The sequence below is a fragment of the Saccopteryx bilineata genome, unplaced genomic scaffold (genome assembly GCF_036850765.1).
Source record: "Saccopteryx bilineata isolate mSacBil1 unplaced genomic scaffold, mSacBil1_pri_phased_curated manual_scaffold_18, whole genome shotgun sequence".
Lineage (NCBI taxonomy): Eukaryota > Metazoa > Chordata > Mammalia > Chiroptera > Emballonuridae > Saccopteryx > Saccopteryx bilineata.
The window spans coordinates 25,912-98,000 of NW_027095444.1; the positions used below are offsets into that span (position 1 = coordinate 25,912).

A 72,089-nucleotide genomic window follows, 5' to 3' on the forward strand; every position below is an offset into this window, starting at 1 on the left:
ATAAAGAAGATGTGGCACATATACTCTATGGAATACTACTCAGCCATAAGAAATGATGACATCGGAACATTTACAGCAAAATCGTGGGATCTTGATAACATGATACGAAGTGAAATAAGTAAATCAGAAAAAACCAGGAACTATATTATTCCATACGTAGGTGGGACATAATAGTGAAACTAAGAGACATTGATCAGAGTGTGGTGGTTACGGGGGGGAGGGGGGAATGGGAGAAAAAAAGGGGGTGGGGAGGGGCACAAAGAATACAAGATAGAAGGTGACAGAGGACAATCTGACTTTGGGTGGTGGGTATGTAACATAATTGAACGACAAGATAACCTGGACTTGTTATCTTTGAATATATGTATTTTGATTTATTGATGTCACCCCATTAAAAAAATAAAATTAAAAAAAAAGAAAAGATATTCATATTCTCTGAGAACTTAGCCCTAGTTCCTGAGCTTTCATAAAAGCAGAAATGTACATGACAAGAAAGCACAGAATAGTGGTTAAATATGGGCTGTGGGGTCCTCCTGCCTGAGCTCCATCCAGCAATTAGAACTAGGTGACCTTGGGGAAACTGTGTAAATGGTTTGTGCCTTAGTTTCCCCATCAGTGAAACCAGGATAATAACAGTGCCAACCTAAGGTTGTTGTTTTCTGTGTTGATATTTTTACTGCTCCAGGAAACAGTGTCAGGTGCACAGAAAGTGCCCAGAAGTGTTGGAGGAATAAATGAAAAATGAAAATAAATGATAACTTTTAGGTCCCAGATGGTGGGTCCTAAAAGAGGAAGGTGTTGACACTATCTTGCAGGTCACAAAATAGCCAGTTAATTCCAGCCAATGATGACTCTGCTCAAGCATGAATCTGTGGGATCCCAGCCCTTACCAGACAGAAGTGAGGATCACAGCCATGGTAGCCAGTGCTGCCTTTGCAGGGGCAGAGACATCGGTGAGCCAAGTCCTCAGCACAGTGAGCTCATGTTCCGGTGGAGAAGATGGCAAGTAGACACATTAATAATACAATGTCAGGAAGTGGACGGAATCAGTAAGGCCAGTGAGACAGACAGTAGGACAGCAATCTTGTGAATTTGAGTAAGAAAACATTATAGTCATCATTATGCAAGAAGTATTTATTGTGCATATTTCAAATGGAGTTACGTCTATAAAATATGTCTGGATAAGTGCAAACCTTTCTGTTAGCTCATTACATTTTTTTTAATTATTTTATTTTATTTTTTATGGGGTGACATCAATAAATCAGAATACATATATTCAAAGATAACAAGTCCAGGTTATCTTGTCATTCAATTATGTTGCATACCCACCACCCAAAGTCAGATTGTCCTCTGTCACCTTCTATCTTGTTTTCTTTGTGCCCCTCCCCACTCCCTATCCCTCTCCCATTCCCCCCTCCCCCCCGTAACCACCACACTCTTATCAATGTCTCTTAGTTTCACTATTATGTCCCACCTACGTATGGAATAATACAGTTCCTGGTTTTTTTCTGATTTACTTATTTCGCTTCGTATCATGTTATCAAGATCCCATGATTTTGCTGTAAATGTTCCGATGTCATCATTTCTTATGGCTGAGTAGTATTCCATAGAGTATATGTGCCACATCTTCTTTATCCAGTCATCTATTGACGGGCTTTTTGGTTGTTTCCATGTCCTGGCCACTGTGAACAATGCTGCAATAAACATGGGGCTGCATGTGTCTTTACGTATCAATGTTTCTGAGTTTTTGGGATATATACCCAGTAGAGGGATTGCTGGGTCATAAGGTAGTTCTATTTTCAGTTTTTTGAGGAACCACCATACTTTCTTCCATAATGGTTGTACTACTTTACATTCCCACCAACAGTGTATGAAGGTTCCTTTTTCTCCACAGCCTCTCCAACATTTGCTATTACCTGTCTTGCTAATAACAGCTAATCGAACAGGTGTGAGGTGGTATCTCATTGTCGTTTTGATTTGCATTTCTCTAATAGCTAAAGAAGATGAGCATCTTTTCATATATCTGTTGGCCATTTGTATTTCTTCCTGGGAGAAGTGTCTATTCATATCCTTTTCCCATTTTTTTTATTGGATTGTTTGTTTGTTTGTTGTTGAGTTTTATGAGTTCTTTGTATATTTTGGATATTAGGCCCTTATCTGAGCTGTTGTTTGAAAATATTATTTCCCATTTAGTTGGCTTTCTGTTTATTTTGTTATCAGTTTCTCTTGCTGAGCAAAAACTTCTTAGACTGATGTAGTCTCATTCATTAATTTTTGCCTTCACTTCTCTTGCCATTGGAGTCAAATTCATAAAATGCTCTTTAAAACCCAGGTCCCTGAGTTGAGTACCTATGTCTTCTTCTATGTACTTAATTGTTTCAGGTCTTATGTTTAGATCTTTGATCCATTTTGAGTTAATTTTTGTACAGGGGGAGAGACTGTAGTCCAGTTTCATTCTTTTGCATGTGGCTTTCCTGTTTTCCCAGCACCAATTATTGAAGAGGCTTTCTTTTCTCCATTCTGTGTTGTTGGCCCCTTTATCAAAAATTATTTGAATATATATATGTGGTTTTATGTCTGGACTTTCTATTCTGTTCCATTGGTCTGAGTGTCTATTTTTCTGCCAATACCATGCTGTTTTGATTGTCGTGGCCCTATAATAGAGTTTGAAGTCAAGTATTGAAATGACCCGAGCTTCATTCTTTTTCTTTAGTATTGCTTTGGCTATTCGAGGTTTTTTATAGTTCCATATAAATCTGATGATTTTTTGCTCTATTTCTTTAAAAAATGTCATTGGAAATTTGATGGGAATTGCATTAAATTTGTATATTGCTTTGGGTAATATAGCCATCTTGATTATATTTATTCTTCCTAGCCAAGAACAAGGTATATTCTTCCATCTCATTATATCTTTTTCGATTTCCCTTAACAATGGTTTATATTTTTCATTATATAAGTACTTTACATTCTTTGTTATGTTTATTCCTATGTATTTTATTTTTTTTGTTGCAATCGTGAAGGGGATTATTCTTTTGAGTTCCTTCTCAGTTGTTTCATTGCTGGCATATAGAAAGGCTATTGACTTCTGTATGATAATTTTGTATCCTGCGACCTTACTTTATTGGCTTATTGTTTCTAGTAGTCTTTTTGTGGATTCTTTGGGGTTTTCGATGTATAGGATCATAACATCTGCAAAAAGTAATACCTTTACTTCTTCTTTTCCGATATGGATGCCTTTTATTTCTTTGTCTTGTCTGATTGCCCTGGCTAGAACCTCTAGTACCACATTAAATAAGAGTGTAGAGAGTGGACAACCCTGTCTTGTTCCTGATTTAAGGGGGAAAGCCTTCAGTTTTATACCATTTAATATGATGTTAGCTGATGGTTTATCATATATGCCCTTTATCATGTTGAGATATTTTCCTTCTATACCCATTTTGTTGAGAGTCTTAAACATAAAATTGTGTTGTACTTTATCGAAAGCCTTTTCTGCATCTATTGATAAGATCATGTGGTTTTTGTTCTTTGTTTTGTTGATATGGTGTATTACATTAACCGTTTTACGTATGTTGAACCATCCTTGAGATTCTGGGATGAATCCTACTTGATCATGATGTATTATTTTTTTAATATGTTGTTGTATTCGATTTGCTAGTATTTTGTTTAGTATTTTAGCATCTGTATCCATTAGAGATATTGGTCTGTAGTTTTCTTTTTTTGTGCCATCCTTGCCTGGTTTTGGTATGAGGGTTATGTTGGCCTCATAAAATGTGTTTGGAAGTATTGCTTCTTCTTCAGTTTTTTGAAAGACTTTGAGTAGAATAGGAACCAAGTCTTCTTTGAATGTTTGATAAAATTCGCTGGTATAGCCGTCAGGGCCTAGACTTTTATTTTTGGGGAGGTTTTTAATGGTTTTTTCTATTTCTTCTCTACTGATAGGTCTGTTTAGGCTTTTTGCTTCTTCTTGACTCAGTCTAGGAAGGTTGTATTGTTCTAGGAATTTATCCATTTCTTCTAGGTTGTTGAATTTAGTGGCATAAAGTTTTTCATAGTATTCTACAATAATTCTTTGTATATCTACGGTGTCCGTGGTGATTTCTCCTCTTTCATTTTGGATTTTGTTTATATGAGTTCTTTCTCTTTTTTCCTTGGTAAGTCTTGCCAAGGGTTTGTCAATTTTGTTGATCTTTTCAAAGAACCAGCTCCTTGTTCTATTAGTTTTTTCTATAGTTTTTCTGTTCTCTAATTTATTTATTTCTGCTCTGATTTTTATTATCTCCTTTCTTCGGCTGGTTTTGAGTTGTCTTTGTTCTTCTTTTTCTAGTTCCTTAAGGTGGGAAGTTAAGTGGTTCACTTGGGCTCTCTCTTGTTTGTTCATATATGCCTGAAGTGATATGAACTTCCCTCTTATCACTGCTTTTGCTGCATCCCATAGATTGTGATATGTCGTATTGTCATTTTCATTAGTCTGTATATATCTTTTGATCTCTGCACTTATTTCTTCTTTGACCCATTCATTTTTTAAAAGTATGTTGTTTAGTTTCCACATTTTTGTGGGATTTTTTTCCTGTTTTTTTGCCGTTGAATTCTAGTTTCAAGGCTTTATGATCAGAAAATATGCTTGGTAGAACTTCAAGTTTTCTGAATTTGCTGATGTTGTTTTTGTGGCCCAACGTATGGTCAATTCTTGATAATGATCCATGTACACTGGAGAAAAATGTATACTCAGTTACTTTGGGATGAAATGTCCTGTAGATGTCTATCATATCCAGGTGCTCTAGTGTTTTGTTTAAGGCCACTATGTCTTTATTGATTCTCTGTTTGGATGACCGATCTAGAGCCGTCAGCGGTGTATTGAGGTCTCCAAGTATGATTGTATTTTTGTCAGTTTTTGTTTTAAGATCAATAAGTAGCTGTCTTATATATTTTGGTGCTCCTTGGTTTGGTGCATATATATTAAGAATTGTTATGTCTTCTTGATTCAGTGTCCCCTTAGCCATTATGAAATGGCCATTTTTGTCTCTGAGTACTTTTCCTGTCTTGTAGTCAGCATTATCCGATATGAGTATTGCTACACCTGCTTTTTTTTGGATGTTATTTGCTTGGAGTATTGTTTTCCAGCCTTTCACTTTGAATTTGTTTTTATCCTTGTTACTTAGATGAGTTTCCTGTAGGCAGCATACAGTTGGATTTTCTTTTTTAATCCATTCTGCTACTCTGTGCCTTTTTATTGGTGAGTTTAATCCGTTTACATTTAGTGTAATTATTGATGCTTGTGAGTTCCCTATTGCCATTTTATATCTTGCTTTCTGTTATTTTTGTGTCTTTTTTGATCCTTCTCTTTCGTTTTTCTATCTTTTGTTTTTATTTGGTTGTATTCCATACATCTTTCCTCTGTTGCTATCTTTTTTATCTCATGTGCTTCTGTGGTGGTTTTTTCAATGGTGGTTACCTTTGAGTAATGAAAAGGGTCCCTACCCTGTTCATTGTAGCGAACTATTTTGTGAGTACTTTTGCACTCCATCGTCCTTTGCTACTGTTAATCTCCATCTTCTCCCCCTCTTTCTTTTTGTTGTTGTCACAGTTTAAATTTGGTTTTATTGTGTTCTTCTTGGAGCTTTTACTTGTGGCTCTGTTTTTTTTTTTGTTCTTTGTATCTGATTGGAGAACCCCCTTTAGTAATTCCTGGAGTGGGGGTTTTCTGATGATAAATTCCCTCATCTTTTCTGTATCTGTGAATGTTTTTATTTCTCCTTCGTATTTGAAGGATAGCTTTGATGGGTATAGTATTCGTGGCTGAAAGTTCCTCTCTTTCAGGACTTTAAATATTGGGGTCCACTCTCTTCTAGCTTGTAGAGTTTCTGCTGAGAAATCTGATGATAATCTAATGGGCCTTCCTTTATATGTTGTATTCTTCTTTTCCCTGACTGCCTTGAGAATTTTTTCTTTGCTGTTGGTTTGTGCCAATTTCATTATGATATGCCTTGGAGTAGGTTTGTTGGGGGTAAGAAAACTTGGAGTTCTGTTTGCTTCTTGAACTTGAGGCTTTAGTTCTTTCCACAGGCTTGGGAAGTTCTCATCTATTATTTGTTTGAGTATGTTCTCCATTTCATTTTCTCTCTCTTCTCCCTCTGATATACCTATTATTCTTATGTTATTCTTTTTGATGGAGTCAGATAATTCTTGTAGGGCTATCTCATTTTTTTTAATTTTTGAGTCTCTTTCTTCTTCTCTCTGTTGTGCCTCAAGTTGCTTGTCTTCTATTTCACTAATCCTCTCTTCTATCTGACCTGTTCTATTAGCTAAGCTTGTTACTTCGTTTTTCAGCTCGTGAATTGAGTTTTTCATCTCTGTTTGATTTGTTTTTATAGTTTCAATTTCCTTGGACATATATTCTTTGTGTTCATTGAGTTGTTTTCTGAGCTCCCTAAATTGCCTTTCTGTGTTTTCTTGTATATCTCGGAGGATTTTTAGGATTTCTATCTTGAATTCTCTGTCATTTAGCTCCAAGGTTTCCAATATATTAAATTTTTTCTCCATAGATTTTTCCTCATCTAGCTGTGTTACCTCTCTTTCTTTTGTATCCATGATATTCGATTTTCTCTTCCTTAATGGCATCTGAGGGTGGTTTTGTTGATAGTATTAATGAGATTTAATAAAGAATAAAAGGTTAAAAAATAATAAAAAATTAAAAAATCGAAAAGAGTTGTTTTTTTAAAAAAAATTAATAATGAAATAAAGAAAAATAAAATAAAATAAAAATTAAAAAAAAGGAAATTATTCCCCCCCTCCTTTTTTCCTCTCCTCTTTTCTCCCCTCTTTCTTGAGAAAATCTTGTGGTGGACTGTGAATTATAACAAACAATGCCTGTGATGGAGGGCCTGAATTGGGGAAAAGTAATAAAGGGGCAAAAAAAAAAAAGAAAAAAAAAGAGCGTATTGACCCACAAAAAGCAAATAAGGAAAAAATTTGGGTCAAGAATAAAATAATTTGCTTTTAGGTGTTGGTTGTCTAAGAGTTATGATGAGAGGAATAAGAGGAAAACGGAAAAATGGAGGGACAAATTAAAAAATTACTATTGTATTTAGTGGAACAAGAACTAGATAATATGGAGAGCCAGGGATGGGAGCACTCCTAGTGAGTTAAAAAGGTGAAGTAAAAAAAACCCAAAATGCCACAAACATAAGTTTGAGTCCCAGATAAGATAATTTGTTTGTTATTGAGGTTTGAATGAGAGGAGATGTAAAGGAGAAAGGAAGAAACTAATATAGAGGGAGAAAAGAAAGAGAGAGATAGAAAAAAAGAGGGAACCACTAAAAGAAGAAAAAAGAAAGGAGAGAGAGAGAGAGAGAGAGAGTTAAGGGTTTTGGAGTGCAACCCTCATAGAGAGAAAGGAAGAGAAGAGAAAAGAAAATGGGAGATGTAACACTTATGGGTAGTATAGTTCAAGGAGAGGAGAGAGTAAGACCGGTAGAGAGTTAATCAGCCAAATTGGAGGAGGAAAAAAAAGTATCAAGAATGAAGATAAGAGAAACAAACGAACAAATATAATAAAATGGAATAGTTTATAAAGTCTGCAGATTATTCTTGATTTTGAGAGGTTATCTTCTTGCTTTTTCTTTTCTCTCCCTCTTCCTGGTCGGTGACTCTGTACCCCGGGTTCTGCCCCTTTGGCACGCTCAGGTGGATGTTTGCAGTTGATAAGTCTCTATGGCAATGTCATGTATTGTGCTTTAGTCTCGTTGGCAGTCGAAGCTCATTAGCATTTATAGGCTCCGACAGTGAGAGAGTCCGTGTTCCTGGAGCCTTTCTCCTAGACTTTCCTTCCTCAATTAGTAGCCTGATAATCCAGCTATGGGGTTGCTGCTGCCTCTGCCTGGATAGTAAGAGGCTCAAAAGCCGGCAACTCCCCACTCTATTTCCATTCAGCACAGGGCTCTGGGTAAGTCTCAGTCAGTCAGAGCTGCTAGCATAATCAGGCGGGCTTTCCGCCCACTCAAAGACCTCTGTCTCTGCCACTCTGTCCGGTAACACAAGTGGGCGCCCACTTCCGGGTCGCTTGGAGGAAACTCTCACTCACTGTCTGCAACCAGGATATCCGGCCAGCAGTCTCACGCTCTGAGTGAAACCCCCAACCGCAGGGAAAAGTTGCAGCGTTGGAATTGAGTCTCGCTCCGTCCCCGTGCGTGGCTTTTGCAAGGCGCTGGGGGGGGCCCACGATTCCGCTTTGGCCCACACAAAGGCCCCTGACTCTGCCCCTCTGTGCGATAACACGGGCGTGCACTGCCGAGGTACTCGGAGGAATCGCTCACTCCTTATCTGCGCACGCAAACCAGGATATGAGGCCGGCCACGTTTCCCTCTGAGTGAAACACCCTCCAGCACGGAAAATCTCCACCATTGGAATTAGTTCTCACTCCCTCCCATGCGTGTCTTTTCTAGGGCACTGGGGCTGCCCAGAGACTCTGCCTTCAGCCCACAGAAAGGCCTCTGACCCTGCCTCTTCGTGGGGCAACACGGGCACCCACTCTCGGGGCCTAGGAAGAAATTCTTGCCCACTAACTGCGCACCGACCAGGAGAACGGGTAAAATGGCCGCTCTGCTTGTCTTTCTTTGTTTGGGTTTGGCACGAGTGTTAGCTTGTATTGCCCGGGTTGCCACAGGATCAGATTTTCCTCGGCTTGGATCTCCGTGCCACAGCCTGGTTCGGCCGTTTGTGCCCAGCCTGGATCTATTCACCCCCTTTGCCCGCCTCAGTTTCTATATTCACAATTACCAGAGAAAGCCGCCCTCTTTAGGTTAGTGAGGAAGGCGGAGCATTTCTTACTCCCTATTTCCTTCGGGGTTTGGTTATATATTTAGCCAATTTTTCACTCAATCATACCTTTGGGTGTATTGCAAAGCATCTGGAAGCTCCAAGTATAGGTTTTTCTGTTTCTGGTTGAAGATCTTGTTGAGTTTGGGGGGAGATTTATCGGTATCGCTTCCTACCCCGCCATTACTCTGACATCATCACATTACTTCTTTTTATAATAGGAACATGCTTCTGTTGTTGCATCTACTGCTATTTCTCACTTGCTTTCTGGTGCCAGCATCGCTTCCCTTTTTATAGTATCATTCTTAGACTCCAGGATTCACACAGAGCAGGGTTTTCTGGTCACATTTTACAATTAGTTACTTTGCCACTGCGATATATTTTTTCCTTTTTCTTTCAGTTTTCAAGGGTTGGTACTGTAATGTTTTCAGGGACCTAGAGGACACACACTTAACAAACCCTAATGTAAATTATGAGTCTTACAGTCATGAACCTTTTGGTTATTTGATGTATTAGAATGCTGGAAACAGGGAGAGACAGTCAGACAGACTCCCGCATGCGCCCGACCGGGATCCACCTGGCACGCCCACCAGGGGCAACGCTCTGCCCACCAAGGGGCGATGCTCTGCCCATCCTGGGCATCACCATGTTGTGACCAGAGCCACTCTAGCGCCTGAGGGAGAGGCCACAGAGCCATCCCCAGTGCCCGGGCCATCTTTGCTCCAATGGAGCCTTGGCTGCGGGAGGGGAAGAGAGAGACAGAGAGGAAAGCACGGTGGAGGGGTGGAGAAGCAAATGGGCGCCTCTCCTGTGTGCCCTGGCCGGGAATCAAACCCGAGTCCTCTGCACGCTAGGCCGACGCTCTACCGCTGAGCCAACTGGCCAGGGCCCTAGAATGAATTCTTAAACTGATAAAAACACATTGCATGATTTCCAAACTTTCTTAACATACTTGTACTAGAAAGTGTTCTCCAGGGACACAGGACTGAGAGGCTGCATACATAGAAATGTTTATATAAGGAGTTGGCTGACATGAACGTGAAGCTTGAGAAGTCTCAGGATCTGCAGATGTTGAGCTGGAAACTCAGGAGGGCTGACAGTGTGACTGCAGGACACTCTTGAGGCCACAAAAAAGAAACATGTCTTCAAGTATCTCAATCCCTAATGCATGTAGTTTGACTGTGGTGGCTTATGAAAGTATCCTTCAGATACAATATTTCTGTTTTATTCATGGGCTGATTCCAGAATTCACAAAGTCCACCTTCTGTTTAGTGACGGACCCCAGTGTCCATCGTATCCTCCTATTCATGCCCTTGAACTCTCTCTAAAAGGAGTGGACAACCTTCCTGGGAAAACACTGCAGATAACACAAGCTATGCCCGTGGTTACTTTAAAAAGAATTAATAACTTTAACAGAGCCAGAGTGAGTATCAATTTTTACTTTTCTTGCATTTGATGATTAACCATGTTCAAGAACTATCCTGTCCTAGATTGGCATATATTAAAGCATCCAGGCTGCTCAGCACTGCACAGCTGGAATTTATAATAAAGAAGTATCATAATTACTACAGGTTGAAGTCCCCCTCCCAAAAAAAAGATATGTTGAAATCGTAAATCAGAATGCCAGCCCTGGCTGGATAGCTTGGTTGGTTGGAGCAACGTCCTAAAGCACAGAGGCACAAAGGCTGCCGGTTTGGTCCCCAGTCAGGGCACACACAGAAACAGGTTGAAGTTTTTCTTTCTCTCTCCTTTCATCTTTCATTAAAATCAATAAATAATTTTTTTTGTATTTTTCTGAAGCTGGAAACGAGGAGAGACAGACAGACTCCCGCATGTGCCTGACCAGGATCCACCCGGCACACCCACCAGGGGAGATGCTATGCCCACCAGAGGGTGATGTTCTGCCCCTCCAGGGCATCGCTCTGCCATGAACAGAGCCACTCTAGCACCTGGGGCAGAGGCCAAGGAGCCATCCCCAGCGCCCGGGCCATCTTTGCTCCAATGGAGCCTTGGCTGCGGGAGGGGAAGAGAGAGACAGAGAGGAAAGGGGGGTGGAGAAGCAAATGGGCACTTCTCCTATGTGCCCTGGCCAGGAATCAAACCCGGTTCCCCTGCACACCAGGCCGACGCTCTACCACTGAGCCAGCCAGCCAGGGCCTAAAATATTTTTTTAAAAAGGAATCATAACGACATATTCATGCAGAATCTCATTCCCTTTTCATCGGTGAGGGACTTTGTCCTGGGAGTTTCTGGAACATCAAGAGTCGTGTATGCGGTGGACCTGAATTGTGCTGCTCAAAGGAAGTCCTTGCTTGGAAACTTGACCAGACAGGTAAGGCCTGCCAGGTCGTGAAGCAAATGCTCATCTGCGGGTCTGTTTCTTTCATGTTCCTGTTTATGGAATGGAAGGAGTGTTCAGGGGTCTTCAGGAGGGGGTGACAGTTGAGAATGCTGAGCTCTTCTGGGAAGTACATCTACTGAGGAATGCATGGCCTCCCTGAGGTGTGGGCATGGGCCACTCCCTTTTCCTTCCCTTTGGTTTGTTTTTGTCCTGAAATGGCTGTGGCATTGTTATTACTATTATTATTATCGCGACAGAGACAGGGACAGACAGGGACAGACAGACAGGAAAGGAGAGAGATGAGAAGCATCAGTTTTTCACTGCAGCATGTTAGTTGTTTATTGATTGCTTTCTCATATGTGCCTTGATGGGGGGGAGTGTACAGCAGAGTGAGTGACCCCTTACTCAAGCCAGCGATCTTATGACCTTGCTCAAACCAGAGGAACTCGTGCTCAAGCCAGGGATCTCAGGGTTTACCAACCTGGGTCCTCCGTGTCCCAGTCCCTCACTTTCTCCACTGCTCCAGGCTGTGACATTATTTCGAAGTGCAGTATGTGTGTGCTCAGTGTAGAGACTTCTGACATGAATATGTTCCCGATGGCCACAGTCTGTGCAATGGGAAGAAAGATGCTGAGGACTGTTACCCTGAGGTGCACGGTGGCCCTTTCATTTCCCCTCGGGGTGAGGTCCATGGAGAAGGCGGCGGCCACGTGGCTCACGTGGACACGCTGCGAATCGCAGGGAGGGTGTGTCCTCGGGGCCACGTGGTCCGTGGTTTCTTTAGTCCGTGGAGGTGACTGTACTGTCGTAGGAAAGTAGGGATTTTTTTAGGTGAAGACGGCTGTCTACTGGGGTTTTCTGTTTAGTTTCTGTGTTGGATGGCATTACAGTCTGAGATACCCTCGTTACATCTCTGTGGTTTGAAGTCCGTCCACGGCGGCCGTATTCCATGACATGGCGATTTTGAGAGTAATTTGTAGGGTTCAGCTGGGGACGACGTGGGCCCATCGTCAGTGGTCCACAGAATGTGAGGGTTACTTCGTTGTAGTCGCATTACAGGATACTTTCTCCCGATTGGATTTCAGGGCCATCAGTGAGGGCAGTGAGTTTTAGGACCCTCAGCAATTCCTTGTGGTGACTGATGTCCCAGGTTGTCCTGTCTTTCTGCCGGTGGCTGAGTGTCCTATTTGCATATTTGCAGCCAGGCCGGGACAATCTGCCCCCACCTCTGGAAGGCTGCTGTCAGTGTGGAGTCATTCTCTTTCATGTTGCTTCTTCTAAGACAGGGTTTTCACAGTCATTCATTTCCATGTTAAGAGAATTGTGTTGTTATTTTATAACACGTGTCTGCATTGAAAATGATGCTTTTCTTGGCCTTTTCAGTTGGAGCATTGTCTGAAAGTGAGCTGGTTGCCAGTTCTCTCCGCGGTAAGGGAAGATACAGCAATAGAGTCATGTTCCTGTCTTTTTCTTTCTCTGTCTCTCTCTCACTCTTTTTCTATCTCTGTAGTTGATACACTGAATATATTTCTGTTAGTTATTTTTTTCCCGAGATATAGAGACACAAAGGAACAGGGAGGAAGGTAGGCGAAGAAGAGGGAGGGAGATAGATGAGAAGCCTTAATGTACTTTTGGCACCTTTTTGTTTTGACAGAGACAAAAAAAGAGAGAGACAGAATGAGGGACAGATAGGGATTGATAGAAAGGGAGAGAGATCAGAAACATTATTTGTTGTGTCATCTTAGTTGTTCACTGATTACTTTCTCATATGTGCCTTGACGGGGGGTGGGATGGGTGTGGGAGTTCTTTAGCAGAGCAAGTGACCCTTGCTGAAGCTAGTGACCTTGATTTCAAAATAGCGACTATGGGTCATGTCTATGATCCCACGTTCAAGCTGGTGACTTTGGGGTGTTGAAACTGGGTCATCTACATACTGGGTCTGATCCTCTATCCACTGTGGCACCACCTTGTCAAGCCATTATGGTACCTTTCTTGTTCATTGATCACTTTCTGATAAGTACCTAGGTAAATGGCTTTGCAGTCAGGAACAAAGCTCTAATATCCTGCTCTGTCACCTCTCCTCTGTTCTTCTGGGTTCCTGATCTGGATGGTGTCTGGGTATCATCTTTGAATGTGAGGTTCTTTGACTTCAAGTGTGTTTTGCAGCATTATTAAGGGATGAGGATATGTGTCTGGAGTCTTTACACTGGTTAAGCTGTCTTGGTTCTGCTGAGCTTTCTTCATCGAGTTAGTTACCTCAGAAGTGGTACAACAGCATCCTCTCTTATCTCTGTGTTATTCTTTCTGTCACTATAATCCACACTGCTATGGAGTTTGCTTTTCCAGAATGACACCATAGACAAGGTCCCTTGTGGGAGAAACACAACTTTTTGGGCTGCCATCATGTGGGCATTCTGGGATTTGTGCCGACACCGTCTCTTCCTGTGGGACCCCTGGATTCCCCGCGGGGCTGGACCCCGGCAGTGGGTTTTGGTGAACAGGGTGAATATGGACAAAGTTGTGAAGGTCCCGCAGGGCCTGCATGTTCCCAGCCCCCCCATGTGTGCATGCCCTTGTTTTCATTCGGTCAAAGGCTCGGGCACAGGGTAGCACCCGCTTGTCCACCCACAAAGACCCCGTTCCTGTGCAATGGGACCCCACTCTGTACACTGAGATGCACAGGCCGCTTAGTGCATCGTCAGAGTAAGGAGTGTGCATGCGCCTTACGGGAGCGCTCCTGTGCTGCCCTGTAGCCGAGTTTTCCTGTACTTCACAGAGTCCCATGCCGTCATTTCCACGTGCTTTGGGTGTCTCCTGTTCTCCTAATTCAGGGGACTGAGATTGTCTATCACAAGAGTGGCATCATGCCGAGATGGGCTGTTTGCTTGGTTCCTAGGACTCTGGACTCTTGGGAAAGGACGTCTGTTTTCTGGGAAGAGCGACAGCTTACGTGACATGGCTGTGTCATTTCCGAGGTCATTCTTTTCCTAGTCCTGTTAGGAAAGAGATGTCCTGTGTCAGGGTCCTCCATTCTCTCCTATTGAGAAGTTGTCATGGTCTCAGTTATGCTGTAATTCAGTGTGTCTTTGGGATCCCTGGTTGAGTGAAGGCTGCCTAAGACATTTAATAAAACCTTTTTTTTTTTTGGTGTTCTCTAGCGGAGATCTTGAGAATAACACATTTTAAAGGGGTCGTGTCTTACAGTCTCTTGGCATCAGTATGTGATTATGACCATAAGCAGTTAAGGTTTCTTACAGGATCAATGTCTGAAAATGATTTTATTACATGACAATTCAGTATGTTGATGATCCCATGTTCTTTGCTCAGAAGAAGATGGTGCTGAGAAGAAACACTGCCTTTGTTTCCTTATCAGAGGCAGGAAGGAGAGGCCAATGAAGATTCAAAGGTATAATATTTTTACTTTACTTAACTGCTGTATTACAGACATGGAGGTAATGTTTAATGGAAAGGAAGTAATGTTTTGCTTCATTCTGTTCTCCTTTTCCATTGGGTGATGCACTCAGTGATGGAGTTGAGAGATTTTGTTAGTTTTGTCACTTTCTTCTGTGTCACTTTTAGTTTGGATATATGTTCTCAGATTTGGCTGGTACATACATACCTTGGTGCATGTCTTCATTTCTCCACTGTGTTCTTCAAATACTGAGTTGTCAATTCTTTGAGTAGGTTTAATTAATTATTTACCTTGCTTATTTATTTTCCTATTTTTCTCATTCATGTATGCAATGAATCATCTCATTTTTTTACTATTTTAATTTTTTCCTAATTTATTTATAGCTCTTCTTTTCCCAGGGGGAATCCAAGGGTCCCACAGGAAGAGATGGTGTCGGCACAAATTGAGTGAGAGAGCCAAATTCTTTTCTTTCTCTTTATTCTCTAGTTAGCATTTACTGCCAGGCATCTCTGCCAAATGCTAGTACAGCTCCTTTTTTATACACACACACCAAGTTACAATTACATGGTATTAATCATTGCTTCTGTTTCACTATGTTTACATGTTTCCAGATAACAGTTAATTTATATCTATAAACTACAAATCAGGTGGCAATTCACTCAAAGTACAACTATAAAATAACTTGAATAGCGATAACAACATTGGTAAAAGCTTTTAAAGGATTAGTGCTAACTAATAACTCAACTTTACTGTTGTTGTGAGTCAAGGGGCAGAGAGAGATTAACAGATGAAATCATTAAGGATTAGCAAAGGACCACCGCTTGCTCAGGCAAATGGCCTTGAGTTTATGCAGTGTCCTAACTTTTCTCACAAGTTTACAAAAGGCTTGCCCATTAAGAAATTGGCATAACATTAAGAGTAACTTTTACTTAAAGATATATAGAGTTCACTCGCAAAATAGCTTAGTAGCAACATAATTTCAGAAGACAATAATTGCTATTGCTTCTGTGGATCCCCCCACATTCCTCTCATTATGTGAAGAAAAAAATCTTGGAAAGTACACAAACCTCATGAGAGTGTCTCATTGAGAAAGCCCAGCAACTGCCTTCAGTCATAAAACAAGTCTCTTAGCAAAACATTCTTTTCTTGCTGACTGCATTCCCATCCCAAGCCATGCAATGGGCCATTCCATTACTCCTTTCCTAAGATTCTATTTTCTAGTCAAATTTTATTTATTTACTATATTCACACACTAGTTAAGTTCTAACTATATTCTTCTCAGAGTGTTCCACCATCTGCAGGTCAGGTAAGCAAGAAGAAAGAAAAGTTTTTCTACTCTATCACATGAAAAGTCTAGGGAGGAAAAAATGAAGAATTAAGTGAAGGCCAAAAGGTGCTCTGTGCACAGCCACTGCCTCCTACCCATTCACAAGTCACAATCTATTCTTTTTAACATGATTAATAAGAAGAAATTATCCTACAAACTTAACCCTTTATGAGGGATATCATAGCCAGCCTCTTATGTTTAAGAGCCCAGTTCAAGGGGCTTACAGGATTTTCTGTGGAACTCACACCCTCTGTCTCATTTCCAAAAAATTACTACAAATCTAAAGGGAAAGCACGGTACTATTATTTCTGTGCCATAAATAATAGCACACATCCAGACAAGGGGGGATATAAGGCCAGATTAATTCAAAAAGTCAAAGGGGGAGGTATCGTTGTGTCTCTCTTTTGGGTGACTTTGTCAACCTGCAGCCATTGGTCTTCTCTGCTGTGACTTTGTCAATCAGCAGATTTTGATCCTCTTCTGCTGTGAACTTGTGAGCCAGCAGTTGTGGGTCTTCTCCTGCTGTGACCTTGTCAGCCAACAGTCGTTGATCAGCTCCCGACATTCTTTGTTTTTGATTTCTGGTTTACAGTTATCTTTTTTTATTTCTGTGTTTGCTTTTATGTGCATATGCATACATATAAGTTAATAGTTTTGCCATTTGCTTTCATTGGTCTGCCCATTCACTTACTATTATATTGGTCAGTGTTACTTTTGAATCCAGTGTGAGTGTGCCCTTGAAGTACTGCAGGTGTCCTCGGCAGTCTTTTGTTTGGCTCAGAAGCCTTCCTGCGCCTATGGCTTCCTGGGTGTGAAGCTCACCCCTGTTCCCAGGGCGTGTGCTCATTGGACAAATGTATTGTGGCACTGTTCTGGTTATTAGCCTCTCTGTTTCTGGTGGGTTTGTTTGTGTGTTCTCTGTGTTCCTGTTCTTGTGAGCTTTTTATTTCACTATTCGATATTTGGAAGTTGCCATGAAGGGTTCTATGTCATTGTGTGTCATGTTGTTTCTTATATTTCCACCTGCAGGGTAGTTTGGAGTTCGGTCAACTCAGGTCGCTGCAACCTACAGTGTACCTCGACTGGGGAACTTAACAACAGAAGTTTATTTCTCAGTTCTGGAGCCTAGAAGTCCCAGATTACGGTGCAGGTCAACTCAGCTTCTCCTGAGGCCCCGTTCCTGGTTTGTAGGTGCATACCTTCTTCTGAGTCTGCAGGCAGAGAAGAACTCCCAGGATTGCTCCTCCTCTGATAGAATACCAATCCCATCAGATCATGGCCCCCTTATGACCTCATTTGACACTAACAATCCCCCTGAAGACCCCAGTCTCCAAATATCCCAGTGGAGGTTGTGGTTTCAACCTTGTGATTTAAAAGCAGAGTTGTTCGTTAAAAGCAGTGGACAGAGCTGAGGTTTTGTTGCTGTGCTCTCCTGTAGGAATGGTCCTCCCAGATCCAGCACAGGGTCTTTTTTTGTATTTTTTCTGAATTTGGAAATGGGGAGGCAGTCAGACAGGCTCCCGCATGCGCCCGACCGAAATCCACCCAGCACGCCCACCAAGGGGTGATGCTCTGCCACAATCAGAGCCACTCTAGCGCCTGAGGCAGAGGCCACAGAGCCATCCTCAGCACCTGGGCTAACTTTGCTCCAATGGAGCCTTGACTGTGGAAGGAGAAGTGAGAGACAGAGAGGAAGGAGAGGGGGAGGGGTGGAGAAGCAAATGGGTGCTTCTCCTGTGTGCCCTGGCCAGGAATCAAACCTGGGACTCCTGCATGCCAGGCCGATGCTCTACCACTGAGCCAACCAGCCAGGGCCTATGTTTATTCTTATAGATTGGCACAAACTCGGAGTTATCCCTGTGATAATGTCACTTGTTCCCCTGCTTTCTTGTGTGGGAAAGAGAGGGTTGAAGTTCAGCTCAGTCCTGGGAGCTCTGGGAGGTAGCTGGAGAGTATCCTGCCTTGGGGTGTAAATTTCCTCTGTCCCCTGTGGGCCTGGGGCCACCAGGCCAGCTTCTTTATCTTTGGGGAACTATTTTTAACTGGTTCAGTTGTTTTCTTTTGGTGAGGTTGCTTTTTATCCTTGTTACAAAAGTAGTACCTGTATATGTTCTCTGTGGAGAGTGAAGAGAAGACTGTCAACTCCCATTTTTATCTGCAGTGGGTTCAGGTGAATTCAGTTACTCGGTGCTCTGGCTGTGAAGGGCTGAAGCAGCCATGAGCACAGTGCCCACTGTGGTTACTGTCACTCTTCTCAGAGGGGGCAGAGGGTGAGACCCCAGGAACATGCTGGAATAACAAGCATTGGTCCTGAAACTTCCTCTGGGAGCCTGGACTTGATGAACACTAAGCATCTGTTTTGCTGGTGAATTAGGTGGAGCTGCATTGCTATTCTCTGAGGGGGCACTGGTTCCCAGGGGCACCAGGTCATCAGGTGTCCGGTGGGCATGCGTGTTGTATCTTGGCCCCGACCCCCCACTCATAGCATCATTTCACAGGCCTTGTGGTTTTATTAAATAAGAACATGCTTTTATTTAAACGAATTAAAATAAGACCACATAAACTGATACACTACACAGAAATAAACTAACCACTATTAATGTTTTAAACTTTTGTGGAAGGTTCAGTCCCTCCCCCAGCTATGGCCGCCTCCAGCATGGCTGAGTCAGCTTTTTTAGTTCGTTTCCTGCATTCCTTAGCCCCTCACAGTCTGTCCCTCTCCCTGTCCTTTCCACTTGGGAGATAAGCTGGTCTTTTCAACACACCTCGCTCCCTGGTCGCCAGGCAAGTGGCTGTGATCAGTATTTTCTGCTCTTTTCCCTGGGGTGAGATACCATCTGGGCTCTCAGCCTCCCCCTCCCCTCCGTTCCTGTAAGCAGGGGAGATTCAAGTGCTCCCTACCAGGTTTGTTGTGGCTTCTTCTTTGCTTTTTGGTTTTTGAGAGCTGTTCTTGTAGTCCAGAGTTGGTTTTTCACGTGGATTTTTCCTAAATTGATTTGTATTCCAGTTTGGTGGTGAGAGCTGGGCGTCCGGGCATCTGCCTACTCCGCTGCCATCTTCCCATCTCTAAACTTTTTATTTAGAGATATTTTCTGCTTAGAGATAAATGACAAGTATAAAAATTTCCCTTATCCAGAGTGTCTTATTCTTGACATTTTTTACTGTTCTCATTTATCTCTCTCTCTTACTGTCTGTCTGTGTACACACACGCGTGCACATATAAATACAAATGGATGTAAATTTTTCTTAAGCATCTCTTTCCTAAGAATCCTTCAGTGTCTCTTTCCTAAGAATAGAGATATTTTTGCATAAGCACAGTATAGTTGTCAAAATCAGTAAATTCAACATTGACAACACACAGGTTTCAATTTGGTCAGTAGACCATATAATTTGTTCCTTAACTTCAAGATCCAGTCTATGGTTAGGCATTGCATTTTGTTTTCTTGTCCCTTCAGCACCCTTAATCTGGAACAGTTCTTCAGTTTCTTCTTGGTTGTCTATTATGACCTTCATACTATTGGAAAATACAGTTTTCTCCCCGTCTAGCATGAAATTTCATTTTGGATTTGTCCACACGATTAGATCCAGGTTCTACATTCTTAGACAGAATTCAGCTCAGGTAATGCTGGGTCCTTCCATAGGGGACCACAGTAGGGGCACCCATTGTCACTGGTTTGAGCACCCAGTGAAGTGTAATTGCTGGGTTCTATTCTACCTTACTGAAACCTCATGGTAAGCGATCTATGAGGAAACATTTTAAGACTTGGTGAAGACCTTGTTTTCCGTCAGCATTTCTATCCAGGACTGCTGGGCGTTTCCTGATGGTGGTGGTGGCATGCAGTGCTCTGCCGGTGGCTACAGCCCCACAGCAGTGCTCCGTAGGGCCAGAGCCCTCTGCCCCTGTCCCCTTACCCTCTTTGTTCATCTGCCTTGTGTATACACTCATTAATTCCTGTTTTTCAATAGCTTTTAATTAAATGTTGTATTTAATTATGTTCATGCTCAAAGTGTCCCAAACATGACAGTCAGAATCCCTTCGGGCTGGTTGCTGTGTGCTCTGACATGCCCCAGCACTTTTTTAAGGAGTTTGTATATTTTGAAGTCAGATGCTTAGCCTCATCCAGTTCTTTCTCTGACCAGGCCTGGCATCAGGCATTTCTCCACAGAGACCGGTGTGTTTTAGTGTGGGGTGATATTAAAGGGTGCTTGGTGTGCTCGTTGCTACTCCGGCCCTTTCAGTGGAGCGGCCTGGAAATCCATGCGTGGATACACAAACATGCATGCACACGTGGACATGAGCATGCATGCAGAGATCACGAGTTCACACTTGAACCTCCAGTCCCAGTGCAGCACTGTGAGTGCTTTGTCCGGCTTCCTCCACTCCTTATCTGTGTGTCCTTGCTGCAGGGTGGCACCTTAGCTCCTGACCAGCTTGCACATTTACTCGTTCCTATGACATACCTAAAAATAGTTGATTCTAAAGTGGACCGTACTTATCAAACGTACTTAGAAGAATTCAGGACCATCCCTCCCTGCCCACATTGTCTACTTTTGATGAACACCCTCTGAGTCGACCTGTAGATAAATAGGGTCAGTTTTATCAAATTGTCCTCACACTGTGCACACTCTAACCTGATTTCCCCACTAACACCATTCCACAATGTCCTATCAGCATGCTTTTGGCTACAAAGCAAGATCCACGTAGACTATTCTGTAATGGTTGTAGAATAAGACTGTAACTGAATTCCCTGTTATTGGATTTGATTTTAAAAAGTGTCCAGTTTTTTGTTATGCTATATAAAACTTGCACCAACATCTTTGTAATTAAATCTTAATTTTAATTATTTCCTTAGGGTAGAAGTGGAATTACTGGTCAGAGTGTAGGTATACTTTTATGTTTTTCTGAGTGGCTGTGTTTATGCTCTGGCTCATAGTGTCTGGGATTGCTGGTTCTTCTAGACTGATGCTTTCTCAATGTGGCTGCACATCAGAACCACCAAGGGCACTTTCAGAAGCAGTGGTGTCCCGGTCCAGACTCAGAACCTCTGAGATTCCTGTTTTGAGGATCTGGGGTGTGATTTGGATTGGTAGTTTTCATAGGCTCAACCAAGAGATTTTGATATGCAGCCAACTGGAAAGGAAAAAAAGTGATAATTCATTGCCTTTTGTTTGTTTGTTTGTTTGTTTATTTTTCCAAAGCTGGAAATGGGGAGGCAGTCAGACAGACTCCCGCATGCCCCTGACCGGGATCCACCCAGCATGCCCACCAGGGGGCAATGCTCTTCCCCTATGGGGCATCGCTCTGTTGCATCCAGAGCCATTCTAGCACCTGAGGCAGAGGCCATGGAGCCATGCCCAGCGCCCGGGCCATCTTTTACTCCAATGGAGCCTCGGCTGCAGGAGGAAAAGAAAGAGACAGAGAGGAAGGAGAGGGGAAGGGGTGGAGAAGCAGATGGGCGTTTCTCCTGTGTGCCCTGGCTTGGAATCGAACCCGGTACTCCTGCACGCCAGGCTGATGCTCTACTGCTGAGCCATATTTTATTGTTTTAATTGTAACGTTCTTCTGAAATTATTACAGACAATCAGATTTGGGAGAAGTGGCCCCTGAAATAAAAGCATCTGAGAGAAAAGTAGCTGTGGCCATTGCAGGTAAAGTTGGACTTGGGCTTGCAGCAAAGCAGATACCTTTCTTCTATCCCCTTGGGGTTCTGGATTCCAGCCTCAGCCTGGCCTGGGGAACATGGACCTTGAAATAAATCCACATAAGGCTTTGATTTTCCTTTTAGAAGAATATCCTGTCTAGGTGTCTTTTTTTTATTATTCATTTTGGGGGGGGGTCAGGAAGTAAGCATTAACTCCCATATGTGCCTTAACCAGGCAAGCCAGGGGTTTCAAACCAGTGATCTCAGCATTCCAGATTGACGCTTTATCCACTGCGCCACCACAGGTCAGCCTAGGTCTGTGGTCGGCAAACTCATTAGTCAACAGAGCCAAATATCAACAGTACCATGATTGAAATTTCTTTTGAGAGCCAAATTTTATAAACTTAAACTATATAGGTAGGTACATTCCTTATTGAGGTACTGTCCGCATGTGGTATTTTGTAGAAGAGCCACACTCAAGGGGCCAAGGAGCCGCATGTGGCTCGTGAGCCACAGTTTGCCAACCAAGGGGCTAGGTGTCTTTTAAACTTCCCTTAATATTCAAAGTGTGATTTAGTTTTAAAACAGGTGATGATCGCACTGCTCACCTGGACACACTCCATTTGAACGTGTTATGTCTGCTTACCCAAGATGTGTCCAGGGTGACTGAGTAGTTCCTAAGCTCTAAGCACTTCTGAGAGGGAAAGGCATGTCTTGTTGGGACAACAGGTATAAAGTGGAACTGTCCTGATTAGACTGGGCCTTTTTGTCTTTCTGGTATGGTCCCCAGAAGCAGTTTTTGCTCCTATGGAGATTGTGGGGTGGGGCTGTAGCAGCTCCTCTAGACTTCAGCTTTAAGGTTTGGCCCCACTCCAGATATCCTTTTCTTATTGATTCATTTTCAAGGTGAATTTCATTAACCTGGTGCTTCACCAAATGAATGTGTTCTATTGGATATTAATAGTGTTATACAAAAATAACCCCACAAAATACACAGATAAATTTGTGTTAATCACTTTTTGCTATGGGTTGTTGTTGTTTTTTTACAGGGACAGAGAGAGAGAGAGAGTTAGAGAGAGGGATAGATAGGGACAGACAGACAGGAATGTAGAGAGATGAGAAGCATCAATCATCAGTTTTTGGTTGTGACACCTTAGTTGTTCATTGATTGCTTTCTCATATGTGCCTTGACCATAGGACAAGCAGACCTAGTAACCCCTCGCTCAAGCCAGCGACCTTGGGTCCAAGCTGGTGAGCTTTTTGCTCAAGTCAGATGAGCCCACGCTCAAGCTGGTGACCTTGGGGTCTCAAACCTGGGTCCTTCTGCATCCCAGTTCGATGCTCTATCCACTGTGCCACTGCCTGGTCAGGCCCTTTTTGCTACATTTTATTAACTATTTATTCAATGAGATACTATTTTACACCCTATATAATGCTTACTACCAAAAAACAAGAGAAATGTTGGCCAGGATGTGGACAAATTTGTGCATGGTTGGTGGGCGTGTAAAATGTTGCAGCTGCTGGGAACTGGGGATGGAGGTTGCTGCAGGGGCGGGGAGGAGAGGTGAAGCAAGTTGCTTAATGGGAACACAGTTTACTTTCCAGTGATGGAAATGTTGTGGAGCTAGATGGATAAGAAGTAGGGACCGCACAACTTTGTGACTTTACTAAATGGCACAGAATTACTCACTATAAAATGTTCTTCTTCCCCAAAGTTTTTTTCTTTTTTGTTAAAATACCATAAAATAATGTTGACTATCTTAACCATTTCTAAGTATTCAGTTTAGTGAAGAAATACATTCACTTTGTTGTGCAGCCATCAACACTGTCCATCCCACAACTTGACTCATCTTGTCAATAGAAATTTTATCCTATTCAATTAAAACGTCCATTCTCCTCTCCCCCAGCCCATGGCACTCACCATTATACTTTCTGTGTTTATGATTTGACTTCTCTGAATACATCCTGTACATGGACTCATACTATGTTTGTCTTCTGGTGACTGGCTTATTTCTCTCAGCATAGGGTTTGTCTGTGCTGCAGAATTTGTAGAACCTTGTTCCTTTTAGAGGCTGAATAACATGCCATTAAATGTACAGACCACATTTTATCTGTCCATTTGTTCACTGGTGGACATTCAGGTTGTTTCTGTGTTTTAACTGTCGTGAATAATGATGTGAACGTGGGTGTGCAGATATCTCTTTGAGACCTTGTAGTCAATCTTTTGGAGGAATCTACCAAATGTGGAATTGCTGGGACAGATGATAGTTCTAACTTGCTGATGAGGCCATGTGTATGTTTTTCTTTTAGATCTGGAATGGAGAGAAATGGAAGGAGATGACTGCAAGCTTCAGTATGGAGGTGGAGACCACAGGGCTTGGTGTTGGATTGGGGTGGGGAAAGAGAGAGGGAACAGGCACAGTGAAAACGAATTGGTGTGTCATGGCTGATAGCTCTGTTGGTTGGAACATTGTCCTGATGCACAAGGGTTGCAGGTTCCATCCTTGGTTGGGGCACATACAGGAACTGATCAATGTTTCTGTCTCTCTTTCTCTTCCTCTCTCTCAGTAAATCATTAAACAAAATTTTAAAAATAACTATAGTTGTATATTTTGAAAAATTGGGAGTACTCTGTCTCAATAAGTAGCAGAGAGGATTCTGAGTTCCGCTTAAACTGGTGTGAGTCCCAGGCATCTGGCTTGATTGACACTTGTTTTCCTTTGCTTTTGTAGATGGTCTGAATGAGGCTCAGGACAGTGACTTTCCAACAGGTATGTGTTTTCTGTCTTGTTTCTTGTCACTGCTACAACTTCCTGTCCTGTTGAAGAAAGACAACATCCATGCTGGTGGTCCCCACACCTGGCTGCATCAAAATTATGTCTAGTCTACTAACTTGTTTTTTTTTTAATTTTAGTGAGAGGAGAGGAAGTAGAGACAGACTCCCACATGCGCCCTGACAGGGATCCATTCAGCAGACCCGCCAGGGGTCAGTGCTCTGCCTACCTGGGGCAACTGGAGCCATTTTCTAGTGCCTGAGGCAGAGGGGCCAACTTGCTCTAATCTAGCCATGTCTCTAAGAGGGGTGGAGAAGAGAGAGAGAGGTGAGAGGGAAGGAATAGAGAAGCAGATGGATGCCTCTTTTGTGTACTCTGATTGGGAATTGAACCTGGGATTTCCACATGCCGGGCTGATACTTGACCACTGAAACAACTGACCAGAGCCACTAACTCTTTATATCAACTTACATATTAATAATATTGCCAGAAAAAGCAAGCCCCTGGAAGCTATTACAGTATAGAATAACAGAGTTGGCATCTCTGGGTGTTATTTTTAACATGTCCTTTTCAAAGTGATTCTAAAGTATAGCCTGGTTTGGGAACCACTTATGGTGTGCTGGTTTCATATACAGGCCTGTGGAGAGTCATGAACTGGGCATGAGTGTGTATGTAACAGGCTTTCTGCTCTGGCTTTTCCCAGTGGCACTTAACTACCGTGCTGCTTCAGAAATACTGTAGAGACAGTTGTTCCCTGTCTGATAAGAAAATATCCTTGGTTTCATTTCGTCAAGACTGAGAAACCTGAGTAACAAGTATGGAGAGTTTCTTCTTCAGTGTCTCTCCCTACAAGTGCTGTTCCTGCAGCAAGTTCAACAGCTCCTGGTCATGCTGCAGCCACATGCCCAAGAACCTGCTGAATCCATGCAGACAGTAGGCAGCTGGTGGACCCTGCAGGAAAGTGAGAGAGATGTGCCTCAGTGCTCTGACTGCTACTGGTTACCTGGGCCTGGACCTCAACCGTCCTGTGCTTCTGAGGAAACTGCCCCCATAGTTCACAGGAGCACCTAGGGTAGCATCACAGGGGTCGCTTCCTCTTTGGAGAAAGGAGCGGAAAGAATCCAGGAGAGCAGCAGGAATCATGTTTATTTTGTTGACTTATTATCATGAAAAGTGTACTAGTTACATGAAATATGAAAATTGGTAAGAGGCCATGTCCAAGACAGGGAAGTGGCAGAAACCCTTGGCATGGCTGTTGTGAGCATGCAGTGTTTGTAAGAGGCTGGATCAGAATGGGTGATGTAAGGTGAGAACAAATAAGAGCAGAATTATGATAATCTCTAACAGAGACTTGAGTACAATAAAAATTTAGATCTGTATTATTGGCTCCAGACTTGCAAAATAGTTTAGCTATGGTTTGCAGCACTCTAATAATAATTCCCTGTTTTGTTTAAATATTCTCTAATTATTTTGTAAAGAGGAAAGAACAGAAACAAGAAAATCATAGTGAATTAGTGATGGTGTCACCTGTGGCATACCGGTTACAGTATGAGGGGACCCACTGCCAGACCGAGTGCAGGGAGAAGCACAGATGCACGTCGGGGTGGGGGTGGGGGGGAGAACAGGCTGCCCGCACATCGTGGTGCACTGACTCCAGCCAGTTAATTTGGGCTCAGTGCTGCTGGAGCCCATAGGCTGCAGGAGAAACAGATGCGCAGACTTCTGTCTGAGGCTTCTGGTGTCCTGTCCTTCTCTGATGTCCACGTGCCTGCCTGTGTTCAGAACAACCTGGGTGGTGTAATTTATGTGTGTCTTGGTCTCAGGTGGCCCAGGGATCCTGCATTCTGCTCTCTGAAGGAGGCCACCCCACCCTCATGCTGGTGTTCCCTCTCTGCTTCTGCCCTGGTCCCTGCCCTGCGTGGTGAGCACTTATGTCTTCATTTCCCTCTACAGTGGAGAGGAGCCGACTGCAGGAAATGTTGTTGCTTCTGGGGCTAGAGACACACCAGGTCCAGAAACTCAGCCTACAGGACGCCCTGCAGATCAGCAGTGACAGTATGAGGAACTGGGCTCCGCAGGCTCCCAAAGACTTGCCTTGGAACTTTCTCCGGAAGCTTCAGGTTCTCAATGCTGAGGCCAGGAACACCACCATGGTGCTGGATGTGCTCCAAGACATCCGGCCTGTGGAGAAGGAGAGCCAGATGAAGGAGGAGGTCATCTACTGGGACACCGCTGATGACATCTCTGTGGATATCTACTCCTTTTTGGAGCTGCCCACCCCTGACACGCCCGTGAATCCCTTGGACCTCCTCTGTGCCCTGCTGCTTTCCTCTGACAGTTTCCTGCAGCAAGAAATCATGCTGAGGATGTCTCTCTGCCAGTTCACGCTCCCACTCATGCTGCCCGACTTGGAGAACCATCCCCACACCTTCCTGCTGTGGGCCATGCGGGGTATCGTGTGGACATGGTGGTCCCAGCCCCCAAGGGGCGTGGGCAGCCTCAGGGAGGACAGCGTGGTCTTGCCCCGGGTGCCCGCCTTTGCCTTCGTGTGCATGGAGGTCAGCAGCAACTCCAAGTCCCAGCAGCTCAATGCCGTGCTCAGCCCGGGCCACAGGCAGCGAGACTGCTTCTGGCATCAGGATATGAGCCTGGGCACCAGCCCTCAGGAGATTGAAGATGGGCTGGTGGAGATTTCCTGGTTCCTACCCAGTGGCAGGGAGGGCCTGGACCTCTTCTCTGAACCCATGGCCTTTCTGAACCTCAGAGGCGACATTGGGTCTCACTGGCTGCAGTTTAAGCTCTTGACAGAAGTCTCCTCGGTCGTGTTCATCCTGACCGACAACATCAGTAAGAAGGAGTACAAACTGCTGTCCTCTATGAAGGGGTCAGCCACCAAGTACTACTTCATCCTGAGTCCCTACCATGGGAAACGCAACTCCAACCTGCGGTTCCTGAACAGGCTGGTCCCCGTGCTGAAAATGGACCACTCACATGTGCTTGTGAAGGTCAGTAGCACAGATGGGGTGCGTTTCACGTGCAGGGTCCACTCCATTGTGGCGCACGTGGCCCGGTCCCCCTGCAGGAGGGTGTCGGTGGAGGACATGGCCCACGCAGCCCGCAAGCTGGGGATGAAGGTCGACGAGGACTGAGGAGTGTCAGCGGGCGAAGGACCGGATGGAGCGGATCACCAGGAACATCAAAGACTCGGACGCCTACGGGCGGACGAGCTGAGACTGCAGGGGGAGCCGTGGAGAAAGGCAGCCCGGGTGGAGAAGGAGCTGTGCCAGGTGCAGTGGGTGGTGGACCCTCCGGACAAGCACCAGGCAGAGCTGAGCCACCGGCTGCTGGAACCTCGCACACAGCAGAGCAGCCACGACCCTGCAGGGGGCATGCAGGAGTTCATCGCAGACATCAGCTGTCCCTCCTTAGGCGAGAGGCAGTATTTCCTGAGGTGGATGGAATGGGGGCTGGCCTGGGTGGCCCAACCAAGGCCGAGACAGTCTCCAGGGGCAGTTATGACCCTGAGACTGAAGCAGGTTGGGGCTGGGACCTCAGTGAGCCGCTCTGGCTGGAACCCCTGGGGGTGGAGCACTTCCTGCGGGAGATGGGTCAGTTTTATGAGGCAGAGAGCTGCCTTGTGGAGGTAGGGAAGCTGCCAGCAGGCCAGAGGCGCTTTGCCCACTTCCCAGGCTTGGCCTTTGAACTGCTGGTCCAGGGGCTGCCCCTGGAGCTGATCGATGGGAATACGCTGAGCGCCCCTCTGCGCTGGGTCACGGGGCTCTTGAAGAAGCTACATGCGCACCTGGAGAGAAGGTCATGGCTGGTGGTGGTGTCGGCGTTGGGCGTGCCTGCTACAAGGAAGTCCACTCTCTTCAATACCATGTTTGGGCTTCGGTTTGCCACAAGGAGGGGTCGTGGCCCTCGGGGGGCCTTTATGCAACTTGTTACAGTGGCTGAATCCTTCAGCCAGGATGTGGGCTGTGACCACATCCTGGTGATAGACTCAGGGAGTTTAATAGGAGGCGCCCTGGCCACGGCTGGGGAGCGCTTTGAGCTGGAGGTCTCCCTGGCCACTCTGATTATGGGGCTGAGCAATGTCATTGTGGTCAGTTTAGCTGAAACAAGGGATATTCCACCTGCTGTGGTGCATGCTTTTCTGAGGCTGGAGAAAATGGGGCACGTGCCTAACTACCAGTTTGTGTACCAGAACCTTCACGACATGTCTGTCCCTGGCCCAAAGCCTCAGGAGAGTAGGCCGCTGCTGGAGCACCCTGCTGATGTGAGCAGAGCTGCTGCCCAGGTGGACAGACAGGGAGAGGGCCTCCGGACGCTAGCATACCTTGCCTTTTGTAACCCAGATAAGCAGCACGTATGGCACATCCCTGGCCTTTGGAGTGGAGTGCCTTACATGGCTGCCATGAGCTCAAGCCATTTTTGAGTTGGAGAGGTGCCTGCTGGAGAACATCAGGAATGGCCTGTCCAACCCCAACAAGAATGTTCAGCAGCTCATTGAGCTGGTGAGCCAGCTGTGAGTTGCAGCTGGTCTGAGGGGTGTCCACCTGGGGTTGGCATCTGAGAGGGCTGGTGCCCTGCCTATGTGAGAAGGTAGAAAGGCAAAAGACAGGGCCTGGCATTTCCTGAGCAGTGGTGAGGGAGGCTGTTGGGGGTGTAGCAGCCCTGCAGTCAGGTACAGACAAGAGCTCTGTCTCAGCTCCGTGGGTGACCCCTGCAGTGGGGTCTCTTTCATCTGTTTCTGGAGCAGAGGGGTACCCTCTATCACTGCAGTTGGGCACATGGGTTTCCAGGAGTGGGGTAGGGAAGGGGCCCTAGGAAGCAGACAGGCCTTCCTGGCAAGCACAGCATCAGTGGGTTGATGCAGCTCGTTCAGTGAATGCCCATGTGGGCAAGTCTATTTATTGACTGACCGTGAAGCTTGCCCCAACCCCACCCTGCTTGCTCTTCTGTGTCCTACACCCCACAGCATTTTGTGTACACCTCCCACAGCACAACCATGTGCATTGTGACTTACCTGGTCACACATATGCCCCTCCCCAGATGGTGAGCTCCTTGAGACCAGGGGTTGTGTGTTCCCTGTCACCCCAGGGCCTGGTACACTGTGGGCGCTTTAATAAATGTTTGTGAAACAAATGAATGCACAAATGAGAGTAACAGGCGGTTTCTCTCTGGCCCTAATGTTCATGTTTCCTCCAAGAGGACCAGTGTCTTCTGAGGGAGGGTGCATGCTGGGCCCTGAAAGAAGAACCATTCTTCAGGCTGTTACTGGGAAACTGAGCTAACTGTCCTTGCAGTAGCTCTAAAGTGCCTCCATCACTGTCCCATTCAGTAGGTGAGGACTGGCCCAGAGCAGCAGACCTGTGTGGGCAGTGAGCCGAGAGGGAGCCACTGCCCTCAGTGCTGCCTCTCTACTTCCCACACTCTCAGTGCAGCAGGCTCACCTCCTAGGCCCTCGGTGTCAGCCCTTCACTTCACTGCACTGCTCCTGACATGGGCCCCCCTGCTGCCATTCGAGCCAGAATTTGAGGCCCTTTCCTGTCTTTTCTCCAGCTGAAGTCCTGACCTGCACTAGCCCTCACCAAGGTGACCTCACTGAGCCTCAGAACCCAGTTCCAGCTGTGTCATTAACTCTGTGAATCTCAGCTGAGGCCTTGGGGCCTTTCTGCTTTGTGGTTACAGGAAAACGTGGCCTCAAGGTGTTGATCAGGAGCTCTCTGTGTCCCTTTCATGGCTGTTGCCAGACTTGGAAAGTGAGCCCTGTGTCCTGGAACCTGTTCTTGAATGCAGCCCCCTTGACCCCTTTTCTGAAGTGTGAGGACACAAGTGGCTTCCTTGGTGTCTGGGGCATTGCCCCTTGGGTTCTGAAAGCCTCTGGACATGCAGAACATGCCGTGCACCATACTGGCACTCTGGAAACCTGGTCTTCTGCTAATAAATTTGGGAAAATATTTTCCCTTCTGAAACTTAAAAAAAATTTGTAATCCTCAAGCACTGCAAGCTCATCTCCAACTCCTGGACTTGTGGCTTCTTTCCACAGGTCCCAGTGTGGCACAGGATGTTTGTAATTGGGTCTATCCAGAGTCAGGAGATGATTACCTCAGCACCCAAAAGCTAAAGTCAGTAACACTAGCTTGGGACCTAGCCCACTGAACCTACTCCGTTCTGTGCCTCAACAATAGATAGTGGGTGTGGAGAATGAAACATGGGGATGTCTCTCTAAAATAAAATTATAAAACTGGATAATGAAATACTATCAGTTTAAAAGGCTCCTTCAGGAAGAGGTGGAAGTTCTCACAGTTGGAAACTACTTTGATTGGAGAACATCTCATCCCTGTTCCGCCCCCTTACCCAGTATGCAGAACAGCTGGAGGCCACAGTTAATAAATTAGAAATACAACATTTCTAGTAAAGTGAAAGACACTGTCCTTCTATTAAAGGTTTTTTTGAGGACCCATCTTCAAGTGGTCAAAGAAATCTTGATCATGCAGAATGTACAGACTGAAGCCAAGATGAGTTTCTTGGTCCCTTTTCCTCTCCCAATACGATGTTGGGCAACTCGCCCTCCACCGGTGCATGCATTTGCCCTCCACATAGATGCTAGTGTTGTCCTTCCTCCCTTGGAAACCACAGCCACTGCAACATCAGGGTGGATGATGTAGATTAAAAAAGGCCAAGTGTTGGCGATTTCACATGATCAGCCTAACAGAACCAATGACAACTACTTCTACTGACAGTTCTATGACATGGTATCAGCAACAAAACCATTTTATAGAAAATGGAACTGAGGCTCAAGTGTACAGATTGTTCCACCAGGGTGCCAGGGTCCAGCCCCGGGGGGGATCCAGGGGTCCCACAGGAGGAGATGGCATTGGCGAAATTCGAGTGAGAGAGCCGAATTCTTTTCTTTCTCTTTATTCTCTAGTTAGCATTTACTGCCAGGCATCTCTGCCAAATGCTGGTCTAGCTTTCTTTTTATGCACACACACTAAGTTACAATCACATGGTATTTTGTTTCACTATGGTTACATGTTTCCAGATAACAGTTAATTCATATCTATAAACTATAAATCAGGTGGTAAGTTATTCAAAGTACAGTTATACAATAGCAATAACAATATTGGTACAAACTTCTAAAAGATTAGTACTAATTAATAACTCTACTTTACTGTTGTTGTGAGTCAAGGGCGCAGAGAGAGATTAGCAGACGAAATCATTAAGGACTAGCAAAGGACCACTGCTTGCTCAGGCAAATGGCCTTGAGTTCATGCAGTGTCCTAATTTTTCTCACAAGACTTCAAAAGGCTTGCTTATTAATAAATTGTCATAACATCAAGAGTAACTTTTGCTTAAAGATATATAGAGTGCACCTGCAAGATAGCTTAGTAGCAACATAATATCAGAAGGCATTAATTGCTATTGTTTCTATGGATGACCCCCATTCCTCTCATTATCTGAAGAAAAAATCTTGGAAAGTACACAAACCTCATGAGAGTGTCTCACTGAGAAAGCCCAGCAACTGCCTTTAGTCATAAAACAAGTCTCTTAGCAAAACATTCTTTTCTTGCCGACTGCGCTCCCATCCCAGGCCACACAACGGGCCATTCCATAACACCTTATCTAAGATTCTATTGTCTAGTCAAATTTTATTTATTTACTATATTCACACACTAGTTAAGTTCTAACTATATTCTTCTCAGAGTGTTCCACCATCTGCAGGTCAGGTAAGCAAGAAGAAAGGAAAGTTTCTTTACTCTATCACATGAAAAGGCTAGGGAGAAAAAATGATGAATTAAGTGAAGGCTGAAAGGTGCTCTGTGCACAGCCACTGCCTCCTACCCATTCACAAGTCACAATCTATTCTTTCTAACATGATTAATAAGAAGAAATTCTCCTACAAACTTAACCCTTTACGAGGGATATCATAGCCAGCCTCTTATGTTTACGAGCCCAGTTCAAGGGGCTTACAGGCTTTTCTGTGGAACTCACACCCTCTGTCTCATTTCCAAAGAAATTACTATGAATCTACAGGGAAAGCACGGTACTATTATTCCTGTGCCATAAATAATAGTACACACCCAGAAAAGGGGGGGGGAATATAAGGCCAGATTAATTCAAAAAGTCAAAGGGGGAAGTATCATTGTGCCTTTCCTTTGCAGTGACTTTGTCAACCCGCAGCCATTGGTCTTCACTGTGGTGACTCTGTCAACCAGCAGCCGTTGGTCTTCTCTGCTGTGACTTTGTCAATCAGCAGTTTTTGATCTTCTTCTGCTGTGACCTTGTCAGCCAGCAGTTGTGGGTCTTCTCCTGCTGTGACCTTGTCAGCCAGCAGTTGTTGATCGGCTCCCAACACCAGGGCATAACTCCAGAACCTGGAGCCTAAATTTTGTGTTTTGGGTTTTTTTTCCCCATTACAGTGTTGAATTCTGAAATAAGACATACAGTGTTGGTACTTCCCCTCTCGCTGTAGTCGGCAGTGGAGACCAATGACGGTGTTAGTGCCCTGGTCTGAGCATCAAGGCCCCATGGTGTCCCTGAGGTTCTGACCCACCCAGGGCAGAATGAAGCCCCTCTCTTTTGCATAGCACCTGGTTGAAAAACTGGGTGAAGTTTTAACCAAAATGTGTTTGTTCTTCACTGTGGATAAATCCAGGAGTTTGCTTTAAAGACAATTATTTGAAAAAACTACTGAAATTAAACTGTAATAAAAAGTTTTAAAAGTAAATTAAATATGGCCTAAAAAGCAAAGTAAGTTATGAGAAATATGTAATACTAGATATGTTCATTAAAGAGAATACAGAGACTACAAGGAGAAAAAAATTACAAACCAAAAGAAATTACACATCATCATACTACTACTGCTAACACTTGAAATAATTTTTTGTATATTTTTACTGTGTGAATATAAGTAGATGATCTATTTTTCTTAAATGGCATCTTGACAGTTTTTGTGAGCTTGTTTCCATGTATTGTTAGGGCTTTAATATTGACATTGTAGAAAAAATATTTGGAGACAACTCAAGTAGCTGAATGTGTAAAAACTGAGAAAACGCTCCAAGGGGAGGCCCGGGAGTGCGGCGAGGGGCACGTTGCTGTCCTCAGGACACCGGGACAAGCTCTTCGGGTGAAACCTCATGCTCATTCCGCCCCAAACCGTGGCTCCAGCGGTGGCCGGCCGGCGAAGAGGTGCAGAAATGAGCACCAGAGCATGGGTCCGCCCGGCCCCGCCCCCATTTTGCCCTCATGCCCCGCTCCCCAACGCAGAGTCGCAGCTGCACCGACTCCGATTTGAACTCGTCCACGGTGCGCTGACCTCTGCCCCCATGGCGCAGAGGAGCTTCACGTACTGCGCTCAGCCAAAATGGCGGCGCCCATGGGTAGCTGGAGGCTCAGACAGCGGGTGAGCGGGCTCGGCGGGTCATGGCTGCCCTGGGTTTCATGTTATGATTCTCCCTGCACACACGCAGGTGCTGTCCTGGAGCCGAGAGCTGCCGTGTGCCTGGCGCGCCCTTCACGTCTCCGCGGTGTGCGCCAAGGTGAGCCGCCCGGGGACGAGGGGCCGGAGCCAGGTCGCCGCCTGGGTCGGGCGTGCGGACTTACGGCCTCTCTGTCCTAGAATCGGGCGGCCCGGGTCCGAGTGAGCCAAGGGGACAAGCCAGTGATGTACGAGGAGGCGCACGCGCCTCACCACATCATGCACCGCAAGGGCTGGCTGTCAAAGCACACAGGTGAGGGGACGATGGTGCCAGAGGCTGGTGATGCGACCCCGGCGCCACCAATGAGTTCTCGGCTGTGACTGGTACAGGAGGAGTGAGCCGCATTCGAGGTTTTACTCCACTCAGTAATCTGCGTGGAGTCAGAAATCCGTTCTCCTGTAGAGGAGAAGTGGGAAAGCAGGCGTCAGGGCACGAGGGTGGAAATGCGACACAGCTGCGGCTTTTTCCGCGGGGAGCGAGGAGCGGATTGAACCTCCACGGAGGGATTTCTGTGCCTGGAGGCAGGAAGCATTGTTGCTTTGCTGTCAATCACTTGTGATTGAATGAGCTGCCAGGTGGCTCAGAGGCAGTGAAGAGTGAAACCCTGTAGAGTCGACTTGGACACGCGGGACAGTGTGTTGTAAATACAGCAGCTTTCCTCTGAAGCACTGGTTTTTCTTTATTTTCTGTGAATTTTTCTACTCTTGGCAGTGCCCTTTTTTAAATTTTTGTTTTTGTTTCAGTGTATTTGTCCAAAGTTTTTTAAATTTGTATTGAATTTATTGAGGTGATATTGGTTTGTAAAATTATGTTGGTTTCAGGTTTACAATTGTGTTATGATCGTGTGTATGTTGTATTGTGTGTTAACCACCCCAAGTCAAGTCTCCTTCCAGTCTGTGCTGCTAGTTTCAGCTTTTCTACAGTACCCATGTGTCCTTTTGAGTTGCTGGTTCCATGTATTCACAGTTTTGTGCATTTTGTTGTTGACTCTGCTGCCTTAAACAGCGGTGATGCTGAGTGGTTGTCTGGTGTTCCTGAGCCCAGGGAGGCTGTGACATACTTGACAGAGGAAATGTGCGTGTTAGATTAGCTTACTTCAGGCATGAGTCATGGTGCTTTTGGGAGAGTTTAGTATTAATTAGCCCACATAATAAAAAAGGTGTCTTTAAGTAGAAATATATATGGTCTACCAGAAAGTTCTGTCTGTTTTTGGAATAAAACAAAATACAAATTTTTCTTACCATCAATAAACTTTATTAAATAATATAATTGCCATTATTATTAATGATTACTTGCCAGCATGAGGGCAGTTTGTATATCCCATTTTTGAAAAAGGTTTTATCTTTTGATGCGAAAAATTGAACCAGTACTTGTTTGATATCTTCTTCAGTTTTGAATTTTTTGCCCTTCAAAAAATTTTGTAAGGACAAAAACAAGTGATAGTTGGAGGGTGCTAAGTCCGGGGAATATGGTGGATGCGACAATTTCCCAGCCTAGTTCTGCAATTTTTTGATGAGTCCCCAAAGCAGCATGTGGCCTGGCATTATCATGATGCAGTATGATGTTCTTCCTATTGAACATCACCGGCCTCTTTTCTTGGACTGCTGTCTTTAAATTATCCAGTTGCTGCCAATACTTCTCCGAATTGAGCTTTTTGTTTGGTTTTAAAAGCTCATAATGTATTTGTCCTCGAATGTCCCACCATATACACAACATTCTCTTATTCAGAGTCAAATTTGGTTTAGAAGTGGAAGGGCTAGGTTTTCCGGGTTCACAATATGCCCATTTCCTTACGATGTTTTCGTAGGTAATCCACTTTTCATCCCATTATCATCCGGTTCAAGAAGGGCTCAATTTTGTTCCAAGCAAGCAGAGATATGCATATGACGACTTGATCATCCAAATTCTTCTGACTTAATTTATGTGGCACCCATCTTGAATATTTCCACACCAATCCTATCTTCTGAATATGGTCTGAAATGGTTTGCTGAGCTGAATTAAGCCTTTCTGCGATCTCCAATGTTGTCAGAAAAGGATCTTGCTCCAACATGGTCTTAACAACATCGTCATCGATCAAAGATGGTTGCCCAGAATGTGGCTTATCAGAAAGGTCGAAATCACCTGTTTTGAATTTTTTGAACCATTTTCTGCATGTCCTATCAGAAACTGTACCTTCACCAAACACTTTCAATAAATTTCTACATGCTTCTGTAGCATTTGTTCCTTGTTGAAATTCATAAAAATTACAGTGGCGTAAATGAATTTTATCAGTAGCCATGGGTACACTATCGCTTCACACATAAGACTAACGTGAATCAACTTTGTTTTAGTTAATTTGCTACATCAGTATGTATACATTAAGTGATAAAAATAGAGAGGCACACATGTGCCAAATAAACGTGCTTATGTGTCAAAACTTGTGATAGAAATGGACAGAACTTTCCGGTAGACCTGATATGAAGCAAGGCTGTGTGATATATTGATCTATTGACAAAAATATTGTATATTGTAGCAAAAGGCTTGCAGAGCCTACTCTTGCATTTCTCCAGGAGCTATGGTTGAGTGTTTGATAGTTCATTGTCTACAGCAGGGGTCTCAAACTCAACTCAGCATGTGGGCCGCAGAGCAAGATCACAGCCATTCGGTGGACCACACTAGGTCTACAAAAGGCAACTGTTATGCAACACTTTTCTCACTGCAGTTGAAAATAAAAAAAAAGTACAACAAGCACAATCGTACATGCAGTTTACTCAGTGTCACAAAACTACCAGAAACTATAGTTCGCATCACAACTGCTGTTAACTAAGCTAATATCTAGCTAGGATGCTAAAGAAATGAAAAATACAAGTAGGCCCCTAGGCTTACTTAATTTTATCCAAAATATTTTGAACTTTGTGGATTAGTTTGTGGGCCGCAAAAAATTGCTCGGCGGGCCACGAGTTTGAGACCCCTGGTCTACAGTGAGTTTACAGAATAGAACTACAGTAAATTAATGATAATCAACTGTATTTTGTTCAGTGTGAAGGTTTTCAGTTTGGATGTTTGAGATGTATCTATCTAGAGAATTATTTAAAGGTTCTTGTTCCTTGACCCTTTCTGGGGTCTTGTTCTGAGACTTGGAGGTGGACGTGGAGACTCTGTGGATATTGTGAGAAGGGAGGGCTTGCAGGGTCCACACTGAGAATTCACTGGGTGAAGGTGATGGCCCTGGCTGGTGAGAGCTCTTGTCCCAAACTTCAGAAGGAGATGATGGCCTCATCTGTGGCCTGTGGGATGAAAAGTGCTTTAAGGCAGTTAGCAAAAAGTGACAGCCTGACCTGTGGTGGCACAGCGGATAAAGCGTCAAACTGGAATTCTGAGGTTATTTGTTCAAAATGCTTCTTGCCTGGTCAAGGAACACATGAGTTGATGCTTCTTGCTTCTCCCCCACATTTCTTTTCCTCTCTCCCCCTTTCTCTTTCTATTTCTCCCTCTCTCTCTTCTCTCTGTCTCCCTCCCCTGTCTCTAAAATATTAATAAATAAAATCATTTTAAAAAGAAAGAAAGACTGTGGAAAAGGGAGTGGACAGAGGGATCATCTGAGTTTTGTGTCCTGGCTAAGGAAGACCTCACTGTTTCCTTTTGTAAAGTGAGGATAGTGATAGTACCTAGTTTGTGAGTTTATTGAAATAATGTATTTTGAACTTTAAAGTGTTCTTATTCCACTTGCAGAAGAAAAGTGGCAGAGGTGGGGGTGGAATGGGTGCCCTGTGCTATTGTGTGTTAACTCAAGAGATTTGGTTGAGTCTGTGGTGCCCTTCTCTTTACAGGTAACCTTGATGGTGAGGACCATGCTGCAGAGTGAACGGTGGAAGATGTTTTTCTTCGCAAGTTTATGCTGGGTACCTTCCCTGGCTGCCTAACTGACCAGCTTGTCCTGAAGCGCTGGGCTAACCAAGTGGAGATCTGTGCTCTGGTCCTGAGGCAGCTGCCTGCGCACAAGTTCTATTTCCTTGTGGGCTACAGTGAGACCCTGCTGTCCCACTTCTACAAGTGTCCTGTGTGCCTGCACCTCCACACTGTGCCCTCAAAAGTTGTGAATAAGTATATCTAGGACATTCTGTTATAAAGTACTGCACCCCAGATTCTGAAAGGCACTGTACCTCATTTCATCGAGTTCATGTAAAAACCCCCAGTCTAGATGAATTTTCAAGAGTTTTATTAGAGGAGGAGATTTATTAAATATGCCGGCTGCATATGGCTGACATGGGGCATCAGACCCAAATCGTGCAGTCCCCAAAATAGTTCAGGGGCTGCTTATATACCCTTGATCACACATGAGCTGGGGAGAGCGTGACATCATGGTACAAGCTGGCAACATTTGTTTAGGGGATACACAGAAACATTAAGACTTTCAAGGTAACACAATCAAAGATGTTTACAAATCTTTCAGGGTTCATCTTCCCTCACCAACCTAGAGGTATTTTACCCTCAAGATTCCAGGAAGGGGAAAGAACTACAATCAATGCCAGGTGGTAGGTAAATTCTGCCTCCTATTGAAAGAGAAGTTTCTTGGTTAACCTTTATTTTAGATTTGAAACTGAATGACCCATTATTCTTGCAAGCCAGAAACTTCTACATTAGGGGTAGTCAACCTTTTTATATCTACCGCCCACTTATGTATCTCTGTTAGTAGTAAAATTTTCTAACCGCCCACTGGTTCCACAGTAATGGTGATTGATAAAGTAGGAAAGTAACTTTACTTTATAAAATTTATAAAGCAGAGTTACAGCAAAATAAAGCATATAATAACTACTTACCAAGTACTTTATGTTGGATTTTCACTGTTTGGCAGAATAAATCTTTATAAGACAACTTACTATAGTTAAATCTATCTTTTTATTTATACTTTGGTTGCTCTGCTACCACCCACCATAAAAGCTGGAACGCCCCCTAGTGGGCGGTAGGGACCAGGTTGACTACCACTGTTCTACATTCTTCTTCCTCCCCTCCCTAAAGGAGGGTGGAACAAGAAAGGCTGATAGGAAAGCCTGACCTTTCCTCCCAGAATATCAATATCAATTTTCAGCTTTTTGGTACCTTAGAACAATTCCTTTTTGTGTGTGTGTCACTATAGCAGTGGTTCTCAATCTTTCTAATGCCGTGACCCCGCAATACAGTTCCTCATGTTGTGGTGACCCCAAATCAAAAAATAATTTTGGTGGCTACTTCATAACTGTAATTTTGCTACAGTTATGATTCGGAATGTAAATACCTGATATGCATTATATATTTTCCGATGGCTTTAGGTGACCCCGCTGGGGTCGCAACCCACAGCTTGAGAACCAAAGGTGTGGGAAAGGGGGGAAGTGGAAATGGGGAAACACATTCCTTCAGAGTCCACCAGGTTCACTTTCTTTTTTTAAAGCTTTTCTTTTTTTTAATTTTATTTATTCATTTTAGAGATGAGAGAGAAAAGAGAGAGAAGGGGGGAGGAGCTGAAAGCATCAACTCCCATATGTGCCTTGACCAGGCAAGCCCAGGGTTTCAAACCGTCAACCTCAGCATTTCCAGGTAGACGCCTTATCCACTGCGCCACCACAGGTCAGGCCAAGTTCACTTTCAGAGCTGCTGTTGTCTGGCTTCCTAGTCTGTTTTTATTCTTTGGATGAGAGAACTTGGATATAGTTTCCTTTTGGGTTTTCAGGGACCCCGGGAAGGCTGCCACTTATGATATCCTCTCTTAGCAAATTGCAAGTAGGTAATAAAGTGTTAGCTATAGTACCCTAAATCTCTTGTACTTATTTATCTTGCATAACTAAAACTTTAACCCTAGAACAACATCTCATTTCCCCATCCCCCAGTCCCTAGTAACCACCAGCCTTCCACTGGTGGACACTTTCATTGTTTCCAGGTCTTAGCTACTCTGACTAATGTTGCAGTGGACATGATAGTGTTTATTTGTGCTTCAGGTCTGGATTTCTTTCTTTCTTTCTTTTTTTTCTAAATACCCAGAAAAGGAATTGCTGGATGATATAGTAGTTCTACTATTAATTTTTCAAGGACTCTTTGTATTGTTTGCCATAAGCTGCACAAATTTATATTCTTACCGTGTATGAAAGGTTCCCTTTTCCCTGAAGTGAGCATTTTCAATGTGGGAAGCTGCATGATGCCTCTATGGAACCTTCCTGTTGGTTTCTCCCAGGTGTGAGCACCAGACCTCCCAGCATTGCTGTATGGACAGAGCTCTGTGGGAGGGAAGTAACTCCAGATGGAAGCTGAGGCTGTGGAAATCAGATGCTGGGCCTGAGGGGAGGGGCAGGGAGGCATCAGCACAACCACGGAGCTTCTCCTGGCCCTGGAGGATGAAGACAGCCTGGCTCTGTCTTGAGAGCCATATCTAGGGCTTGAGGGGTTTATTCCAGGCTAGTGGTTGTGGTCTCTGATGTCTTGGGGGTTCGCTTCAGGCTGCTGAGAGACCAGCCCCTTTTTCCCCTCCACCCTGCACCTGATTGATGGTCTTGGATACCTGCTCTGTTCCAGATGCACGCCTGACCTGAAGACACCTGCCTTATGTGCTTTCCCCGGGGGAAACAACCTAATTGGATATTTCTGGTTAAATCAGTTCAAGTTAGTCTTTCATTGTCATGTACTTTATGTCATTATTTCAGCTGAATATGTCCCTTATGGTTGAGGACCACAATGTCTAAGAATAAAGGACTGTGGTTTGAGGTTTTTCTCTTCTTTTCCTACCCCTCCACCTGATCATAATGTAAAAATAAATTAAAAACTCATGTGTCTTTGGTTGCATCTAGGGATATGGTTAGATCTATGACCTATAATCTAGTATATGAATAATTATGTATGTCTAGAATAGTATTTCCAGTTGTTACCTGCTAAGAGTTGAGGTACCATAAATGCTAGCTATTCATTAAATGGCTGCATTGCACAGAGGTCAATCTGTAAAAGGAAGAATATGACACATTTTGTACGTTCTGTACAAAGGCATTCTTTTTGGTCCAACCTGTGGTGCAGTGGATAAAGTGTCGACATGGAACCCTAAAGTTGCCGGTTTGAAATCCCTGGCTTGCCTGGTCAAGACACATATGGGAGTTAATGCTTCCTGCTCCTTCCCCCTTCTCTCTCTCATTCACCCCTCCCTTCTGAAATAAATAAAATAAAATGTCATTATTTTTGTTCTGCCTTTTAAAATAAATCTGTGAAATTCTATAATTAATCAACTTAAGCCTTGTTGGCGGGTTGGCATTTTCAGTGGTGACTTTATAAAGGGCAGTGACACACGTCAGACTCCTCACAGCCTCCACATGGGAGCAGCTGCATTAGCTTAGCAGTTCATTGAGCACCTACTGTGTAGCAGGCTCCGTGTTTGGTCCTGGCCCTGGCCCTGGGTAGCTCCATTTAATAAGATGCTTAGACCTGTAAGTAGGACTTTAAGCCCATGAGTAAGATCATTTTTCTCCTACATAACTATGTTCACCTGCTCTCAAGAAGTATGTTTATGTTTGGGGAGATGCCATGGAAACCTGGCCCCTATATGATGTCACAGGATTCATCAGAATCCTGGGCCAGTCCTGACTTGCCCCCCCCAAGTGTCACATCACCTTGTTTGTTTGTTTTTTAAATTGATTTTAGCCTGAGAGGAAAGGGGAGAGAGAGAGAGAGACAGGAACATCTATCTGTTCTGGTATGTGCCCTGACCCAGGATTGAACTGTCAACCTTTACACTTTGGGATGATGCTCTAAAAAACGGAGTTTTCTGGCCAGGGCATGTCAACTTGACTTGCATGTTGTAATCACACCAACACACATCTATTTGCAATTTTTGCATTCTTCTAATTTTAGTAAACACCATGATGTAAGCATATTTTCATGGCTTGGTTTTGTTGCATTGAACAACCTCAACCTCTATTTCTGGTATAGAGACAGTTGCTTGTGGTGCATAATAATTTTAATGTGCTATTGCTTTCCTTCGTGTGGCTATGCATATGTGGAGGATTTTACATCTATATAATGCATAGATGTTGGTATTCTGTTTTTGTGGTATTTCTGTTTTGATTGGGTAGGGATTTATGTCCATTGTTTACAGGGCTGGGGCTGGAGTAGGGGTTAAGGTTAAGTTATAGGTAGTTTATGGTTTGTGGTTACTTATGGCGATGTGTATGGTTTATATTGTATGGTAATTATGAATTGTGTTGATGGTTTATGGCTATTTTTATGTTTTTGGTATGATGTAGAGATTATGGTAAGGGTTTACAGCTTGTCTTTATGGTTTAGTTTACTGTTACAGTTTATGGTTTATGGCTATAGTTCATAGTTTGTGGTTTGTGGCTTATGGTTATTATTTAGTGTCATGGATAGAGTTTGTAATGATAGTTATAGTTCATGGTTTATGGTTGTAAGGTTTAAATTTTAGATTTTATGTTTAGGCTTTATGGTTTAGGTTAAGGTTTAGGCTTAGGGTTATGGTCTGTGTTTAGGCTTTAGGCTTAGGGTTAGGATAAGAGACAGGGATTAGGGCTTAGGTTTTAAGGTTTTGGTTTAGGGTGATATATATTGACTTGCAGGTTTCAGGGTTAGGATTTAGTGATGTCTGATCTGCTGGTTCCTCCTCCAGTGTCTGTTCTCATGCCCAACTCTAGCTTGTCAGCTTCCTGCTGGGAACTCACATCATCTGCTTCCAGTCCAGACAGTTCCTGAGGGCTCACCCCATGTTTAGCCAATTAAACCTTTCATCCTCTGGTTGCTCTCAAGCATTCAACAATTAGAATGTGATTCAAGCCAGGCCAAAGGTGTATGAAACTGAATTTTCTTGGAACCAAAGAGAAGTGGAAACACATTTCACTAGAATGGCTGGTGAATGGGTGACAGCCTGAGCAGCTGGAGGCCCTGTCACCCTGTGACTCAGCACTCAGCAAAGGCTGCAGAGGGACTAGGTCATACTGTGAGAGTGTGAGAGCCTGGACCTGCCAGGTCCAAACCCACTCTTTTTATTTATAATTAAATTTTTATTAATTTTACTGGGGTGACATCAATAAATCAGGATACATATATTCAAAAAAAACATGTCCAGGTTATCTTGTCATTCAATTATGTTGCATACCCATCACCCAAAGTCAGATTGTCCTCTGTCAACTTCTATCTAGTTTTCTTTGTGCCCTTCCCCCTCCCCCTTCCCCTCTTCCTCCTTCCCTCCCCCCATAACCACCACACTCTTGTCCATGTCTCTTAGTCTCATTTTTATGTCCCACCAATGTATGGAATCATGCAGTTCTTGTTTTTTTTCTGATTTACTTATTTTACTCCATATAATGTTATCAAGATCCCACCATTTTGTTGTAAATGATCCAATGTCATAATTTCTTATGGCTGAGTAGTATACCATAGTGTATATGTGCCACATCTTCTTTATCCAGTCTTCTATTTTTTTAACAGTGATTAAAGCCTTTAAGCAAACTCTTGGCCAATACAACAAGAATCCATAAAAGAGTAGTGTCCTTATCATGTTCACCAAGTCCAAGTTGGCCCCAACACCATGCCAAATCCCCACAAATGCAACCCAACCCCAGTTCAGTCCATTAGGAGCTGACACAAGGAGCTGGAGTCCAGGAAATGTCCACATCCAGGAAAACTCCGCATGGCACTGGCATTGTCACAATTCTATACTTTGCAGCTCATATCCAAGTCCCAATGACCGCTGCTTCTAGCTGGTAATGATTCAGGTAGACTGGAAAAGCCATCTGCAGCATGTGTGAAGATGGAGCTTCTGTTTTCCTCTGCCTGGAGAGATGAGACCCAGGTGCTTTTCCCTGGAGCTCTGCAACTGTGGCATGGTAAAGAAAACCTTGGGATACACTAAGCTGGGTGTCAAAGGTAAATTCATAATAGAAGTTGGCAAAAGGGAGAAAGAGAGCTCTAAATTAGTAGTAGGTCCCAGCCTGAAATATGAGTGGGGCATTGAGGTAAGAGGAATAAAGAAAACACTATATATTAAACAAAGCAGCAGAAAATAGGACTATCAACACCCACAACAGAGATCTTTGACCTGTAGTGTCACAGTGGATAAAGCATCAACCTGGAAATGCTGAGGTTGCCAGTTCAAAACTCTGGGCTTGCCTGGTCAAGGCACATATTGGAGTTGATGCTTCCAGCTCCTCCCTCCTTCTTTCTCTCTCTCTCTCTCTCTCTCTCTCTCTCTCTCTCCCCCTCTCCTCTCTAAAAAATAAATAAATAAAAAAATAATAATAAGATAAAATAAAATTTAAAAAATTGTTTAAAAAAGAAAACAACAGAGATCTTCGAGGGAAGAATAAAAAACCTGACTATTCAGGCCAGACATAGTTAAGTGGCCCTTGTGCAAATGAGATCAGTTTACCTGCTTCTTAAAAGAAATACCCTAGGCTCGTCCACAGTGTCATAGATGGGGCTGATGGCCCTGGGCACTTTCAGCCTTCAGTGGCAAACCCCAGCATTCTTGGCAAGGTTAGGTCATAGGTGGCTGGAGCAGGGCTGGAAGAGACTGAACCCTCCCTTAGAGGAGTGAGGGGAAGCCTACCTTCTAGTGTCCCTTTATCCTCACAGCAAAGGCATGTAAGCCTGGCAGGCTTTAGCTCAATGACCTTCCTTTTCACTATTGAAGCAGGACCCAGATGAAATCCTATGAGACCCCTTTGGGGCGCTGGAGCCTTTAAGGGCATATCCTAAAAGTGGGTAGTTCACCTGATCTCTATTGGGCTTTTTCTGCCTCTTGGTACTTTAAAAGCCATGCTCAGAAGATCTCGCTGAGGGGTTTGAGGATCCCCATCTGCCTATATAAACTTTTTCCATATATCTAGAGCTATTTGGAAAAAGACAAGACAGTGTTATTAGGTGAATCAAATAAAAGAAGGTAGAAGTTTGCAGGAGAAAAAGATTTGGCATCTCCTGTTCATCAGCATTCAAAAGAAATTTAAAAATTTTTAAGTAGAAGCATGATATGGTAGACCCATAGGAGTTCCAGGATATGACTCCTCCTTTAAAAATTTTTTAAATTGACCTTAAAATATTTGCTGGGTACACTTTAATAATATATTGACTTTAAAGATTGTAGGAAATACCCATAAATTGAAAGATTTGACAAAATAAGTAAATGCTTTTGCTATATATGCAGGAGCATTGTCAGTTTAACCAGTTTAGGAAATCCAATAATAGAAAAATGCATACAGACAATGAGCTATAACATGCTTAGCAGCCTCTCCTGTTCTGGCAGAGGTTACTATAAATCCAGAATAAGTATCCACTGTAACGTGGACATAGGACTGTTTGCCAAATGAAGGTATATGAGTAACATCCATTTGCCAAACTTGTCCTGGTAGGAGTCCTTTAGGGTTAACTCCAAATGAAGGGACAGATTGTAGTATAGGACCCCTTGGACAGGATTTCCCAATCTGCCATGCTGCTCTCTGAGAAAGTTGAAACTGTTTACACAGGGCTGCAGTGTTCTGGTGCTGAATAGTATGAGACTGAATTGCTCGATCTGTCATGGTTGCTCCAAATAATTTTCTTTTGTGTAGCTTGATCAACAAGGACATTCCCTTGTGCTAAAGCTCCAGGGAGCATGGAGTGAGCTTGAGTATGTCCTATAAAACATGGAGCTCTATGTTGACATACAAGTCTTTGAGGAAGGAGGAACTGCTGAAATACTTCATCAGCAGTTGTCCCTAAGACAGCAGTCTTTATAGTGGAAACAACCATAAGTAAATATTTGCTGTCTGTATATAGATTAAAGGAGGAATATGGCAAATGCCAAAAAGCCATGATAATTGCATATAATTCTAGTCTTTGAGCTGATTTTAAGTTGACAGTTTCAGTATAAAGTTGTCCATTGATTTGCAAAAGCGATTTGCCATTTAGTGGAAGTTTTCCAGAGCCATTGTTGTTGGTCCTTTGAAAAAAGGAACAACAATAATTTTGAGGCTCAAATCCTATAAGCTGTAAGGGTCAACCATGCCCCTTGATAATCCAGGAGGTGACAAGATCAAAATATGGAAGTGTATTCCATGGGCTATTAGATGGTTCAATGTGCCCAAGCTGTAGCTGCTCTTGTACCAATTGAGCAGCTGCCCTAAGTTTCTCCTTAGAAAGGGGACATTGGTCTACCCATACAGGATTATATGATTTCCAAGTAATTGGGTCTGCAAAATGGATTATAGGGGAAGCAAGAGCTACCAAGGCCCCTATGCTAAATATTTTGATTAATTTTAATGGGGTGACATTGGTAAATCAGGGTACATATGTTCAGAGAAAACATCTCTAGGTTATTTTTACATTTGATTATGCTGCATTCCCATCGCCCAAATTCCAATTGTCTTCTGTCACCTTCTAACTGATTTTCTTCGTGCCCCTTCCCTCCCCCAAACCCCTCCCTCTCCTCCCTCCCACCCTGTAACCGCCACACTCTTGTCCATGTCTCTGAGTCTCATTTTTATGTCCCACCTATGTATGGATTCTTATAGTACTTAGTTTTTTCTGATTTACTTATTTCGCTCAATATTATGTTATCAAGGTCCATCCATGTTGTTGTAAATGATCCGATGTCACCGTTTCTTATGGCTGAGTAGTATTCCATAGTATATATGTACCAAAGGTTTTTAATCCACTCATCCACTGACGGACACTTGGGCTGTTTCCAGATCTTCACTATTGTGAACAATGCTGCCATAAACACAGGAGTGCATTTCTTCTTTTGAAACAGTGCTATGGTGTTCTTGGGGTATATTCCTAACAGTGGTATAGCGGGGTAAAAGGCAGTTCGATTTTTAATTTTTTGAGGAATCTCCATACTGTTTTCCACAGTGGCTGCACCAGTCTGCATTCCCACCAGCAGTGCAGGAGGGTTCCCTTTTCTCCACATCCTCGCCAGCACTTATTCTGTGTAGTTTTGTTGATGAGTGCCATTCTGACTGGTATGAGGTGATATCTCATTGTGGTTTTAATTTGCATTTCTCTAATGATTAGTGGTGTTGAGCATTTTTTCATATGCCTATTGGCCATCTGTATGTCCTCTTTGAAGAAGTGTCTATTCATTTCTTTTGCCCATTTTTGGATTGGATTGTTTGTCTTCCTGGTATTAAGGTTTACAAGTTCTTTATAAATTTTGGTTATTAACCCCTTATCAGACGCATTGTCAAATATATTCTTTCATTGTGTAGTTTGTCTTTTTATTCTGTTCTTATTGTCTTTAGCTGTGCAGAAGCTTTTTAGTTTGATAAAGTCCTATTTGTTTATCTTGTCTTTTATTTCACTTGCCTGTGGAGACAAATCGGCAAATATATTGCTGCGAGAGATGTCAGAGAGCTTACTGCCTATGTTTTCTTCTAAGATGCTTATGGTTTTATGGCTTACATTTAAGTCTTTTATTCATTTTGAGTTTATTTTTGTGAGTGGTGTAAGTTGGTGGTCTAGTTTCATTTTTTTGCAGGTAGCTTTCCAATTTTTCCAACACCATTTGTTGAAGAAGCTGTCTTTACTCCACTGTATGCTCTTACCTCCTTTGTCAAATATCCATTGTCCATAAAGGTGTGGGTTTATTTCTGGGTTCTCAGTTCTGTTCCATTGATCTATATGCCTGTTCTTATGCCAGTACCAGGCTGTTTTGAGTAAAATGGCCTTGTAGTATAACTTGATATCCGGAAGTGTGATACCTCCCACTTTATTCTTCCTTTTCAAGATTGCTGAGGCTATTCGTGTTCTTTTTTGGTTCCGTATAAATTTCTGGAATATGTGTTCTATATCTTTGAAGTAAGTCATTGGTATTTTAATCAGTATTGCATTGAATTTATAAACTGCTTTGGGTAATATAGACATTTTAATGATGTTTATTCTTCCTAACCATGAGGATGGTATATGCTTCCACTTGTTTGTATCTTCCCTGATTTCTTTTATCAATGTTTTATAATTTTCCGAGTACAAGTCTTTAATTTCCCTGGTTAAATTTATTCCTAGGTACTTTATTTTTTTGGTTGCAGTGGTAAAGGGAATTGATTCCCTGATTTCTCTTTCTGACAGTTCATTGTTAGTGTATAAAAATGCCTCTGATTTCTGAGTATTGATTTTATATCCTGCCACCTTGCTGAATTCATTTATCAGGTCTAGTAGTTTTTTGACTGCAACTTTAGGGTTTTCTATATACAATATCATATCATCTGCAAATAATGATAGTTTTACTTCTTCTTTTCCAACTTGAATGCCTTTTATTTCTTCTTCTTGTCTGATTGCTGTGGCTAGGACTTCCAGAACTATGTTGAATAAGAGTGGTGAAAGGGGGCACCCCTGCCTTGTTCCTGATCTTAAGGTGATTGCTTTTAATTTTTGCCCATTGATTATGATGTTGGCTGTGGGTTTGTCATAAATGGCCTTTATCATGTTGAGGTATGTTCCCTGTATTCCCACTTTGCTGAGAATTTTGATCATGAATGGGTGCTGGAGTTTGTCAAATGCTTTTTCTGCATCTATTGAAATTATCATGTGGTTTTTCTCTTTCCTTTTTTTTATGTGATGAATCACATTGATTGATTTGCAAATATTGTACCAGCCTTGCCTCCCCAGAATAAATCCCACTTAATCATGGTATGATTTTTTTCATATATTGCTGGATTCGGTTTGCTAATATTTTGTTGAGGATTTTAGCATCTAAATTCATCAGGGATATTGGCCTATAATTTTCTTTCTTTGTGTTGTCTTTGCCTGGTTTTGGATTCAGAATTATGCTTGCCTCATAAAAGGAGCTTGGAAGTCTTCCTTCCTCTTGAATTTTTTGAAATAGCTTGAGAAGGATAGGAGTTAGTTCTTCTTTGAATATTTGGTAGAATTCACTTGTGAAGCCATCAGGCCCAGGACTTTTTTGGGGGGGAGGAATTTTTTGATAACTGTTTCAATCTCATTTTTTGTAATTGGTCTGTTTAGGTTTTCTGATTCTTCCAGATTAATTTTTGGAAGATTATATGTTTCAAGGAATTTGTACATTTTATCTAGGTTGTCTAGTTTTTTGGCATACAGTTCTTCATAGTATTTTCTTACAATATTTTGTATTTCTGTTGTGTCAGTTGTTATTTCTCCACTCTTGTTTCTAATTTTATTTATTTGAGTCCTCTCTCTGTTTTTCTTGGTGAGTCTGGTTAAAGGTTCGATCTTGTTTACCTTTTCAAAGAACCAGCTCCTGGTTTCATTGATCCTCCATGTCATCTATTTCTGCTCTGATTTTTATTATTTCCTTCTACTAGCTCTGGGCTTTACTTGCTGTTCTTTTTCTAGTTCTTTTAGATGCAGGGTCAAGTTGTTTATTTGAGCTCTTTCTAGCTTCTTGAGGTATGCCTGTAATGCTATAAACTTCCCTCTCAGGACTGCTTTTACCGTGTCCCATAAATTTTGAGTTGATGTATGCTCATTATTGTTCATTTCTAGGAATTTTTAAATTTCTTCTTTGATTTCACTTTTTACCCATTCATTATTTAATAACATGCTATTTAGTTTCCAAGTGTTTGAGTATTTTTCAGTTTTTCTGTTGTGGTTGATTTCTAGTTTCATGCCATTGTGAATGGAGGAAGTGCTCGATATGATTTCAATCTTCTTAAATTTTTTGAGACCGCTTTTGTGCCCTAACATGTGGTCTATTCTAGAGAATGTACCATGAGCACTTGAAAAGAATGTATATTTTGCTGTTTTAGGATGAAAGGCTCTCAAGATATCTATTAAATCAAGTTGATCTAGTGTGTCCTTTAAGTCTGCTGTTTCTTTGTTAATTTCCTCTCTTGAGGATCTATCTAGTGATGTTAGTGGGGTATTGAAATCCCATACTATTATAGCAGGGGTCCCCAAACTTTTTACACAGGGGGCCAGTTCACTGTCCCTCAGACCATTGGAGGGCTGGACTATAAAAAAAACTATGAACAAATTCCTATGCACACTGCACATATCTTATTTTAAAGTAAAAAAAAAACGGGAACAAATACAATATTTAAGATAAAGAACAAGTAAATTTAAATCAACAAACTGACCAATATTTCAATGGGAACTATGCTCCTCTCACTGACCACCAATGAAAGAGGTACCCTTCCAGAAGTGCGGCGGGGGCCAGATAAATTGGCTAAGGGGGCCGCATGTGGCCCGCGGGCCATACTTTGGGGACCCCTGTACTATAGTATTGCTGTTGATCTCGCCCTTTAAATCCATCAATGTTTGCTTTCATATATTTAGGTGCTGCTATATTAGGTGTGCAGTTATTTATAACGGTTATATCTTCCTGTAGGATTGCTCCCTTTATCATTATGTAGTGACCTTCTTTATCTCTAACTATAGTCTTTGTTTTAAAGTCCATTTTGTCTGATATAACTATTGCTACCCCAGCTTTTTTTGTCATTTCCATTTGGGTGAAATGTTTTTTTTTCATTTTTTTATCTTCAGTCTATGTGTATCTTTTGTTTTAAGGTGTGTCTCTTGTAGACAGCATATGTATGGGTCCTGTTTTCTTATCCATGCAGCTACCCTATGTCTTTTGATCGAATCATTTAATCCCATTTACTTTTTAGGTTGTTATTGATATGTAATTGTTTATTGCCATTTTATTCTTTAAAACTGTATTTCTCTTTTGCTATATTCTTTTTCTCCTTTGATCTGTTTACAACCAAACCCACTCTTAAACTTGCCTCTTGCAACTATTCCTTTAATCCTTCTGTTAATGAATTATTAATTTATTTTACTTCAGTAGGTATGTCCTTTCTTTTGGAATTAAATGGCTTTAGGTGACACACCGGAATCAGTAATCCCTGAGACTCCCTCCTCAGAATGTCCTCACCGGGTGGGGGTCACCTGGGGGAGATAAAGACACTGGGTGAGGCTGGATCTCAGGAGAGCTACCTATCAGCTCTGTCCCATTCCTTCCTCATCCTTGGAGAGGGACACTCAGAACAGTGAAGAAAAACAGCAGGTGAAGAAGTGCCTGTTTGTGATTTCCTTATTGTAGGGTCAATTTTATTAGTGTGTATTTTTACTAGGAAATCACCCATTCCTTTAGTTTTCCAGTTTGACGCAACAGGTGTTTTACATTTAACTCTTAATTTCTTTTTATTTCTGTTTTTTTACAGAATTGTTACAAGTAATAAACAAATATTGATATATCATTGTTAACTAAAGTCTATATTTTATTCAGTTTCTCACATTCAAGGTTCAGTCTTGGTGCTGGCGCCTCTGTCTGTCAAAGCCTTCACCTCTCTGCCAGCCTGAGAGGGTGATGCTGACACAGACGTTTCCTGTGACTGAGTAGGGTGGTAGGATGGGAAATGAGGCAGGAGAGAAAATGAGCCTGATAGAGAGTCTCAACACTGTGCAAATAATAGAGACTTTATTCTGGGTCCTGGTTGGATGGCTCAGTGGTAGCGTGTTGGCCTGGCCTGTGGAAGTTTCAGGTTCAATTTCTGGTCAGGGCACACAGGAGAAGTGACCATCTGCTTCTTCACCCCTCCCTTTTCCCTGTGTGTTCTCCCTCTCTCTCTCTCTTCCCCCTCTCTCTCCCTCCTCCCCTCCTTGCCCCTCCCACAGTCATGGCTTGATTGGAACAAGTGGGCCCCAGGTGCTGAGGATGGCTCCATGGCCTCGCCTCAGGAGCTAAAGTAGCTAGGTTGACAAGCAACAGCCCCAGATGGGCAGAGCACCCCCCCAGGGGCTTGCAGGGTAGATCCTGGTGGGGGCACATGCAGGAGTCTGTCTCTCTGCCTCCCCACTTCTCAATTAAGGGGAAAAAATGCACCTAGCTTGGGGTGGCACAGTGGATAAAGCATCAGCCTGGAATGCTGAGGTCACAGGTTGGAAATTCTCAGCTTGCCGAGTCCAGGCACATAGAGGAAGCAACTATGAGTTGATGCTTCCCACATATCTCCCCTATTTCTCTCTCTCTCTCTCTGTCTCCATCTCTCTCTAAAAATCAATAAAATTTTTTTAAAAAGTTTAAATTGTGATAGAAGTAAATATATCTCGATTTGTTTATAAACATAAATGTAAAGAAGACTGGCATAACCAACAACTCACAATTCCTTAGTCACAGTTTTCATTAGAAAATAAGTTGTGTTAAAAACTAAGAATTTTAATATATGTTATTGAAAAAAATAACAAAGAACTGTACATAAAAGAAGAACAAGGTATGTTGTGAATGAATAAAAATGTATGGGATATGAGAATTGTTTTGAGAGAAGAAATTAATTTTGTCCTAGATTGAGGCTTGTAGTTTCAGAATGAGATAGAGGGCGAAAATAGGATAAAAGATGAATGTTAAAAGGAAGGTAGTAAAAGGTTTGTGAAGAGAAATTTAAAGAGAGGAAGTTTTTATACACAGTCAAGCTGAATAATGCTGGAAAAAATTAAGTAAATGAATGTAAATATGAAAAGTAGGCAGATGTAGAAGCAGAGTTTGGTTTACATTACTTGGTCAAAAGGTCAAAAACTCAAATAAGTCAGTTGTCTAGCACCAGATATTATAAAAAACTTCCTGGCCCTGGCTGGTTGGCTCAGTGGTGGAGCGTCAGCCTGGTGTGCGGGGACCCGGGTTCAATTCCCGGCCAGGGAACATAGGAGAAGCGCCCATTTGCTTCTCCACCGCTACCCCCTCCTTCCTCTCTGTCTCTCTCTTCCCCTCCCGCAGCCAAGGCTTCATTGGAGCAAAGATGGCCCGGGCACTGTTGATGGCTCCGTGGCCTCTGCCTCAGGTGCTAGAGTGGCTCTGGTCACGGCAGAGCGACGCCCCGGAGGGGCAGAGCATCGCCCCCTGGTGGGCAGAGCGTTGCCCCTGGTGGGCCTGCCAGGTGGATCCCAGTCGGGCGCATGCGAGAGTCTGTCTGACTGTCTCTCCCCATTTCCAGCTTCAGAATAAAAAATAAAATAAAATAAAATAAAAACTTCCTGTCTGTAAAGCAAAGATACAATGTTCTTAAAGTGTATCTGTTTGATATTGTTTTAAACAGGTGTTTGATTACTAAACAATCTCAATCCTAAGAACCAAAGATGTGATAACATATTGATCCAGTTTTGATGTGAGAGGACCCCTGCTGTGTCATGTAAGACCCCCTCCAGACAGTCACAGGACTCGGGGCTGACATCAGAGCCTTAACCACTGTGCTTGGCCTCATCCACACAGTCACATTGACCAGAGATGACGTCCAAGAACCCTATGCTCTCTCTAGTGGGTCCACGTTTCACAGTAAATGGACCCAGAGCTGACGTGAAAAGATCTCGAAGTCTAATATGAGGGTACTTGTCTATATGAGGGAGGACTCAGAGCTGATGTGACAGGATCCGTACTCTCTCAGGTAGGTTCCCTACGCACAATCACTGGGTCAGATCTGATATGTCAGGGCTACGTATTCCCTCAGGAAAGACCCCTGGCCACACTCAGAGTGGGCAGAGCTGATGTGACCCGACTCTGTACGCTGTCTGAGCAGAACCCCTCACACACTTGGGTGCACACCGGCAGGAAACGCTCTTCTCTGCTGCCACCTCGTGTGCATCTTGAAAATAACAGCTAGGTAAGAGTCACCAGAAAGTTTTTTCCTCTGCTGCAATCTGGGTGCATGTAACCAAAAAACCATCTACCTACTTTTGCACCACCAAAGTGTCTTTTCCCATCTTTCACTTTGAATCTCTTTACATGCTTATGTTTTAGGGACCACGTGTGGGGCAGGGCGGGGACCGGGAGAGGTGGGACAAATCTTGCAGGGCGTGGCTGATGGGCGCATTAAGGAAGGTGAGGGCTGGACACCTCCCCGTGGTGGGATCAGTCTGTGGAAAGCAGCTTCAGCCTTGCCTCAGACAGGAGCTTCCGCCTCGAGATGGGTGTTGGGCAGATAAAATATATTATGCTCACTTTGTTAAAGTTGGCACTGCCTACATGGCAGCCTGTCACCCAGGTGATATTAATGTGTGTTGGGGGAGGGCTCTGGGCAGGCAGGATCCTTGTAGCCTGGGGCTTGGTTTTAGGACTAAGCCTTTCCCACCTTTTTTGATGTGGGGTGGTACAATCCCATCATGCCTCAGATAAGTGACTTTGTATTAGAGACTTCCCTATTTTGTATATTGGATTAAAGGTTTTGAATTCTACACTATAAAATGGAGGCAGAATGGGAGCTTGTTCTCTTGGTTACTAAGATTAACATTAGAGGAGACAGCAGAGAGCAGAGAAAGGCCACATGGAGGTGGCCAGGAAAAGCAGCCAAGATGGTGGAGTGCTAAGTGAAGCCAGTTTGTGCAGAGTTTGTGCAGGGAGAAGGAATGAGATGAGGAACAGAGGTGAATAAGTCTGGTGAGCTAGAAACCTTTGATTCTAGGAAACTCGAATAAGTCAGTTACTTTGTGAGCACTGAATATGAGTGGGTTTTGGAGCCCAGTGTGTGATTTTACTTGCCTGCCAGGTGCAAGCTAGGATTAAAGATGGTGGCCCACCAGTTTTTAGCTTTGCTGTTTCTTTACCAACTGTCCGAATCCTATGCAAACCTGCATGTGAATGGCCACGATGGTAGCTCTTAGCCTGACAAGGGGCTAACTCCCTGGAGAGGGTCTCCAACCTAGGATTTGGTGACCTTCCGAGTGATGGGGCCTCCCTCTGTAGAGTGACTCTTGTTTCATTAACAGACAGTCCCTCCCTGGAGATGTTTACTGAGGGGAGGGAGCTTCCTCCCCCCTCCCCCAGGTCTTCCTTTGCAAGTTAATCAATGTCCAGTCCTGTAGAAGTTTTATGAGTTTATTTTATCCAAACTGTCAACAATTGCTGGTAATCAAATCTCAGCAGATAGAAAAAATGATTTGGAAAATGACGTTTTGCTCTGTATTTTGTACATCAGAATAAAGCAGAAGACAAGGGGGTTGCATGAACTTGGTGATAGATTAGGGACGACAAGAACACAAAGCAGTGGCCTGACCTGTGGTGGCACAGTGGATAAAGCATCGACCTGGAAATGCTGAGGTCGCTGGTTCAAAACCCTGGACTTGCCTGGTCAAGGCACATATGGGAGTTGATGCTTCCAGTTCCTCCCCACTGTCTCTCTCTTATCTCTCTCTATCCTCTCTAAAATGAATAAATTTTTAAAAAAAGAACACAAAGTGGGAAAATCTGTGGCACTGATTAAAATTAAAGTGTATATACTGAAATTTCTTTTACATGGGCAGGAATGAGATAGCTAACAGTGACAGTGATAATAGCAACAATGGGGGTGGTTGGCTTCTGCTGTGCTGATCTGCTTGCTCTGAGGGCTGCCAGAAAAAATTACCCTTACATTTCAAAGGCGTGCAATTGTTAGGTAGGATAGACAGGCATCAGTGCAGGAAAAGGGGAAGGGGAACAAAGGGGGTTTTATCTCATCTACTGAAGGAGGGGGTCAGCGGTCACACGGTCTGCCAGGACAAAATCACCAGATGTCCAAATGGCCTTGAAACACTGTACATTGCTCAGAGTATAAGTGAAAGGGAACCTTGGAGTTACAGTTAAAAAGTATATGATCTCTATGACCCCAACAAGTAGCAGTGTTCAGACGAGCTGAGTTGCCCACCTGTGTCTTGTGCCAAGTGAACAGCTTTGCTTAATAAACTGCTTGCTTTGTTTGAACACTGCACCATGTCTGTTGCCTGAATTCTTTCTCACCTGAGAAGCCTGAGTTTTCTCTGGTGAACCTGAGTTTTCTCTGGTGCCATTATCAGATACCTTATTGTGGTAAGGTACCGAAGAATTGCAAAAATTAATATTAATATTTTAGAAGGAAAAGTCAGGCTTCTTGCTTATACTTTCTTTTGAGAAAGGAGGGAGAAGAATGCAGAAGCTTTCTGGCTTGCAAGGATGACTGGGTCATTTAGTTTAACTATAGAATAAAGGTTATCTGAAGAACTTTTTTTCCCTTTCAATAAGAGACAATATTTACATATCCTACACTGATTTGAACTCTTTTTCCCTTCCTGGAATCCTGAGAGTAACATATACCTGTAGACAAAGGAATGGGAGACAGACACTAAAGGATTTGTGAATGTCTTTGATATGTAAAATGACATCACTTTGTGTTGCCTTGTAATATGTAGGAATATTTTTATAGATCCTATAGACCAGTGGTTCTCAACCTTTCTAATGCCGTGACACCGCAATACAGTTCCTCACGTTGCGGTGACCCCAAACCAAAAAATAATTTTGGTGGCTACTTCATAACTGTAATTTTGCTACAGTTATGATTCGGAATGTAAGTACCTGATATGCATTATGTATTTCCTGATGGTTTTAGGCGACCTCGCTGGGTCGCGACCCACAGGTTGAGAACCGTCCCACAGGTTGAGAATCGCTGCTTATAAAGCCAGAAGCCAGGGCCAGCATCAGAGCAGCCTGGCTTATGCAGGTTCACATTGGATTCGGACAGTCGGTAAAGAAACAACGGAGCCAAAAGCTGATGGGCCATAGTCTTTAATCCTAGCTTGCACTCGGGCAAGCAAAAACACTCACTGGGCTCCAAAACCCACTCACATTCAGTGCTCACAAAGCTACTGACTTATCCGAGTTTCCTAGAATCAAAGGTTTCTAGCTCATCAGCCTTATTCTCCTCAGTTTCCCATCTCCTTCCTTATTCCAGATACAAACTCTGCACAAACTGGCATCTCACTCAGCACTCCACCATCTTGGCTGCTTCTCCTGGCCACATGGACTCTTTCTGCTCTCTGCTCTTCTCCCTCTGCTCTCTCATGCTAATCATCCCAGGAACCAAGAGAGCAAGCTCTCGTTCTGCCCCCATTTTATAGTATAGAAATGCAAACCTTTAATCCAATATACAAAACAGGGAAGTCTCTAATACAAAGACACTTCTCTAAGGCATGATTGGATTGTACCGCCCCACATCAAAGTGGGTAGGAAAGGCCTAATCCCAAAACCAAGCCCCAGGCTACAAGGATTCTACCTGCCCACAGAGACACACATTAATATCACCTGGGCAACGGCCTCCACGTGGGCAGCGTCATCTTTTACAAAGTGAGCATAATACATTTTATCTGGGGTCCTGGCTGGTTGGCTCAGTGGTGGGGCGTCGGCCTGGCGTGCGGGGGACCCGGGTTTGATTCCTGGCTAGAGCACATAAAAGAGGCGCCCATTTGCTTCTCCACCCCCCCTTCCTCTCTGTCTCTCTCTTCCTCTCCTGCAGCTGCGGCTCCATTGGAGCAGGGATGGCCCGGGCACTGGAGATGGCTCCTTGGCCTCTGCCCCAGACGCTAGAGTGGCTCTGGTCGAGGCAGAGCGACGCCCCTGAGGGGCAGAGCATCGCCCCTTGGTGGACAGAGCCTCACCCCTGGGGGCCGTGCCGGGTGGATCCCGGTCGGGCGCATGTGGGAGTCTGGGAGTCTGTCTAACTGTCTCTCCCTGTTTCCAGCTTCAGAAAAATACAAAAAAAAGAAAAAAAAAGAATACATTTTATCTGCCCAACACTGCTCTAGACAAATGTTATAAGCTTGTTAATGATTGATTATTGTGTCATGTTTCCCTTCCTTTTCCCCCCAACTGTATGTGATTAAGTCTATATAACGAGATGAAGGCTATTTCACACACAACCAATTTGGGTCAGCTATACCCTGTGTTAGTTGTGTGCAGCCGGCTTAATCAATAAATTTCCTCCTAAAAATTCTTCTGTATCCAGCCTTGGTGTCTTTACGTAAACCTGTAGAATTAAGGAACGCTACTTTACAATTGTAGTTGCAAAAGACAAGAGACAGACTCAATGAAAATAAGCCTTTGACCTTTTTAGAGAAAAATACCTCCCTAGGACATGACTACCCACCATGAACTGCTTTTAGTTAGAAAGTTTTCATTTCAGACCATCCTCTGTGTTTATTTTAGGTCTCTGAGTTTGTAAGGCCACCATGCAAGCCTCCCCTGAGCTTATCAGGTTCCGCATGTGGCCCCTTTTTGTTCACACTCTCCTCAAAGAGACGCTGGCTTCCTAGAGAAGTGCTCCACTGTCTCAGTAGAGCCTGAGCTTTACCTCGATGAAGCACCCCTGATTCAACTTCCTCGTGCATTGGGACACTCCTGCTTAACAGCATGGCTGGCAGTCTCTTTGAGACTACTCTTGAGGGGGGCTATGAGGATTCTAGTTATTGGTAGTGAGACCAATCACCACTGGAGGAAGGACACGAGCAACACACAAGTTAGTTGCAAGAATCACACATGCAGTTTATTACTCAGAGATCCTATGGTATTCCTGGGTAATGGTTAATGGGGCCACATCAGCGTGCACTTCTCGGCTGTCCTTTGTTAGACCAGCCAGCATGGAGACAGTCCACACTCAATGTTGGAGTCTGGGCGACTAACTGCAGCTGGGGGCCCCTTGGCTTTAGTGCCCTTTCTGGCATACACCTTCTAACATAATTCTTAATCTCTGGATGATCACATCAAGCCACTTTTGAGGATTTTCTTGCAGGGAGCTCTTTTTTGATAATCTACAGAATTGTCACATTATGCCACTTTCAGGAAGTTCCTTGCAAGGAGCTCTTTTTATCTATATATAATTTCACACACACATTAACGGCCCTGAGCTAAGGGCATGGTCTTGCCTATCATATCCTTATACACCAGATTAGCTCCCATGCAGAGGGTGTGGCTTATTCACTTTTGTTAGTAGCTTTTAATATTATATCATAACATTTCTATATATCTTCTATAATTTCTATATATTTAATTATTATAGAATTATATTACTGTAACATTCTACCCCCTGATCCTGGAGAGCTATAAGCTTTCTGGATTATTATGCCTATCCAGTAATGCTTGTTGTGTTCATGTTGGAAGGAAGGTAGATAATGTTGGGGAAAGAGAGTTGGACACTATACAGTGTGTCCATAAAGTCATGGTGCACTTTTAACCAGTCACAGGAAAGCAACAAAAGATGATAGAAATATGAAATCTGCACCAAATAAAAGGAAAACTCTCCCAGTTTCATATCTATTCAGTGCAGTTTGATGTGGGCTCATGCACAGATTTTTTAGGGCTCCTTAGGTAGCTATCCCGTATAGCCTCTACAGACTCGTCACTGACTGATGGCCTACCAGAACTAGGTTTCTCCACCAAACTGCTGGTTTCCTTCAACTGCTATCCCACTGAGTAATGTTATTCCTATGTGGTGGCGCTTCGTTATAAATGCACCGATATTCACGTTGCACTTTGGTCACGGATTCAAATTTAGTGAGCCACAGAACACACTGAACTTTCCTCTGTACCATCCACATCTTGACTGGCATGGCCGTGGGCTGCTCCACTGTATACATGGTGTTACATCATCATCTGCGCATGTGCACATGCTGCCACATCATCCTACAGAAACTAGAACTTGGAATGCCTGCATGCGGGAGAAGCCTCAGGGTTCCATTTAGTAGAAGGCTCTTGTATTCATAGGCTTGATGGCATGTTAGAGGAAACCATTGTGCCCTGAGAAGACAATTGTTCCCCCAGCACTCCATTTCGGGTTTGGGGTGAGTTTCCCCAAGGTGTTTTGGGGAAGAGAAAAATGGTTCCATTGTAGGAGATGCACCATGGGAGTCAAAAGTGGGTGGGGAAACTCTGGGAGGTGCAGACCTGAGATGGTTTACAGCAAGGAGAGGTACTGTGTCCCAGCCCAAAAATACAGACGTGGTCCTAACAGAGATCTGAGCTTTTTGTTTGCTTGTTTGTTTGCCGTTTCTTCTGCTTTTCTCCTGAGTGAAAAGTGTGAAGCACATTGCAGACTTATTACTTAATTTTTCTTTGTATTTTATTTTTTTCATTGATGAGAGAGAGAGAGAGAGAGAGAAGCATGCACTGATTGCTCCACTTAGTTGTTCCATTTAGTTATGTGGTCATTGGTTGTTTCTTTTAGGTGCCAACAATGGGGCTCACACCAGTCATGTTGGGGTTTGGTACAATGCCGTATGTACTGAGCTACATGGCCAGTGCCCCATAGGCTTTTTTTAATGTAGTATTTTAATTATCATTCATTGGAAGTTATTTTATATTTCCAATTGTGATGTTTGGGGGGTTATTTAGAAAATGTCATTTATGGCTTAAAGCATAAGGAGCTCGTGTGTCCCTTTTATTAATATTTTTTAGCCTGACCAGGCAGTGGTGCAGTGGATATAGCATCATACTGAAATGCAGAAGACACAGGTTCTAAACCCTGAGGTCACTGACTTGAGTGCCTGCTCATTCAGCTTGAGCACGGGCTCAGCAGCTTTATTGTGGTGTCACTGACTTGAGCGTGGGATCATAGACATGACCCTATGGTTGCTGGCTTGAGCATGGGATCATAGACATGACCCCATGGTTGCTGGCTTGAGCCCAAAGGTCACTGGCTTGAGCAAGGGGTCACTTGCTCTGATGTAGCTTCTCAGTCAAGGCACATATGAGAAAGCGATCAATGAACAACTAAGGTGCCGCAATAAAGATTTGATGCTTCTTATCTCTCTCCCTTTCTGCCTGTCTGTCCCTCTCTCAACCTATATTTTAGGTTAATGGCCATCAGAACCAAACACACATTTTATATTCTTTTAAACTTGGAAGCTTGTTGGATATTGCTTTCTGTTGTTTTATGATCTCTTTTCAATATGTTTGAAGTATACTTCTCTGTTGTCACTCTGTGCCCATGGCAGTTTCAGAAGAAAACTTAAGTACAATCACCTTAGTGTTTACATAATTAAGGAACAGCTTGTTGATCCCTTACCTTATTTCTTGTGTTAATAGGTTTTGGGGTTTCCCAACAAAAAGTAATCTGTTCGATGTGTCACATGTTCTGAAATCAGATGCATGTTATCTGTGTAACCTTTATGCATCTAAGATTCTGGCCTGACCTGTGGTGGTGCAGTGGATGGAGCATTGATTTGCAATGCTGAGGTTGCCGGTTTGAAACTCGAGGCTTGCTGGGTCAAGGCACAGTTTAGAGGCAACTCCTCTAAGGTGATGCTTCCTGCTCCTTTCCCCTTTCTATCTCTTCTGTCTTTTCTCTAAAATCAATCAATAAATGTTTTTCAAAAAATCTTAGATTCTGTAATTCAGTTTTTTGAAGTGACCTATATACCCAGTATAACCTCATTGTCTTATATCAGTTTCCCTTGAGCCTTTATTTTACATTGAATATCCCTTGTTCATCTTATTATTTCACTTGATTATTAGCCCAGCTGCTAGAACTTTCAAAGTATAAGGACAGTTTTTTTATATTATTTTTTTATGAGACAGAGAAAGAATCAGACAGAGGGATAGACAGGGACAGACAGACAGAAATGAAGAGATGAGAAGCATCAATCATCAGTTTTTCATTGCAACACCTTAGTTATTCATTGGTTGCTTTCTCATATGTGCCTTGACCGCGGGCCTTCAGCAGACCAAGTAATCCCTTGCTTGAGCCAGCGACCTTGTCCAAGCTGGTGAACTTTTGCTCAAACCAGATAAGCCTGCACTCAAGTTGGCGACCTCGGGGTCTCAAACCTGGGTCCTCTGCATCCCAGTTTGATGCTCTATACACTGTGCCACTATCCACTGTGCCACTGCCTGGTCAGGCTGACAGTTTTTTAATTTTATTCCCCACAGTGTCGATAAGCCAGGCATGTGACATGAATAGCTGGATACTAAGTCCCTGAAGAGTCCTGCTGCTGAGATCATGGACATGTTCTGACTAAGGATATACTTTATTTCTTTTCCCTCTGTCAGTTACTTGGTTTATTTTTGTGGGGTTTGTTAGAATGTGGTAGTGCTGTTAGTGATGTTTCTCTATTCTACATTTACATTGGTAGTGAAATACATTTTGAAGCTCGCTGCTTGGACTTAGGGAGTCATGAGATGCCGTTTATAAAGTCCTGGCTGTGTTTGCATTGTGAGCATCTGGTTTAGCTTCTGCATCTGTCATGCAGCAAGTGGGGTATGTTGTTTCACTCCATGTCTGAAGTTCAGTTATGGGGTCTTGGTTACAGATCAGGAGTCTGTCTCTAGGGTTTGTCATTGAATCTGTATTCTGCTGTGCACCTGGGGTCCCTTTGCATGTAGCCTCATATCCGAGTTTCCAGTGTGGGTCCCACGAGCAGCTCCAGTTCTAGGGCCTGATGTATGGACTCTGGTGTCCAAGTGCCATGTCAGTTTCTGACATTGGTGTTTCCTAGTCTCGGTTGGGTCTTTAGAACAATGTTTGGTGTTTGGTACCAAGTTCCCTTTTTGGTTTGGGCATTGGTCCATTGCTCAGTTTAAGTCGTCTAGGGTCCATGGGGTACTGATTTTGTCTAAGGACTCTGGTGACTGTTCAGTAATAATGTTGGATGGGGAAAAGAGCAAAGTGAATGGAAGATTCTAATCTATAAAACTCGGGATAGCTGCTCCAGGGAGAAGCCTCAAGATTCCATTTAGTAAAATCTGATAGAAGGCTCCAATATTTGTAGGCTTGATGGCATATTAGAGTACCAGTGATAGTCAACCTGGTCACTACTGTCCACTAGTGGTCATTCCAGCTTTCATGGTGGGCTGTAGTGAAGCAACCAAAGTATAAATAAAAAGATAGATTTAATGATAGTAAGTTGTTTTATAAAGATTTATTCTGCCAAACTTAGCGAAAATCCAACATAAAGTACTTGGTAAGTAATGATTATTATATGCTTTAACTTGCTGTAACTCTGCTTTATAAATTTTATAAAGTAAAGTTCCTTCCCTACTCTATATGATAAATCACCATTACTGCAGAACCAGTGGGCGGTTAAAAAATTTTACTATTAACAGAGATACAAAAGTGGGCGGTAGGTATAAAAAGGTTGACTACCCCTGGAGTAGTCCATTGTGTTCTGAGATGTCCATCGTCCCCTCAGCCCTCTGGTTCAGGTTTGGGAGAAGTTTCTCCAAGGCAGTGCCGGTCATGTGTTTTGGGGAAGTGAGAGGGAAATGGTTCCATTGTAGGAGAGGCACCATGAAAGGCAGATATGGGCAGGAAACACTGTGAGGTGCAGAATTAGTTTGTTGATGGTTAAAAAAAAGGTCATCTTTTCTAGGTGAGAAATGGAAACATGTTCTGAAGAGATATCTGGGGTTTTTACTTTGTTTTTCTTTCCTGTTTTTCCTGCTTTTCTGTTGAGAGAATGTACTAGGCATGTTGCAGGTCTATCACAGCTTTTTTCATTGAATTTTTACATTTTTACATTGATTTGAGAGTGCCGCGGACCAGCGCAGCTTCCAAATAATGGTGCGGAATTAAGGAAACACACTTTGTCAGAACAAAACCGATGGGACCGGGAGGACTCCTCAAACTGCCTGGCAGCATCTGAGTCCCTCACAGCCTCAGTTCGCTTTATTATATGGACCTATGCAAATCAAGGACCCTGATACAAAGTTGCACATCAAAGGTTAAGACAGGAACTCTCCCAAGGCAAAAACAGTATACATTAGTGAATTTTACAAACATCTGAAAACAAAGAGTCAGAGGAAGGGTATGTATATTGCTTCCTGCAACCCAAGGAAGGAAGGGGAGTGGGTGCAAACACAGAGCATCAAAGCCAAATATGGAGATGAAGGGGGTAGAACTTAAGCCCCCTGCCAAGCCTTGAATCTATAATGGCTTTTTGCCATTACCGGTCCACAACAGAAGGGGCAGGGTGATGGCCACGTCATCTGGGGTTTTTGCTCTTCGGCTCCAGGTACCTTGGGCTGGACCCTCCATTGATGGTCTCCGTTCATCCTGATGTGTGGCCCCAAGCTGGGGACCAGCAGCGCTGGCAGGGACATCCCTGAGATAGGGAGGCGGGAGTCCCAAATCAAAAAGAATAAGGTCAGTTTGAGATTCAGGGAGTACAGAGGAGGGAAGAGGAGGATACAGGAATGAAGCAGGCACCGTTGGCTCTGGAGGTTTGAGTGGAAGCATAGAGCAGATGTCTGGATGAGGTACAGCAGGTCTGGGAGGGCCCAGAGTGGTGGAGAGGGTTATTGGAAGGGAGAGTGTAGAGGGCAGAAGGAAAGGTCGGAACCAAGGAGGAGGGTCATTGGCCAGGTCCTCCCAAACCCAAATATAAGGCTGTTGATCTGGATGGCCATGAGGTCCTGGATTGAAGACAACTGCTTTAACCACCTTTATGGTATCCTTGTGAAAGGTTCCAGTGGTCTGCCAACCTACTCCGAAGGTGGGCCACTCAGAGGCACAGAAAGTCTGCCACTTGTGCTTCTTAACAAGAAGAGACAGATTATGGGCTCGGGCATCAACCTCAGACCAATGAGACAAAGTCAGGGACAGTGAGGTGGAAGTTTTCTGTCCCATTTCAAACCCAAAAAGACAATAACACAAAAATAAGACAATAACCAGGACAATCACAAAAACGAATAGACTAAGCCGGCTGTGCCATGAACGGCAAAATGAAACTAAAAATAAACCTAGCGGTCCGGACCAACGAGCTCGGTTGGAAACTGGCAACAAATCTACAGATTCTGTCTGAGACAGCAGATGGACTTCCAAGCGTCCTTGGTCATCCACACACTCCAGGGCGTCCCCCGGAGTCATGGCAGGCGACCCCCTGACACGTCTGTCGGTCGCAGCCAGGAGGGACTCAGGTCCCTGCCTGACAGCTACCGCCAGTTTCACTCACCAAGCGTCAGGTGTGTGTCTCGTGGTCTGCGAGGAAGAGAGATTTCGGTGGAACCTCCAAATGTTGACCGAGGTCGCACCACGAAGACTCTAGACCCAAGTGTGTGGGTAAAACAGAAGAAAAAGTTTATTACACTCATGAGCGGGCTCAAGGCAAGGAGGTAGCCAAGAGCCCCGAACAACTTCAGCAAGCAAGTTTTATACATTATTTCAGGGAGGGGAGGAGACACCCAGGAATTCAGGAGTCATGAGATAGGGAAGTTGTAATGGCTCTCAAGGTGATTGCCTCAGGTGCTTGCGGAGGAGCAATCACCTATGATTACATCGGGGCGAGGCGGGCCAGTTCCTGTTCTGCAAGCCAAGATTAGCCAAGCAAAGGTCAGATGGAATTTTCTATTTTTACTGTTACATGAATTTTCTATTTTTACTGTTACAGACTATGTAGGTTCTACTTAGTGGTACTGAGACCAATCACCACCAGAGGAAACACATGACCAACACACAAGTTAATTGTAAGAAGCACACAGGCAGTTCATTGCTCACAGATCATATGACATACCTTTGAACAGTTTACTGGGACACCTTCAGCGTGTTTATCTAGCTGTTCTTGTTTAGAGCAGCCAGCATGGAGACTCCACATTCAATGTTGTAGTCTGTTTGACTAACTGTAGCTGGGTACCCATTGGCTTTAGTACCCTTTCTGGCATACACCTTCTAACCGGTGTTAATCTCTGGATTACCACATTAAGCCACTTTTGGGAATTTTCTTGCAGAAAGCCTTTTTTTGTTCATCTACAGAATTGTCACGTTGAGCCACATTTAGGAAGTTTCTTACAGAGAGCTCTTTTTATCTATATATAATTTCACACACACATTAACTGGGCCCTGAGCTAAGGACATGGTCTTGCCTATCACATCCCTATACACTAGATTAGCTCCCACCCAGAGGGTGTAGCTTATTCACTTACCTTAGTAGCTTTTAATATATATCTTCTATATTTTCTATATTTTTATGTATTTAATTAGTATAACATTATATTACTGTAACATTCTTTCCCTTGATGCTTGTGAGCTAAAAGTTTTTCTGGATTCTTATGCTTATTCAGTAATACTTGTTGTGTTCATGTTGGCAGGAAGGTAGATATGGATGGGGAAAGAGAGAGAAGAGAGTTTTACACTATATTTTATGGAAATTAAAATGACTGCTCCAGGGAGAGGCCTCAGGGTTCCATTTAGTGTAATCTGATAGAAGGCTCCAGTATTCATAGGCTTGATGGCACATTAGAGGAAACCATTGTGCCCTAAGAAGTCCATTGTCCCTTCAGCCCTCTGGCTCAGGTTTGGGAGGGGATTCCCCAAGGCACTGCCACCAGGTGTTTTGGGGAAATAAGAGGGAAATGGTTCTATGGCTGGAGAGGCACCAGGGGAGGCAGAAATGTGCAGGAAACATTGTGAGGTGCAGAATTAGATTGTTGATGGTAAAAAAGTACTCTTTTCTAGGTGAAAAATAGAAATATGCTCCAAAGGGATATCTGCATTTTTTAGTTTGTTTCTCTTTTCTTTGTTTTCTGTCTTTCTGTTGAAAGAAATGCACTAGGAATGTTGCAGTTCTAACACAGCTTTTTCCATTAAATTTTTCATTTTTTTACATTGATTTGAGAGAGAGAGAAGCATAAAATCATTCCTTGGTCACTTCTCTTAGGTGCTGAGACCTGTGACAAAACTTAAAACCTTGGCACACAAGGGGGACACTCCATGCACTGAGCCATCTGGTTAGGGAACCATGTGTTTTCTAAAATTATTCTCTTTCAGTAGATAAAATTATTTTAGAATTCTAATTACCATGTATGTTACAGTTTATTTAAAATTAAATTTTATATGTGTAAGTAAAAAGACTTCCTGGTTTATGTTAATAAGGATTTCAAGGTCAGCGGTCATGAGAGGAGGAAACAGGCTATATAATTTCAAATCTTTAAAGTTTGTTGTCACTTGCATAATAGTGCAATATGGTCCCTTTTCACTATGTCCTCAGTCTGTGTTTCTGCTGTTAGGTCATGTGCACCTTGAGAACAACAACTTGTTGGTGTTCAGGAGGGACAGGGGTGGGTACAGTGCATTATCTGTCAGTGGTTCTATTGCAGGTATCAAAGGACAAAAACGCCCAGACAACTTGATGAAGGAACTAGGATTTTTTTAGCTGGTGAAGCAGCATGACCCCCAAATAGGCAACCAAACACATGCTCCCCAAAGTTAGATATCTTACATCTTATATAACTTTTATAGAATACAGGTTTTCATGCAAGGGGCTTGTGATCCCTTTGTCTATATGTTACTCCCATGATTCCAGGATGGGAGGGTGAATTTAGGTGGAATTAGAGGATAAGTGTTGGATTTTTAAATTAAGGTATGTAAACATTGTTTTTTAACAGCTTTTGAGAAAAGTGAAGGGGTTTTCAGATAAGTTCTATCTTCTTTGCTCTGTGAAGAAAGTGGCTCCAGGCACCCTTTCAGAGAACTATAGAAAGTAGTTAATCTAGAACTGGCTGACTCAGTTACCCCTGCAGGCTCCCTTCCTTTGCATTTTTCTTTTTCTTTCTTCTCAAGGAAGAGGGTGCCTGCCCCTCCTTCCTCAGTTGATCCACTTACCTGCTTATGTTAAGTAAGTTTCTTTTTATCTCTCTACGGATTTTCTTGTTTTGTGGTAATCTATTGGTTCTGAAAGAGGTATTCTCTATCTCTAAATGAGAGAGTTAGATGAAACACATGGTTATGCCCTGCTGGTAACTCAGTTAGTTAGAGCGTCATTCTGATATAAGGTGGTAGGCTCAATTCTGTCAGGGGACATCTAAGAATTAATGAATGCATGAGAACACTGATGCTGTCATATTTGGAGTTTAGCAGTTCTAAAAGATGTCAGTGACATACTATAGTAGTCTGAATTTGCTATTTTCTAACAATATATCAGTCAGAGCTTATTTTTATAAGATTAGGTACTTGGTCCTGTCAAAATAAGAAACATGAAAACTGGGAGGTTTTAAAGAGGTTATCTGAGCGAAAATGACTCCAAACATTTGGAATGAAAATCTCCAATCCTGCAGACTGACAGTGTAGCAATTTCTATTTTAATTATTTATTTAAATTTAATTTTAGAGAATGGAGAGAGAGAGAGAGAGAGAGAGAGAGGAGCAGAACGCATCAACTTCCATATATGCCTTGATCAGGCGATTCCAGTTTTTTTTGTTTTATTTATTTTAGAGTGTGGAGACAGGGAAGCAATTTTTTTGTGTGAGAGACTGAGAGAGACACAGATAGTGACAGACAGAAAGGGAGATGAGAACCATTAATTCTTTGTTGAGGCACCTTAGTTTTTATTGATTGCTCTCTTATATGTGTCTTCAGCAGGAGACTCTAGCAGAGTGAGTGACCCGTTACTCAAGGCAGCAACCTTAAGCTTCAAGCCAGTGACCATGGAGTCATGTCTATGATTCCATGCTTAAGCGTGCAACACTGCACTCAAGCTGGTGAACTTGTGCTCAAGCCAGTGACCTTGGGGTTTTGAAAATGGGTCATCTCCATCCCATTCCAATTTTCTATGCAATGCACCACTGCATGGTCAGGCACTATTTCCACTGTATAGATTAAAAAACAGGCACAGAGAAGTTGAGAATCTTTCTTTTGGTTGCAAAGTTGGTAAAGGCAGAGCTGAGATTCAAACCCACTATGCAATGATCAAGGATCCATGTGGTATACACCATGAAATTCTCAACCTAAAAAAAGAGTGAAGAGAGAGTGAGGGAGACTAGCTGTCCAGTCTGAGCCAGGCACATGGACATGCACATGCTCATACTCCTTCCTGGTTTTCACCACTGAGATGAGAGGTCAGAGATAACCAGGACAGGAGCCAAGAAAAGCCAAGGGAGGAGGGTGGTGAGCCTACTAAGAGAAGGCCCCACTTTCCAGGAGTCAAGGAAATCCCCCTCCCTGGGCAGTAACCTATGTAAATTGACTACAAATTTTTACGTTTTTAGGGGTTGAGTTTCTGTGCTTGACACTGTGAGTTTTCTGTGGCCCTGTGGGAACTCTCTGCTTTCAGGGATGAGGAGGGGAAGAATGAGTTATGTGGGCATTATAGTTTTATGGAAATAAGATTTATTAGAACAGGAGGTGAAAGAACAAGAGGATATTTATGTTGACATTCTCATATCACTTGAAAAACTCCTTGTCGAGCTCATCTCTTGTTATGAAAGTGAAGAAGTTGTTTAACCAGTTACTTCTGTACTAATTACAATATTAGGAGAGTAAGGGGTCAGTAAACCTCCTATGAAGTCCCCTCAGAGCTGGAATATGACCTGTATAACAGCTATGGCTGTGGAGATGCAATTAAATGCTAATGACTCACTCACTCTCCTTCGAAACAGAGGGCTTCTCCCTTGAGAGTGTCCTCTAGTGTGTGAACAGATGTGACTTTTGTGTAAAGCCTCACCCACACTCCCAGCAAACATAGTGTTTCTCCCTGAGTATGTTCTCTGGTGTATTAGAAGATCTGACTTTCGTGTAAAGCCTTGTTCACACTAGGGAGTGAATATAGGGCTTCTGCCCTGAGTGTGCTCTCTGGTGTCTGAGGAGATGTGACTTCTGTGAAAAGCCTCAATGACATTCCCTGAAAACATATGGCTTCTCCCGAGTGTATTCTCTGCTGTCTTAGGAGTGTTGATTTCTTTGAAAACCCTCGCTTACACTCCCTGCAAACTTAAGGCTTCCCCCTTGAGAGTGTCCTCTGATGTGTGAAGAGATGTGACTTTTCTGTAAAGCCTCAATCACATTCCCTGCAAACATAGAGTTTCTCCCCTGAGTGTGTCCTCTGGTGTATTAGGAGACCAGACTTTCATGTAAGCCTTGTTCACACCCCCTGCAAATATAGGGCTTCTGCCCTGAGTGTGTTCTCTGGTGTCTGAGAATATTTGATTTCAGTGAAAAGCCTCGCTCACACTCCCTGCAAACATAGGGCTTCTCCCCTGAGTGTGTTCTCTGGTGTGTAATAAGAGTTGATTTTAGTGAAAAGCCTCACTCACCCTCTTGGCAAACATAGGGCTTCTCCCCTGAGTGTGTTCTTTGGTGTCTGAGGAGAGTTGACTTCTGTGAAAAGCCTCGCTCACACTCCCTGCAAACATAGGGCTTCTCCCCTGAGTGTATCCTCTGGTGATTTAGGAGATCTGACTTTCGTGTAAAGACTCGCTCACACTCCCTGCAAACATAGTTCTTCTCCAATGAGTGTGTTCTCTGGTGTGTGAGGAGAGTTAACTTCAGTGAAAAGCCTTGCTAACACTCCCTGCAAACATAGGGCTTCTCTCCTGAGTGTGTCCTTTGGTGTCTGAGGAGAGTTGACTTCTGTGAAAAGCCTCACTCACACTCCCTGCAAACATAGGGCTTCTCCCCTGAGTGTGTCCTCTGGTGTATGAGGAGATCTGACTTTTGTGTAAAGCCTCACTCACACTCCCTGCAAACATAGGGCTTCTCCCTGAGTGTGTCCTCTGGTGTGTGAGGAGAGTTGACTTCAGTGAGAAGCCTCGCTCACACTCCCTGCAAACATAGGGCTTCTCTCCTGAGTGTGTCCTCTGGTGTGTGAGGAGAGTTGACTTCTGTGTGAAGCCTCGCTCACACTCCCTGCAAACATAGGGCTTCTCTCCTGAGTATGTCCTCTGCTGTGTGAGGAGAGTTGACTTTAGTGAAAAGCCTCGCTTACACTCCCTGCAAACATAGGGCTTCTCCCCTGAGTGTGTCCTCTGCTGTCTGAGGAGATGTGACCCATCATCAAAGCCTTGCCTAAACTCTCTATACTTGACAGGTACAATTCTCAAAATTCCTACTCTCATAGACAGTTTTTCTGTGTCCACTGAATTCACTTTCTGGCCTCTGCTGGGTGCTTCCTGCAGCACTCTCTCTTGCTCACTAGAGCTTCCCAAGTGTCCTTTGGGAGTTTTAAAAAAGGCCCTTGAAATCCTTCTTGGACTGGTCCTTTTAAGCAAATGTTTAGACTTTCCTGTGTCCATTTGACCTTCAGCTTTGTCATTCCAGCTATGTGTATCATTATGGTGCTGCTGCTGATTTGGATCCTCTGGGCAGGAATCCTCTGATTGGAGGTGTTTTTTAGCAGATGTTCCTGGGAGAATATGAGAGGGGTGATTGCATCCCACATGTTGACTGAGGAATTACTGACTGGAGAATGTCAAAGAGCAGGAGGGCCATGGGTGTATTTTTGGCTGTGGTTCTGCTGAAAGAGAAAATTTTGGTCAGGACAGATGTTGAAAAGGCTGCCTAGTCATATGTTTTGTCTGCTATTAAGACCTGTCCCATCAGTCATTCTTATGGGGTTGACAATGTAATCTCTGTCTCTCACAAAGTGTTTCTTTACAGTCTGTTTTCTCTTTTATTTTTATGTACTGTATCTTCTTTAGAAATCCAGAAAGCCCATATCAAGGGTCCTTTGTATGCATTACCAGATGAGGAACTTTCAAGTAGCATCAGAGGCTGTTTCACCCCTTGTATGGGTGGAACAATGCTGACCTATCTTATATACATGTAGCTTTTAACACAGTTATTTAGAAAGACCACTGACCTCAACTAGAAAGTGGTTCCCTCATAGTTTACCACAGATGATAAACTGAAAATATGTCCTTCCTCAAACCTCACATCAAATATTCATACTTGATTTTATTCAGTGTCAGCCCATTTCATATACAATGGGAAGTCCTGTTTCAAAATATTTCCCCAACCATACTTTTTAAAAATTGATTGATTTTAGAGAGACAGAGAGGAGGAGGAAGAAGAAATAGAAGAAGAAAAAGAAGGAGAGAGAGAGAGAGAGAGATAAAGGCATTTATTCATTTTTCTACCTAGCCATGCAGTCATTGGTCATTTTTCATATGTGCCCTGAACCGGGCTCAACCTTGGTATTACAGGATGATGCTGTAACCAACTGACCAGCCAGGGCCCCCACCCATACTTCTTACATGCCTGACTCCTATTTCTCTCTAGGTAATCCACCATCCTCTCTCACTTGGAGATGAAGTAATCTCTGAGAGGATTCCCCACTGAAGTGTATTTTACAAAAATTAACAAAGCAAATAAGAGAATAAGTCTCCCTATAGCTGAAAATAACACCATTGTTCCACCTCACTCAGGAAGGTTGCCAGTGTCTTAGCTCAGATCACAGCACTGTATTCTAGGCTTCTGGGCATCTATTGGACTTCTGCTCTTACCCTATATGCTAGACAAAGGTGGCCCTCAGGAAACAGACCCATGCCAGTTTTCCCAGTGGATAGAGTGTTGGCCCAGCATGTAGACGTCCCAGGTTCGAACCCCAGTCAGGGCACACATGAAAAGCAACTACTGCTTCTTTTCCCCTCCATCTCCCCCTTCTCTCTCTCTTCCCCTCCCACAGCCAGTGGCTTGATTGGTTTGATCATCAGTTTGATAGTTTAGTTGGTTCAATTGTTGACCTCAGGTGTTGAGGACAACTCAGCTAGTCTGAGCGTGGACCTCAGACTGGGGTTGCTGGGTGGATCCTAGTTGGGGTACATGAAACCAATCTCTCTATCTCCCTTTCTCTCACTTAAAAAAAACTTAAATTTTTAAAATTTTTAATCATACAAGATTATGGTTAGTGCTGTGTTAAAAGGCTAT

The 72,089-nt window shown here is 43.4% G+C and overlaps 2 pseudogenes; both read left to right on the forward strand.

Moving 5' to 3' along the window:
* Positions 1 to 14,167: 14,167 nt before the first annotated feature.
* On the forward strand, positions 14,168 to 28,842 carry LOC136318239 (up-regulator of cell proliferation-like; annotated as a pseudogene).
* A 4,835-nt stretch (positions 28,843 to 33,677) lies between these two features.
* Positions 33,678 to 38,645, forward strand: LOC136318240 (small ribosomal subunit protein uS3m-like; annotated as a pseudogene).
* The last annotated feature ends 33,444 nt before the right edge of the window (positions 38,646 to 72,089 follow it).